This window comes from Equus asinus, chromosome 2 (genome assembly GCF_041296235.1).
Source record: "Equus asinus isolate D_3611 breed Donkey chromosome 2, EquAss-T2T_v2, whole genome shotgun sequence".
Lineage (NCBI taxonomy): Eukaryota > Metazoa > Chordata > Mammalia > Perissodactyla > Equidae > Equus > Equus asinus.
In genome coordinates this window covers 177,330,471-177,393,563 of record NC_091791.1, presented here as the reverse complement: position 1 = coordinate 177,393,563, position 63,093 = coordinate 177,330,471, and the positions used below count along the sequence as shown (strand labels likewise).

General features: G+C 41.9%; 1 long non-coding RNA gene and 2 other non-coding genes across 4 annotated transcripts; 1 reads left to right on the top strand and 2 right to left on the bottom strand.

Moving 5' to 3' along the window:
* Positions 1–39,257: 39,257 nt before the first annotated feature.
* On the bottom strand, positions 39,258–50,894 carry LOC123283090 (uncharacterized). Of its 2 annotated transcripts, none has more exons than XR_011501543.1 (3): positions 49,669–50,894; positions 46,152–46,430; positions 39,258–42,483 (listed from the first exon to the last, which is right to left on the bottom strand). It is a non-coding gene; the product is annotated as an uncharacterized lncRNA (long non-coding RNA). The 2 variants fall into 2 exon arrangements; XR_006523558.2 differs by lacking the exon at positions 49,669–50,894 and adding an exon at positions 46,514–46,556.
* On the top strand, positions 47,601–47,707 carry LOC123283696 (U6 spliceosomal RNA). Its single transcript, XR_006524362.1, has one exon. It is a non-coding gene; the product is annotated as a U6 spliceosomal RNA (small nuclear RNA).
* On the bottom strand, positions 48,707–48,813 carry LOC123283695 (U6 spliceosomal RNA). Its single transcript, XR_006524361.1, has one exon. It is a non-coding gene; the product is annotated as a U6 spliceosomal RNA (small nuclear RNA).
* Positions 50,895–63,093: the final 12,199 nt, after the last annotated feature.

Below are 63,093 nucleotides of genomic sequence, written 5' to 3'. Positions count from 1 at the left end.
GTTCTGCTTCAGCAGCCCAGGGTTCACCGGTTCGGATCCCAGGTGCAGACATGGCACCCCTTGGCAAGCCATGCTGTGGCAGGCGTCCCACATATAAAGTGGAGGAAGATGGGCAAGGATGTTAGCTCAGGGCCAGTCTTCCTCAGCAAAAAGAGGAGGATTGGCAGCAGTTAGCTCAGGGCTAATCTTCCTCAAAAAAAAAAAAAAAAGGAAATATAAAAAAAATCCTTAATAATAAAAATTTTAAAAAGGAACCTAAATGTAAGTCCAGTTGGTGGTATAACCACCAAAAAGCAAATCATTCCAAGTGACTTTAAAACACAGTAATGTGTCTGGTCATTTTTGGGTGGATTTACTCTCATTTTAAAAAGAACTGCAGGGGGCTGGCCCATTAACCTAGTGGTTAAGTTCGGGCGCTCCACTTCAGTGGCCCGGTGCTTCACTGGTTTGGATCCTGGGCATGGACGTGGCGCCACTCATCAGGCCATGCTGAGGCGGTGTCCCACATGCCACATCTAGAAGGATCCACAGCTAGAAGAATATGCAACTATATACTGGAGGAATTTGGGGAGAAAAAGCAGAAAAAAAAAAGAAGATTGGCAACAGTTGTTAGCTCAGGTGCCAATCTCTAAAAATAAATAAATAAAAAGAACTACAAACATTTTTAAAGTTTTCAACTAATCGTATTGTTGAAAGTAGCATTAGTAATGCTTCTCTTGGACTATTGTGTGTTTGGTGTGGTTATGATAAGGAAAATGAGTAATTATATTAGTGCTGAGAACAGAGATTTTGATGTAGAAGAGAGGAGGCATGGATGTAAGATCAAGAAAATTAAGTTAAAACCCTGTTTTTGAATTAGAAGTACCAGTATGAATTCATAATTTATATTACCTTAAAAAATATTTTATATATCTGTCCACTGAAAAGACCTAGAAATAACGAGCAAAGTGGAAACAATAAGCCCCTGTCACACCCAGGTAGTTGTCTCTGAAATACCTCAGAGCTTCTTGGAGAAATGACACATTCAAGTCTGGAGCAGGAAATGTGAAAGATGAGCCCAGAACAACTTGTTAAACCACAAAGCAAAGGAGTCCTCAAACACTACTAGAGTTGTATCTAGAGCATACAGGAGCCAACTCGAATGCCCCCACTGGCCAAATATGGGAAAATTTAGGCACCGATAAGGATAACACCTGCAGTGGATTAAACTATATCACATGTGTTTAAATCTGTAAGTTCATCATGATACTAACAAGCACTGGCCATCATGGCAGCATGCTAGGGAACCACTTCATACTTTGAAAGCTGATCAATACAGGGGAAGAATCAAGCACCTTTCCTGCCTTTCCTTTATGAACCGCACCTCAGAAAACCCTAGGAGTTGTTGAGGGGAAGATTTTCTGTAAGTTGGAAGTATTCCAGCTAATAAAGGAAGAAGTAAAAACAGAATATCACCCTTTGGAATGCCTTATGAATTAATGGATCTAGAAAACAGTCATCAGTGGTTGTTAACATGCCCCAAAGGGGGAATACCAGACCTTACGTACCTCCTTGTGGAGCACCCAACACAACAACCTATGGAGTATTTAATCTGATCAACCATCAATTTATTGGAAAAACAGGGTGAGGAGGAGCCCATTTATCAACACCATGAAGAGGCAATCAGCAAAATACAGTCTGTGGGAAACTCCCGATTACTTCAACAACAACAAAAAGATTGCAAAGGGAAAAAAAGAGATGGAAGTGTAACCACAGATTAAAAGAAATTTAAGAAATGCAATTGCAATGATTAAACCTTATTTGGATCCTGATTCTAACAAAGTGCTGCATATAATCAGTCAAGGAAATGTGTGAACATTAGGTATCTAAGGTATTGAATACTATTGCTAGTTTTTATTGTTTAATTATTGTTAGTTTTTAAGGTATGATAATGGTGTTGTGGTTACGTTTATAAAAAAAGAAAGCTTATCCTTTAATATGGAAATCTTTACAGATGACATGAATGTCTAAGATTTGCTTCAAAATAATTATGGGGACGGCAGGGACAGAAGTAGGCAGGGTCTAGATGAAACAGGATTGTCCATGAGCTGATAATTATTGAAGCTAGGTGATGGGCATGTGGGGCTTCATTAAACCGTTCTATTTTCACATATATTTGAAATACATAGTTAAAAATCATAAATTTAACAGTGCACTACAAAATTTATGCCACCAAAACTCAGAATGTTTACTGCTTCAAAAATGGTAAAGGCTTAGCCTTATTCCTCATAAAGAGGAAGCACAATCTAGAGGTTTTTTTTTTTAAGATTTTATTTTTCCTTTTTCTCCCCAAAGCCCCCAGTACACGGTTGTGTATTTTTAGTTGTGGGCCCTTCTAGTTGTGGCATGTGGGATGCCACCTCAGCATGTCTTGATGAGCGGTGCCATCTCCATGCCCAGGATCTGAACCAGTGAAACCCTGGGCTACCGAAGCCAAACCCACGAACTCAACCACTCGGCCACAGGGCCGGCCCCTAGATTTATTTTAAAACTTAAAAGAAGCAGAGCAGAGTCTATCAGGATAAGATGCAATTATTAGTCACAGGAATGAGCCCGACTTCTGAGAGAAAGGGAAAAAATTTAGGTCAAGAAGACACAAGAACATTTCTCATAAATAAGCATTTCATGAGGAAGTGGTATTTATCACTGAAAAGTAGATGCATTTTTTTAATTATTTTTACGCATTTTAATAACAGCCTTATTGAGATATAATTCACATACCATAAAATTCACCTATTTAAAATGTACAATTCAATGGTTTTTAGTATATTCAGATATGTGTAACACAACTATCACCACAGTTTGAGAACATTTTCGTCACCCCAAAAGAAGCCCCACACCCATTAGCAGTTATTACCCGTCCTTGCCCTGCCACTCCAGCCCTAGGCAACCACTAATCTGCTTTCTGTATTCTGGATTTACCTATTCAGAACATTTAATATAAACTGAATCGTACAATACGTGGCCTTTTGTGTCTGGTTTCTTTCACTTAGCATAATGGTTTCAGGGTCCATCCACGTTGTTGCATTATCAGTACTTCATTCCTTTTTATGGCCAAATAATATTCCATTTATAGCTATACCATATTTTATTTATCTATTCATCAGTTGATAGGCATTGAGGTTGTTTTGACCTTTTGGTTCTTATGAATTATGCTGCTAGAACATCTGTGTGGACATATGGTTTCACTTTTCTTGGGTATATGACTAGGTGTAGTATTGCTGGATCATATGGTGACTCTATGTTTACACTTCTGAGGAACTACTAGTGTAAAATGGCTGCACCATTTTACATTCCTACCAGCAGGATATAGAGTTACAGTTTCTCCATTTCCTCACCAACACTTGTTATTATCTGTCTTCACACCGGTGGGTATGAAATGATACTCATTGTGGTTTTGATTTATATTTCCAAAGATAACCTTTTAGTGTGCAGAGAAATCATTTTTCTTGAACCTTCATCACTAAAAGTGAGGATGGAAAATCCTTTCAAAATGAGAACAAATTGTTTTACACTTCAAAAAGTAATAAGATGAATGCTCTTTTGTGAGGGACAGTCAAACCAGTTTCAAGGTATAAAAAGGATATTTAAGGAGAAATCCTACAAAGAAAGAACAGTTGAAGAGCATGAGAAGACTGACTGATAATTTGACACCTAGCATTATGTTGAATAAAAACTTTTATTCCCAAGAACTTGTTTCTCAATCAAATAGTGTAAGAATGAGCAGACAACTCCTGAATTTAACCAACAAAAAGAAGGAGGAAGGAAGGAAGGTAGCGCTTGTGTTTTGAAATAGTTTTTATAACTGAGGAGTCTGAGACCGGACTAGCCCTTCATGGAAAGGAGGCACCACGGAAGCCCTCAACCCAGCTGGAGGAGAGAATTGCAAAAACATCATCGCAATGGCCTGGTGTGCTAAAAGGTTGGAAAAGGACCTGGAAAGAAATTTTTAATTAAACATTTGGGGAAGCCTAAGAGATTGAGTTTAACTAGAAGAAAGTAAGTTGTCATTCAGATAAATTGCTGGAACAAAAGTAAATACCCCAAGACCACTTGATTTTGACATTTTGAATGTGGTACTTAAGTAACTGAGCCTGTCTAACATGAGAATATGGAGTAAGCCATCTGAAGAGGAGGCAAACTTGGGAAAATCACGGAAATGACTCTTTATAAACTCTCAAAGGAAAACTAGAAAATGGAATTTAAGAAAAATGAAACTACCAGGAGCCCAGAGAGGGAGAAATGTTAGGAACATCCTCCTAAAATAAAAAGAAGAATCTCTCACATTCTATTTTGGAATCACTACCAATAAACAAAAGATAATTCAGAAAGAGGAAAATTTTGTGTCTTCCAAAAAGAAAACAAAAAGGAGAAAGGAGAACAAGATGGAACTGAGATTAAAAAAACAAAAATCCAGAAATGTGAAAGAAGATAGTTTTCAGAGTAAAGACTCTCTTTCTTAGGAACATAGTGTTAACTGGACAGCTTTTTGAAATCTATTGAAAGATTTGTCAAATACAGAAAGTCAATGAGACCAAAAAAACTTCAAAAAAGAGGTAGGTTAACTATATTTCAGAGAGAAGACAGAAAAGTAAAAATAGGATAACATCTTTGAAGAGAAAGGCCAAAGAAGAAAAGGAAAAAGTAAGGGCAAGGGAGTAGGGGAATAATCTGAGAATAACTTATTTACTCAAGGAAATGCTGAGGTCTGCTTTTAGAGCTTTTTAAAAGCTAGTTAGAAAATAGAAAATAAATGTAGAAATGTCACAAAATGATAAGAGAAGGAAATGTCATATATGAAGAAAACGTTTTGAAAAATTGTCTTGGAGAGGGAAAGAACATCAATGAATATTATCACATTAAGGAAGAAAATGTCACTTCTATGGGAAAAAAATAGAAATTAATAAAAATGGAAAAATTGATATTTTAAAGCAAATAATAATTGTTATTTAGAGGTGGAAATATAGGTTTTTTTCTTAAACCTTGAACCCTTGACAATGTTTATTCTTTCAGTGATGTACAAGCTTTTTCCCTCTTGCAGACTAAGAATTTTCAGCCAAAAGAGGTATAAAAACGATTTCCCCCCAAGTCACTGCAATTAATACAAGGTGGACAATTCCTTATCTTTCTGCCCTGTCCAGGAGAGATCTGAGAACTCTGATCTCCATAAAATGGAGAGAATGCTCCTCTTTATAATCTAGACTAGTATATAGTAGACACTCAAGAAACATTGAATAAACGAGGAAATAATGAAGATAAAAAGAGATGTGCACCCAAACACTGCTTTTTCCCTAAGACATCACTCAAGATTTCTAAGTCACATCAAAGACTGAATAGCAAGAACTGTTTAAAAAGAATTCAACTAAAGAAAAATAATTCAATTAAAATGCAAAGCTTCTCAGACATAGATCCACTTTTTAAATGTTATATCTTTTGACAGATCATGAAAAATTTCAGAGAATTAAAGTCTTGACTAGGACTACAAATACCTATTTTCTTACCTAAGATTGTGAATAGGCGACTACCTACTTTGTGTGCATCTTTCACTGCATTCACCAGCCTTAGTTGAAGCCTATTTAAAGGTTTCTTTTTGCACAATGCTGCCAGCAGCACTTTTTACTTACAGGTTTTCATGAAACTGGCCTGGAGGTAATTAGGATTAGTCAGAAACTTGCATAATGACCATAATTTTCCATTAATAGAAAATGTCTACCCATTTTAAATAGGTTAATCATTATATTCCAGATAATGACATCTTTTTCATGTGAAATCTGTACCATTTGGTTAGGTCCAGAGCAGGAGAGGAAAGATTTTAATCCTACATGTGATACCTGAAATAGGATTCAACTTCCCCTCAAAAAAAGCCTGCTTGGATTAAATGAAACCACATAAATCTACCTGGCCCTGTCATCACTCCTAAGTACCCCCTTGCCCTTCTTCTGTATATTAAAAACAAACAAACAAACAAAAAAATAGGGTAACAAAAAAAGATAATCTATGACATGCATTTGCCTGCCTCCAGGCACAAGACTCTGAGTCCCTGAAGGCACAGACCAAACATGGTTCCTCTTTGATCCTGTGCCTGACACAGGATGCTTTTGATATAACTTAGGTGAATGAAGATTGGTCAGTTCTGGGTACAAGATTCACACCAGATATTAAATCATGGAGAGATTTATTGCGCTACCAGGCTATGGGGTTTAATATTCTATTCTGTTTCCGACCCTGGAAAGCCTATTCCTTCACCCACCAAACATTAAGCAGCTTCTAGCAATCAGGTGCTGTTATATTTCTTGGGATATATCAGAGAATAAAACAAAAATTCGTTTCCCTCATGGCCTAACATTCTAGTGGAGGGAGACAAATAACAAAAAATAATTATAATAATCTCTATGCTACGTTAGGTAATAAGGGCTATGGAGAGAGAAGAAAATAGAGCAGGTTAAAGGGGATCAGGCATGCAGGAGGAGTGACTGTGCCTTTAAGCAGGGTGGCGAGGGTAGGTTTCCTTCAGAAGGTGACATGTGAACAAAGACTGGGAAGGAGTGAGAGAATGAGCCAGGTGGGCATTTGGAGGAAGAGCAGCCAGGGGAAACAGCTTATGCAAAGGCCTTAATGGGAGAGCTCGGCCTTCTTGAAGACTAAAGGTAGGCAGCTAGAGCAGGGTGGGCACAGGTCACATGGGCCTGTGTGAAGACTCTGGCTTTTACTCCAAAATAGAAATCCTCTGGATGATGTTTGAACTGAAGAGTGACATAATCTGATTTCCCTTAAGCAAGCTCCTTCTTCTGGCTCTGTTGGAAGAAGCTGAAGCGGAGCTCAATGGGGAGGTTCTTACAGTAATCCAAATGAGAGACATCTGTGTTTGCTCGCTAGGGCGGTAGTAACAAAGTACCACAAACTAGGGGGTTTAACCAAAAGAAACTTATTATCTCACAATTCTGGAGGCCAGAAGTCTGAGATCAAGGTGTTGGCAGGGCCATGCTCCCTCTGACGGCCCTAGGCAAGGGTCTATTCCAGCCTCTCTCTTAGCTTCTGGTAGCTTCAAAGGTGTTCTTTGGCTTGTAGATGGCTATCTTCTTCCTGCATCTCTTCCTATCAATGAGAGTAGTGAAGGCAATGAGAGGTAGTCCAATTCTAGATAGGATTTGAAGGTTTGGCCACAGGTTATCTTGACATATTGAAATGTGGGGAATGTAAAAAAGAAAAGAATAAAGGATGAGTCCATGATTTTGACCTAAGAACAGGAGATGTTGTCATTAAGATAGGGAAGACTACAGACAGAGAAGTGGGGATGGCAGCCATGGAAGTCTGCCATTCAGATCTCCCTGCTGTGTGCCACCTAGTGTTCATAGTTACCTGCCAGCATCCAGCAGACACACGTCCAGGCTTTGAGGCAGCGTTCAGGCCAAGGCCATGGACTCCCTGGACTGCTTTCAGCCAGTGACTATGCACAGCAGGAGTACTAGAGCTGGGGCATTCCAGACAGGGCAGGATGCCTCTGCCTCTAAGGGCAATCCTTGCTCTGTTTCCTTATCTACCTGCTGAAATTTTCTCAAAGCTGCACTGAGTCTCAGGCTCTTCCTACCTTTTCCTCCTTTCGTCTCTCTCCTTTCACAGGTGTTAAATTAACAGTGCCATCCAAAGCCTCTCCCTTCTACTCCTGCTCTCACTCCCCTTTATTCTTCACAGGTGTCTTCCCCCATGAATCCCTTGCACTTCTAATTCCATCTTGGCATCTACATCCTGAGAACATGAACTGAAGCAATCAGTAGCAGGAGTGGGCTGAGAAAGTAGGCAGTAAGATAGGATTTTTGGACTGGATCATCCACCCCTCATCTGGCAAAGAAGAGCAAGTCCCAAGTAATTTGTGGGGCGTGGATAGTCCCTAGTACAAGGCGATGGACCAGGTGCTGAAGGTTTTACTGGTGGTGATGTGAGAAGACATCTGGTGGAGGGGAATGCCCTTGCCAGTAAGGTTCAGGCGTTTAAAAGGTAAGGGGGACAATGCACAAAAGAATGGTAGAGTCAGTCGGTTAGGATTAAGTTGTACTGCCTTGCAGAGGGACAGTGAACAACTTGAGAGCAGCTACCGACAGTTAGAGACTAACTATAACAATCAGAAAACTTTTTGGTTGTTTACAAAGATGCCCCTATCTCCCATAGTGGAAGAGTGGTCACAACTGAGGAGGAAACCCGGGGCTGAATAGTCAAAAGCCCCAGAAATATTTAAATGCTTAGCTAAGGCAGGTCTTTTATGCAAAATTCCTAACTGGAAAAATATGGGACCCATATGGGAGCATCTGGGTTAAAGCCCTTGAGAATTATGGCTCTACAGACCCCCCTGAACCCTCTGAGCCTGCAGAGGTGGCCCCCCACTCCTTGTTATGTGCTAGCACATTCCCCGTGCAGGAAGACACTACAGAGGCCTCTCTGCCACAGGCAGCACATGCCAACTTCAGGAGTAGTTCCACCTTGTCCCCTGGACGCCAGACTCATAAGTAGGGAAATTCCAGCATAATCTCTGGTGACATGCTAGGGCTGATAAGAGAAGAAAGAGATTACACCCCAAAGGAGCTATGAGAATTAGCTACATGTCCAGACAGTCCAGGGGAGGATCTCTGTGGCTGCATATTTTAGGGTGCTTGATCAAGGGCGGAGGAATATAAAACTGTATAAGCACCAATAAATTGATGTGAGGGCACTGTCTTGGGACATGGGATTTAACACTCTGGCAAGGACCTCATGGAAGGAGCAAACTTGCTGTTAGGGTGGCTCCTAGAAACCTGGGGAAAACTATCTAGCTTATGCTAAGGAAAGTGAAAATTCTTGAGTTGCCACAGCAAGTGGTAGAAGGAGGGATAAAGAGGCTAAGGGAAGCGGCCATATTGGAAGGAAGCAGCACCACTCCTGAAGGTGGCATGTGCTGCCTGCGGCAGAGAGGCCTCTGTAGTGTCTTCCTGCATGGGGGATGTTCTAGCACATAACAAGGAGTGGTGGCCCACTTGTGCATCACATTGGGCATTATGTGATGCCAAATGACCCACCAGAGGATTATATTTCACAGGAGAGCCAAGAGGACCCTTCATTTACCAAGGACATCAGGAATTTACTAGTGAGAGGAGAACCAGCATCACTAAGAACTTCGGTAGTGGTTCTCCTCTGTAGGCCAAAGCTAATGGTAGGAGAGGCAGTCACAAAGCTTGGCTTGTTGATAGTGATAGGGTTAGTGGGACCTCAAAGCAATAGAGGACAAGTAGCAGCACAGAAGCCAGGAGAACAAAATTACTGCAATGATTGGCAAGGCTGGAGGGGCAGTTGGCTGGTCAGGAACCTGAAAGGAAAAGATACCATAAGATCAGAGACAAAAAGATCCATGTAAATGGACATACAGTTGTGAGCATGAAGTGTGAAGACTTTTGTATCACATGTTAATGCCCATCAGAAAGCATCCACCATGGAATAGGCACTGAACAATTAAAGAGGCAAAATGACTTGGCCAGTTGACATGAGTCAGCCTTTGTCATTGACTACCTTGAATAACAAGATGGGCACATGCCCACAGAGGCAGAGATGAAGGCTATGCTTGGGCCCAAGAGCATGATTCCCACTTACCAAGGCCAATCTAGCTACTGCCTCTCTAAATTTCCAACCTCAGAGATCAATTCCAAGCATCCTATATGGCACTATTCCTTGAGGAGGCCACCTAGCCAGTTGGTGGCAAGTTGACACTATACTCTTCCAAGGGCCAATGGTTCATTCTCAGAGGAAGAGACACCCATTCTGAGTGTGGGTTTGCCTTTACCATCTACAGAGCCTCAAACATCAATACTACCCAAGGATCATAAGGTGCCTATTCCACAGACATGAAATTGCACAAAACATAGGATGTTATCAGGGAACCCACTTCACAATGAAGGACATTGTGGAGTGGGTCCATGACCATGGAACACATTGGTCATATCACATACTGCACCGTCCAGAAGCCACTGGCCTAACAGATCATTGGAATGTCCTGTCAAAGGTGTAGCTGAAACATCAGCTTGGAAGCAATTCTCTGCAAGGATGGGGTGCCATCTTCCAGGACGCAGTATAAGTATTGAATCTATATGGTGCTGTGTCCTAATAGGAAGAATTCACAAGTCTGGGAAAGAAGAGGTGGAAGCAGGAGTGGCCCCACCTGCCATCGTTCCCAATAACTCACTGGGGGTCTTTGTGTTTCTCATCCTCATTACTCTGGGCTCTGCAGGGTCAGAGGTCCTGTTCCCCAAAGGAGGTGCACTATGCCAAGGGACACAGCTTTCTTTGCTATCATATGTAACCTGCTAAATGCAGAGCCCCTCATCCTCTTCTGTTTGGGATTTACGACAGAGGCAAGACATCATCATCTACACTTCTACGGCTCACGACTGGACAATGTGTGCACTGCGGAAATGGCATGACTGGAATCCCCTGTATATCTGATTCCCCTACTATTTTATAAGATGTTTGGGGCACAAAAGGATTATCCTCTGATTTACATGCATGCTGCTTACAAAACTGTCAAATTGCTTAAACTGTCTTCCTCAAAGGCTGTTTCCTGTAAAAAATCTCCGTTTAGTGAGAGATCAAAAGAACCACCTGCTGCCTGGGCCAGGGCAGAGCTGGTGGTGAGCCACAGTTTATCTAGCTAACTCTTCGCCATTTGCCAGATGTGAGTGACCTACCTCCCTCTTTGGAAGGATAAGAGGAAACACAGCATCACAATGAACATCTGAGACCAGATATTTAAAATAATGAGCTTTTCCTGCAATGAATGGAATGTTAGAAATCATGTTCTTATTATGCAGAGGCTAAAATGAAAGGTCGTTTTTTCCGTAGTGAATTAGAAAGCGAACAGATGCTATTTGACTGTGTTAAGAGAAAGAAAGCAGCATTCTGACCACTCCCTTCCTCCTCCAAAATTCCTAAAGCATTTGTGATATTTTGGGTAACTGAGATATTTGAATTTCTGAGGCATGGGAGAAATTGAAGAGTTAAATCTCACCAGCTCACAGAACCAAGAGGAAAAGGAAACGGAGAGCTTAGATATCTTTTCTCCTTCTAAAACAAATAGTGCACAGCCGGGCATTTCAGGCACTTTCCCTTAAAGTACATTTTGCACATTCGGGGTCCAGAGTACGTGTGTTCTAAAAAATTATTTCTCCTAGAAAATTCATAATCAACAAAGTAACAAAGATGGCTATTAGGATTCAAAAACAGTAGTAGTCCATAAAGCACCCGCTTTTTAGAATAAACTTTATACCCAAATAGAATTTCATTCATACAGGCCTGGGGTCCAAAAGAGAAGGGTTAGGTTTCTAAAGATAAATGAGTTAAAAGTGAGGAGTCTGGACAGCATCCCCAGAGTTGCCATTTACTTGGCATCAGATACATTCAGTTTTTGAGTCAAAGTCACAACTATGGTATGGAGATAGCTGCTGGTTTTAAGGTCCTTCACTGGAGTTTGAATTTCCTGGAATGCCATGGGAGGAAAGTTCAGGCCAACCCAGCCTGTCTTTTCTGAGAGACGGCCAAACCTTAGTGACGATGTGATTTGGGCAGCCAAGAAGTCTTAGTTTTGATCTTTTGTAAGGAAAAGTTGGGACTCTGCCCAAGTCAACAGAAGAGGGGAGAGGCCAGGATGGGAATGAAGCCTGTGAGATGACGCCTGCCTAGACACTGGGCAGGCTGTCCAGTTTGAGGCCTCCTGCTTGCCTGCTTAGGCCTTGGGCAATTACTGAGCTGCTGTTTACTGAGCCTTTACATAGAGCGTATATTAATTTACTGTGTCTCTGTCATGTAAAACATCCTAGAGAGGGTCTTTCTCACCAGTGACAGTTGACCCTGAGCTAGAGAGCAGGACACTCTTCAGAACCTCTTCCTGGGAGGTCTAAAGCAACTCCTTGCTTCTCTGGATGCTGGACACAGAGGACAACCGGGCTGGGGGCCCGGTAATAGACAACCGGGTTCAATTGGCCTGTGTAAGCTACCTTCTCTGTAGGGTATTACTAGAGAGGCAATATAGTGTGGTTTCAAACATGGGTCATGAAGTCAGAGCTAGGTCAGCTCCCAGTTCTGCCACTTACTAACTATATAAATTCTGGTAAGTTTTTTAATCTCTATAAGCCACTATTTCCTCATCTGAAAAAAATAGAACTATGCCTATCTCACAAGCAATAATGAGACAATACATGTCAAGTGCTTGGCATATAGTAAGTGGTTGACATTCATGTTATCCTTATTACCAACGGAACAATGAATTGAGGAAAAGGGAGACAGGAAAGTAATTCCTCATCTGTGACTCTGCTTCCCAAGTTGTATAATAGGCACATGGTTACCACACTCATTTACCTTAACGGATATTTGAAAGACAAACGAGATGACAGATGTGAACTCCATTGGGAAAGAAATACAAGATGGTGTCATCGACAGAAGGCTGTGGCCTGAGGAAACCAGGACATGGCCTTGAAGTTTGGTGATTCCCTTCTGGGAGTGTCATTCCTGAACTCTACCTTCCTGCTTTCTAGTTCTCCTACCACAAAGGAGAATTCACATTTTCAATTGCCATTGAGTTACAGACTGAGATTTTAAGATTCAGGTAATGTTGAAACCTCATAAGCTCTTTCAGGCAAGAAAATTAAAAAAAAAAAAAAATTACCAGGTGATGAAAAATGAAGCTACTGTATGTCCAGGCTTTGCTGAGTTACCAAACAAATCATAGCAAACTTCGACCTGGTCACCTTCAAGGAAAGAGAATTTAAATTGACCTCATTCTATCAGAAATAAGACCGCCTTTTTCCCCCTGGAATAAAACTCATTCTCTTACCAAAATTCTGATTCAAAAGCTAACAATCCTGCAGTGTTTCGTTTTTGTTGAAAAATTTTTTTTACAGTTTATTGCCTTTCCTTGAAAATAATATACACAAAGTCCTAAATATTTACCAGATGATACAGATCTGCCAGGCTTTTCAGCCAAGTTTCAAAAGTTTTATGAAATCATTTCTTGGACATATTTCTAACAATCTGGCCCATGAAAATTTCACTGGGGAGGATTTTTCCACCTTTTTCACATGGCCTTTAGGTCACAAGCCTCTGTGTTTGTCCGTATAAAACTCACGCCCTGCAATCCTGAATGTCCTTGCTTGTCCAGAAGCAGTCTTTATCAATAGAAAAATATACAAAAAAGTTTATTCTCTGGGAACATCTATTTCCAATGAAGACACCATGTGTTCTGGCTTCAGTACAAACTTATTTTCCCAGCCTCCACCTACTCAGATCTCAACTATCTGCCCTCTTAACAAAATATCTTCTCAAAAATAAATTTCAATTCAGTTTTTCTACACCGGCAGTTTTCAGTTCAGGTTCCACAGAGCCAAGTACCAAACCTGCCTCAATTAGAGTAGCTTCACTTTTATTTTTTTCTTTAATCTTTTTAATTTTATTTGAATTAGGGCTTTAAAACATTTGGGAAAAAATCATACTCTTCTGTAGTTACAACCCTTAATAAAGTAGAAAGTCAGTTTCATTGCTTCGGTTAGAATCTTTTAACTAATCATAGAGATTAAAATGTCACATTCCCTTTTAAAAGTCTTTCAAAAGTATTGTATCCCTCTGAGAAATTTTAAGAAGAAACAGAAGATTTTGAGAAGAAGGCTAGACCTCCACATCCTGTCCCAGTTGCCTTGAGTGTCTGACTGCCAAAAATCTCAATCTTCCCCATGGGAGTTCCACATACACAGTCAGGAAGGTCACATTGCATCCAGAACTCCAGAGGAAGAAAACGATCCAAAGGGGTGCAAAACCAGGCCAAGCATTTACTACAGAGCAAAATTCATCTGTAAAGCAGCGACCCAGTTAGTGAAGAGACAGTATCCTCATTCTACCACACTATTATTTTTGTGTTTCTATGTGGGTCACAGTACAGAAAAGTCCGCAGAGAATTTGCAAGGGAAAATATGGAAGTTGCAATTGAGGATTGTTGACCCCACTTTTCCACTCAATTTGTCACAAGAAGGGAAAGGTGAGACCACAGGGAGTAGCAAACCGCATTTGCCCAGACTTTGGGATTTCACAGACGAAATGTTTTTAAAGAATTAGGGAACTGACAGTAGCTAACTTTGTTTTTTGCCAAACAAATATATGCTTAATGTGATAATTCTCGTTTATTACCATTATTTTGTAAAAGGGCATTTAACACCAAAAAGTAGGAAGATGATAATCCCAGGGAAAAAGGGCACTCATTTCCTGAATAGGTCAGTTGGCCCTCTTATACTGACATCACAATGAAGGCGGCCACCCTGCCCCCTACTTTGGATTTAATGTTCTGTTTAGTTTCCATTTTAAACCAGTGAACAGGACTACAAGGCAATCCCAGTCAACATTCTGGGTCCCCAGAGGAATGAGGCCAGGGGATGTTGTGATCCAGACTCCCAAAGCAGGCTCCTGGGCCTGAGGCAGCTGGCCATGAGCTCAGAGCACTGGTGAGGAAATCCTTGTGGGATAACACTAGTAGTGAATTACGGTAATCCAACAGAAAACCAAGTGCATCATGGCATTTTATGAGCTTTGCTGTACTCTGCCCGGTCCTGGGAGAGGGATGGAGAAGCCAGGAGTGCATACCCTCCTCCACTTTGCCAGTCAGCTTTCCAAGCTTGGTGATCCTTTTCCAGCAGATGGCAGAACAGACACATAAAAAAACCTCCAAAGCCACCCAAGGTTTCTGCCTCTGGCTTGGTCCTTGGTGTTATTTCTTTAAAAGTCAGCCATGTGTAAGAAGAAATTTCGTAAATGAAAAGCCCCACCCACATTCCATCACTGAATCCTGTTTACACAGTACTTTGGTCTTCATGGAGAGGCTGAAACTCTTTGCAAAGAGAAGGACAGCAAAGTAAAGAAAGCCTGACCAATAAATGCAAAGACCAGGATCAACATCTTCTAGCTGTTAGAGAGCTAGATATAAGTGATGGATTTTGTTCGATTTCTAAACCCAATCAAAGCTTTCATTAATCTTCACCACACATGCCTATAAAGGTATAGTTATGAATCGTCTTTTCTAAACAGAAAACCCATGAATTTTACGTCGCCTCTTTCCAAGGAGAGAAGTCATATAGTATCCAAAGTTACACAGTGGGTCAGGAGAACAGCCAAGAAAACTGATCCGCTATCTCTCTACTGGAGTGTGTTTTCGCAAAAGCAAAATCACATTTCAAGCTGAAAAACTATTTCCTAAAATATACTCTAATTGAAGATTTCAGGCACAATAGTAAGTAAGTAGGTCACTTGCTCTCTAGGATTCAAAGAAAATCAGCCTGTGGTACTCCATCTCTATCCTGAACAGGAAAGGTAAAAGGAAAACACTCCAGACAACAAGGAAAGCCACAGCACAAAGCTCTCCACTGCAGCAGCTCAGCTCAGGGGTCAGATCTATGACCGTGAGTTTTGTAGATAATTTTCAAAACTCATTTGACGTACAAAAGTATAAATAATTGGGCTTCCCAAAAAATCTGCAACAACCATATCCACACTTCCACCCTCCCTTCTGGGTAATTTCCAGTCAGAAATGAGACCCAGGAATAAATGCCCTAGAAACGTTTTTTAAATAGCCCAAATTTGATTGTCAAATCATGCTCCTTCTCCATGTTCTCCTTCTTTTTTTTCGGTGTCTAAACTGGTCCTGTCCCCACCCCCAAACAATTATCCAGTGGTCCCAGGGGCGCCCCATGCTCTACGCTTTCCTGGCTGCTATCTGTCATGAGAAATTGAATGTTAGAGCTTCGCAAGGACCTGACAGAGGAACTAATCCAGCTGCTTCCGCAGATGAGGAAAGCGTGGCCCTGAAAAATGAACTCCCCAAGGCCACACCTCCACAGTGCCAGAGGTATAACTCTCCCCTCAGGATCCCCATCCCTCTAGGTCTTGTCAGGTTGTTCATTTTCACCAGACAATAAGTGTGGGGCCAAAGTATCTGGCTTCATTGTTACTACTCTCAGAATGAACGAGGGCTTTTGGTTTAGAAATTGCAGGAAAGACTGGTTAGAGAAGACACGATTTTGAGCAGCAGTACTTTCCATGTCCTCAAATCACATTCTGCCTGTAAATAAACCATCCTTTAAAATGTCAACATGGAGGACTGAGCTGTGGTGACCTGCCCCTTGGCGACAGTAAAGAACGCAGGCTCCATGAGGGCAGGGATGCTGTTTTATTCACATCTGTATCCCCCGTACCCAGAACAGAAGCAGGCACCGTGCAGAGCTCAACAATGAATATTTGTTAGACGGACAAAATGAAGGAAGGAGGCAGCCCTCTTCCCTCCTCGCTGCAGTCCGTCTGGCTCCCCTTTTGGTCCCTGTTGTATTTAAGTCTAGTTCCTTTCATCAAAACTCTGTCCTAAGGGAATATCTACCAGCCATTTATATTTTAGTGACCTTTAAGCCGCTGCTTAGAGTGTTGGAAATTTCAGTTTTACCTCTGAAAAAAGGCCTTGGCCCTTTTGCAGGCCCCGTCTCAGTCAGCAAGGGAGGGCCTTTGTGGCCAGGCCCTGTCCATCCTCCTCTTCATACACATGGCCAAGCTTTGATTCTTTGGAAAAGCCATAAATTGTTCATAGTCACAGCTCCCTTCCCCAGCGACCTCCGGATTCCCTCCTGGGGTTCTCCTCAGCTTTCACATCTTTGAAAATAATCTAAAACCCTATCTGCCTGCTGGCTCTATCTTCCTTTCTCAGCTGTCAAAACCTGGAAGACATGCTGTTGTGTATTTAGGGTCAGCTGTACTGTTCAATAAATAAATGCCAGGCCGCCTGTTTCCCACACCTCACTTTGTGAAGCCAGAATACCTCACTTCTGAGTTAACCAGGAGCCCATCCTCACTTTCTCACACACTAGGGGGTGCTGTTGCTATATCCAGACCCCAGGAGGTTGGAGACAGAGAAAAAGAAAGCGACAGAGCTTTCAGGGCACTGGGAGACATTTCTATTTGGGCCCTCTCTGCACAACCCCTCTGCACAGTTTCTCAGCATCAAAGACCATTACACCTCGTCGAGCTACACAGCTCCAGGGTGAAGTTTACACACGGTGCAACAAAGAGGGAGGGCTGAAGATCTCCAGACCAAAGGTTTTACTGCCAGACTCATTTAGGTTCACAGGCTCACACAATAGTATTTATGATGACCGCTGGACATGAATAATTTAGACTCACTCACCGCCAGAGAAGAGAATTCTGTTTAGACAACCAAGTGGCAAACACTGTCAGGCAGAATTAAATGTATCAAAGGCCACCAGAACAGCCGGGAGCCACTTGAGTTTGTCCCTGCTTTTCAGTCATCTTTGCTGGCATGTGATGTCTAAGACGTTGGGAATGAAAGCTCCATACACAAACAAATGACTATCAGCCTATCTCAGCCCCCGGCTTGGCTCGCACAAAGCTTGCAGGCTGCCAGAGAAGCCTCGGTTAACTCTTTTGCTTGAATGACTAGTGGACCTGCACTGCAGGAAAAGCTCTCATTCAGCAGAGACCTTTTCAAATTTCTGAACAAGTCATCATGACAAAGAAAGTATTTTGTTGGGTTTGTGGGGTTTTAAGATACATTGAGAAAAATACGTATTTAAAAAAGTTCTCAAAATGAGACTCTCACCTAACTGTATGAATATCAAACATTCCCATACAGAGAAGAATGGATCCGCACCAAGGAAAATACTTCTGGTATTAATCCCAGGAGAAACAATCCCACACACCCTCCCCCACCACAAGCCAGGGTTTCACACCCTTTGTTGGTGTGATTTGGGTACTCCACACAAATGCTAATGAGCAACAACTCATTAATGCTAATAATTACAACTCTCTTTGGCTCCAAAAGCAACCCAGCCAAGCTGGAAACTTGAAGAATCCCACAGTGCTTCAAGAGGGACTCAGCCAGCCCGAGGTGCCATTTTAGGGCAAATCTAACACAGAATACATTCCTGTTTGCTCTGAACTCCATCCCTAAAAGGGACAGAATCCCAGAAACAGGTGCATCAAACCTTCAGATGAAATGCAAAGAATTTCCAGTTTCAGGTTTTTTGTAACAACTAGCTTGACATTTGCAAATAAAGCTCTAAAGACAAGGATAAATATACTATACTTAATAGAATGTCAGGGAAACTCTTAAGAAAGTGGCTCTCAGCCTAATCTCTGCCCTCATCTACCCAAAAGATACACTCGCATCGGTTACCAAGGCTGACTACTGTAATGTAACTGGAGCCCCTAGGGAGCAGATCAGAATGAAGAAGTTGGGGGATGTGACGTGGGGTGTAGTTTGAAAAAGGCTTACTCTGAAAAAGCTCAGCCTCACTGGAAATCACTAAGGTTAACATGGTCAGATGGCACAGAGAGCACACACGTGAGTAACACCAATATACTCATGGTTTAAGGTCCTGATAAACGGTGGATGAGCATTTCCAGTCCTAAAACCCTGAAGTTTTATTCTTTAAAATGAGAAACACAAAGACAAAACCCTTTGCCTGTTGCTACCCCAAAACCTCCACATGCAAAGTGCTAATTGGTTTGAAAAGTAAGCAGAAAGCAAGCCTTAATTTAACATTATCAGCTACATTTTAAAAATTTGCTTGACAGTCATTCCTGTGATTTCCTAATCCAAACAGTGAAAATGAAGTCTTGCCTCCTTAGCAGATTCAGCAGTAATCTCAACCATGTTTGCCCATTAGGTTCACCTGAAAAGATTAAAATATCCTTGCCTTGAAACCACCCCAATGGATTGTCCCTGGCTTGGGGTAGGGCCCCGGCATCCTACTTTTTTTAACTCCTCAGGCTTACAGCCTGGTCGAGTACCCCTGAACTGGTGTAGCCAGGCCCACCACATGAATGTAATTAACTGCTTTCTTTGAACTTCCCCATATCTGAATTTTATTCTGCAAAATGAAGTTAATCAAGAGTCCTCCCACCTGAACATAGTGGAAAGAAGATTATAATCATAAAGAACTTAGAGATAACGAAAAAAAAAAGGAAGTGGGTACTTTTATCTTGACATTTGAAACCAGTCGTTGGCACTGCTAACAATGAAGCCACAAGATGCTGATGAGATGTGAGATGATATAGCACACGTAGCAAAGCTGTAACTCTGAAGCAGAAATTATTCCATCTCCCTACCAAAGGATTTGTTGCATTGAGGAATTTAGCATTAAACTCAAACAAAGAAGTAGTAGAGGGACAGAGAGAAGAAAGGGATATAAGAAGTTTGCATCATGAAAAGTCTAAACTCAGATCCAGATGATATTGGACGGGAGGTTCAAATCCATAGTCCTGTGGTATGAACACAGCAAAGTCACCTGGGGAAGAAGCTGTCGGTGCCAAGGCCACCCTACCTGCCTCTCTTTAGCTTTTTTCCCCCTCCCACACCTCCCTGAAGGCCAATGGACCTAATGGGGTTCCTGACTGAAACCACTCAGATCCCTCTGCCCTGAACAGTAGAGAGCAGTCAGCCCCTTACTGCTGGCAGAGGTTAATGAGAAAAGACCTCCTCGGCCCTAAAACATCACTCAGCACAAAATCAGATCTTGGGAATGGGAATCAATAGACTGAACCCTAGAGATTAGGACTCTCTGAGTCCCAACTTGGCTTCAGAAGAAGAGGCCAAGAGGCACCCATCAGATACACAAGCTCTGAACTGGCAGATTTCACCTTCTCGGAAAACGAGAATTACAGACCCACTTGGCCGACACAGAATGGCATGTCTCCATTCACCCACACCTGCAGCATCACCATGACAGTAACACAGCTAGCTACATAAGAACAAAACACGAGGAACACCTTACATAATCAAAGATACGCATAAAGGTGACATGCACAGACCTGTGTTGGAATTTCACACAGGCAAAAGTCTCTAGCTCTTTCCAATTGTATTTTTAATGACCTAATTTGGTCAGAATTTTGGTGATACAGCTTAGCAACCAGCACGAAGTAACTTCCCTATGCACCCACAACCCCTGTTTCAACTCTTCTCTCAACTCTTCCCAGTCAGGGCAAGCCCCGGGTTTTCAGTTTCCTAAACGGGGCCTGAGCCAATGCAATGATTCTTCATGCAGTCACTTCAAACTCTTGCTTCTGGAAGACTGAGGCAGGCATCTAATAGCCACCAGTTATCAAGCCCCTACTGTGTTCTAGGCTCCTATCTCAATTTCGTCTTCACAACAATTTATAAGGCAGATATATTATCCCTATTTTACAGATAAGGAAGTTGGAGCTCAGAGAAATTGAATAACTTCTGTCTGAGGTCATGTAATTAGAAAGCAGTAGAGCAGGCTTTAAAGTCAGATTTGTCTAATCCTAAACTCATGTTCCTTAAAACAATAACGGTGAGTTCTTCCATAGCACATGTGCCAGGCACTGATCTAAATACTCTCCAAATCTAACTTATTTAATCTTTATAACAACCCTAGGAGAGAGATACTATTTTTACCACTGGCATTATGCAGATGAGGAAACTGAGGAACAGAAAGATTCAACAACTCTTAAAACTGCTGAGCTCATAACTAGCAGCACCAGGATTCAAACCGAGGCAGGCTAGTTCCAGCATCCAGGCCTTAAGCATGGCACACAGGGCCCCTCATTCTCCCTGTAACTTAATTCTTTGTGCATTCATTCATTCAAATACTGCTTAGGTCCGTTCCAGGCACCTAACATCTTACCAGGAATTGTAGAAAGATAACCAGTATTTGATGGATTCCTTCCCTCTGAGAGCAGCAACCTAGATGGGCAAAATCAGCAAAACAATATTCAGAAAGAAGGCAATGTAGGGGATCAGAATTGGCCACCCCAAATGTCTTTTTGGCTTAATTATTTTTAAAAACAAAACACTCAGAAGGAAACTTTGACCTTCCCCCTAACTACCTAAAAGAATGTAAGATAGAAGGCCTGTTCCAGGAAGGAGCTAATACCTTATGATAACTATAGTATAATATGAACTAGGTGTGCTAGACAGGAAGGCACCTAGCAAGGCCCAGTTTTGCCAAAGTTCTCTCTCATTGTCTATGGATGGCCCAGCAAACGTTTGTTTACCAACATTTGCTTTTCCATCTTCATGTAAATTGCCTTCCTCCCCTTTGAAGTCCCAAACCACTACCTCGGACATCCTCCTTTGTCTTTAGCTGAAGATGGTATTTAAGGTGGTGGCTTCAGCCATTTTGGCAAGTTACTCAGTTTTCTTGGGTTTCTCCCATGTAGAAACATTATTAAACTTGGTTTGATTTTCTCCTGTTAATCTGTCTCATGTCCATTTAATTCTTAGACCAGCCAGAAGGACCGAGAGCATAGAGGAACAGTTCTTCCTCCCCTGCAGCAGTCACCAGAATGTGAATCCAGGTAATGTGTGTTTGGGATAGCAGGGGGACTTGAGCACTGGGACAGGCAGGAGGACCTCATTGAGCTCTGAAAGTGAGTTGAATTTGGAGAGGCGGAGAGAAGGGTCCAGGTAGAGGGGAAAGTGCAAGCAAAGGTAAAAGTGCAGAGAAGGACTGGGGTTAGATAACCCCCATACCAGGCTCTGTACTGCTGTTTTATACACGGCATTGCATTTAATCCTCACGCAGGCCTATAAGACATCTTCACTGAACAGATAAAGAAAATGAGGAGTAGAAAGTCCAACAACTCACAGATACACGAGGACCAGGGGACAGAACTGGGTTTGTCTGCCTGCAACACCATTTCTCTAAACAGAGGCCTCTTCACACAGGTGAACATAAACTGAGGAAGCCGAGGAATGAGGCCAAGACTGACAGGGCCAGGTGGAATCTAACCATTCTGATTTCTATCCCTTAGAGCCACTAGCGCTGTTTGTCTTCCTCCCGTTCCCCAGAGGGGTATGTGCATTTTCGATGTAAAGTCTCTTCCTATGGCATTCCAACTCCAAGCAGGTTCCCTCTCTGCAGCCTGACGTATCTTGACTTGACTTGTTCAAATACAGAGTAGTCCCCTGGAGCCAGTCAAGCTCTCCAGGGAAGGGTCGGCTGAGGGCAAGCTCTCTGCTGGTGGGGACACAGGTTAGGCCTGGGGTGCCCCAAGGGTCCCCTAATCCAGACCCTTCTGTTAGGAGGAAAAAACTGAGGCCCAAAGAGGGGAGGGGAGTGAGTCACTGAAGGCATTCCTGCACCCCACAAAAAAAAAAATCTGATCTCCAAAAAAGTGCTTTGGCAAGCAGAAGTCTGAAATTCCTGCAACAGCTTGGGGAGGAGGTAACTAAGGATCTGCCTTCCCACAGAGTCTGTCTTTAGACTCCAGTGCTCCTAAGACTAAAAAGAGCAAATCTGTTTTCTTAGCAAGGTTCAAGCTTGACTCAAATTTTGTGTTGTTAGGAAGGAGGTGGAGGTGGAGGGGCATCTAAGTGTGAATCATGAGCTCTTAATCAGCAACCTTTAGAGTGGGATGTTTTGGGCAAGTGTGCCTTCTTGAGACCTTGCATTTGCTCTCTTCCCTCTGCAAGGAAAGAAGGCCCTGATGTTACAGCACCCACTTACAGCCTCTTATAGCATGCCTTTTACAGCCCCCACTGCCTATAACAGGAATACAGGTGTCGTGATTCTTCTGCCATTGTAGCCTTAGGTGGCCCTCTAAATAGACTTGAAGCAGACCCAACCACAGCAAAGAAGAATCTGCTGTACAAAGAGTAAAAGCAGCCCCCATTAAGTCATTGTCAGAATGCTTAAAATGGGTATCAAGATCATTACTCATCAAACTTTCCCTCTGGGAACAGATATAGCCCATTGCTCTTTCTAAGGCCAAAGGACTGTATGCTACCTTCCATTAATATTTCCTGTCACTCTTCAGTTCCATTTCCACCAATCATCACATTAGACCATAGCCAAAGACATAACATTCTTAAAAACGTACTTACATTCACGTGCTCAGAGTATTTATAGGTCAGTTTCCCTGCCGGCTACTTTTAGTGTAGTTGTACAGTGGATGCAGAGGATTTCTTCGCATTCTCTTCAGCATTAGGTAAAATCCTCTGCGGCAGCAGAACATAGATAGGTTTAAATAAAATAGACCAATGACCTTGGGTTATATCATTCACACAGTAGGGGTTAGATATGCATTTTTTTTTCTAATCTAGGATTTATTGTCCAAAAGTAATCTGAAATATTTGGGAACCTAGAGATTGGATGACTTCAGGGTAAGGAGCTTGCACCATTCCGACTTTCTCTAAATTCTCTTCCCCCATGCACACCTCTCTGTGTTTGCCTCCTACTTCCCTGACCACTCATGCTTAGGTTTCTTTATGTACCCCTCTCCCTCTGCCAAGCCCTTAAATTTCCCTGAATAAACTCATCTACTCTTATGTCTGCATCATATATTCCCAAGTCTGTACTTCAACTGATATCTCTCTTCAGAACTTCAGACCCATTCGCTCAACTGTCAACTACACATCTCTAGGATGTCCCACTAACACCTCAAACTCAACATGTAGAAAATTGAACTCATCATCTTCACTCTCTACCACCTCCCCACACCCATTTCTCCTTCTCTGTTCTCTGACTTGTTGATGGCATCACCTTCTATCATTGCGCAGTCAGAGACCTGGGAGTCATCCTTTACTATTTGTTCTTTCTCACCCAAGGTCCCTCACATCCAATCAATGCTAAGAACTGTCACTTCCTTCTCTTGAGTCCATCTACTTTTCTCCACTCTCACTGCCACCAGGCTAGTGCAGGTAAAAATCATCACTTCCCAAATTTGAGATAAGTCTCCCAACTTGTTCTCCTGTTCCTACTTGAGCTTTTCCAATCCATTCTTTATGTTGTACCCAGGGATCTTCTAATATATATATATCTAAACATGTCATACCCCTTGCTAAAAATCTTTCTGTAGCTCCACTCTGCTTTTAAGATGAAGTCCAAATGGCTTAACCAACTGAAGAGACCCTGCATAACTTGGCCTCCACACACCTCTCCAGCCTTGTCTCTCACCAGAATTCCTTCACATTTCATGTCCAAGCCACAATGAATCTCTTTCAGATCTTCAACCTACTGCTTTCTCTCTTGCCTTCTGGCCTTCCTAGAGTCATAGAATTGTACAGAGGAAAGGGACTGAAAAATACCCAAATCAGGACTTTCCAACAGCCAACAGCTTCCTCCTTATCTTCAGAAAACTCAATTCAATTCAATGAATATTTATTGAGTACCCACCAAGTGTAAAAACACTACCTTAGCAGTTGCAAAGACACTTAATAAGTAAAACATAGTCCACGCTTATAGAGCTTGCAATCTCATTGCTTCTCTTAAACCTGAGTTCAAAAGTTCAAGTTCCTGGGTGGAGGACAAGATTGATGGTATTTAAGGGTACATACTTGTATGAGTAGTAAATAAGCCATCTAATGCACAATATAATGAATATGGTTAATAATATTGTTACTATAATGATGTAATATGATAAATATTGCTTCAATGGCAATCATATTACAACATATAAATATATGAAAGTAACACACTGTACACCTTAAACTTAGAAATTATAATATGTCATATTTATCAAATATTATAAAATAAAAACTTCTGAAATTTAGTTCCTTTCCTCAAACAAGTTCGAGGCACACTAAGAAACTATCTGTTCCTGGAGCCGACCCCATGGCCGAGTGGTTAAGTTCGCACGCTCCGCTGTGGCGGCCCAGGGTTTAGCCGGTTCGGATCCTGGGCGCAGACATGGCACCGCTCATCAGGCCACGTTGGAGGCAGCGTCCCACATGCCACAACTAGAAGGACCTGCAACTAAGATATACAACTATGTACCGGCGGGGGGGACAGGATTTTGGGGAGATAAAGCAGAAAAAAAAAAAAAGATTGGTAACAGTTGTTAGCTCAGGTGCCAATCTTTAAAAAAAAAAAAGAAAGAAACTGTTCCTGACACAACTGGCTAGTGCCTATATTCACTTTTACCAAAATATTTCACCCCCTTTTCTGCTAATCCAGGGCCCACATATTTTCTCCCAATCTCTACACTTCAAAGAAGCCCCAGTTGGCTGATTAGGCCTAGATTAGACAAGTCTAAATTTCCATTGGCTTTCTCAGCTGTTGCTTAGGGCACTCCAATTGACATTGATCACCAGGGATTCCCAGGAGCCGGAAACCCTGCATTTAGCAGCTACATGTGGTGCTACATCAGTCAGGGCTGGAGAGGATTTTCAAGCTGAAAGTACTGGGGCTCAGGAAAGGGGTAGAGGGAAGAACCATCCCAAAGAAATTTAATAACCAACATTCTGGATTGCCCTCAGTCATACACAGAGCAAAATGATGGAGCTAGGTAAAGAACACCTATCTAGAACCAAAAGACTATACTCTATTTCTTCGCTGAGTTAGTAATCTGATTTGATGATGCAGACACGATCTTGGTAATAGTTTTCCTTTGCCTTGGTGGGTAGATGACTAGAAGGCTTAGTATTACTAGAATTGCAAAAAGGTATCCCCTCTGGGCATACAAATGAAAAACGTCACCCCTTCCTCCTGACTGACTGGAGGCAGGCTTCATGCACGGCATGCCCTGCATGTCCACACATGGTTCTCCCTGTATGACACCTCTTTGCCTTCCAAATTCATGGCTATCACTACATAAATGGGAGATACGATCTCAGATTTCTCACCACCCAGCCTTGAACGAGAAGGCAGTCTACTTTCCAAACAGAGAAAGTGACTATAATGCATTTTGCATACTTCTCTACTTGGAAACTGATGTGAAGTTACCTAAAGCCTTGAACTTTCATCATCTGTTCATAATGGCCAATCCTGACCCACTCCCACCACCCCATCCTCAGTGAGGCAGAAATCTGAATTGTTCTCAAATACAACACAAATAGAATTCTTGGCAGCCAGAGTTTTACCCAGAGGTGGTAATGAAGCATAATCATTCCTGGATGACCAGAAGCCCGATGATTACTAATAGAGAGAAGCAACATGAAAGTGTCAAATAGGGTGGAGAGCATGCTCCAGCTGTGCTGAAACACTAAATAACTAGCACTAGGATGCAGAGAATCAAGTGGCCATTTGCCCTGTGGCTTATTCCCTTTGGTTTTTTAAGCTGGACTGATTCCTGTCTGTTCAAGGTGGGGCACATAACTAGCCTGATTTGTTTTGGGAGCCAAATGAGGATTCAGGGTGCTCCTTTTAAGGCAGGCCCTGGGCCTTAATTTAGCTGAGTGTTCCTAGGTCTAAGACACCTTTCCTTCCATCTATCGCCAAGGAGACAGTAACAGCAGTAAGCAGGAGAGTCAAAAGATTGGATGTGACATCGACCCCATGTTTCACCTACATCCCTAGAGGCCTGAAGATTCTGTATCTGGGGCAGCAAAACCTCCCCATAGGACTGCACACACAGTGACTTTCATATATTCACACCTTTGGCATGGCCTTATTACTCAAAGGGCATGAACGTCTGCATTTCATCTAAGAACCTTTCAGTGAGTCTTTCAATCTAGAGGAAATGTCAAACAAGGGAATTCTTTTTTTTTTTTAAAAGATTGGCACCTGGGCTAACAACTGTTGCCAATCTTTTTTTTTTTTCTTTTCTGCTTTATCTCCCCAAACCCCCCCTGTACACAGTTGTATATCTTAGTTGCAGGTCCTTCTAGTTGTGGCATGTGGGACGCCACCTCAATGTGGCCTGACGAGCGGTGCCATGTCCATGCCCAGGATCCGAACCCTGGGCCGCCACAGCGGAGCGCGTGAACTTAACCGCTCGGCCACGGAGCTGGCCCTGGGAATTCTTGATTTACGAGTCAAAAATATTTATTGAGTTTGGAAACATTTATCAATTACCTTCTCTGTGGAAAAGAACAGACTTAGTACTACAGTGTGGTAGGCTAGGGTGAGCAGGGGCTTGAAAGATGAGAGATACAAGAAGCCTCCCCTCACAGGACCTTAAAAATGGGGAAACTGACAGATGTCAAATAAATAACACAAAAGAGAGACAGAGCCCAGGTGTTTGGGGTTGCACTTACTGAAAGAGAATCAAATTTGGAACTTGCCATGCCATCAACACCTTTTAAATATTTTTCATTCCTCTAGAGTAAAACCTGATCACACCTGCCAAGGAGAGAAACTACAGTAAACAGAAATATTCTCCTGGGAAAGATCTGTCTGTATTCTTCTGCTTTTCCCAGGACAGAGGCCCTAAGGACCATTTTCAAGTTGAGTTGGTTTTGATGCGTATGAATTATTTGGTCAGTAAGACAGTAAAATAGCCAAATAGATCAAAAGGACTAGAAAGGCCCACTGAGGCAAGATTACAATCCATCCACCAGCAGGCATTTGGGCTCTGCAGCAGGGCTGGAACACAGACCTACTGATCCAAGTGGATGCCACCATAACTGTGTGCCCCAAGGGTCTTTTACACCCTGGGGAGACAGTAATTGCAGTCCTAAAATGAAACCAACTGCAGAGCTCCCCACTACACTGCCTTAAAAGCCATCACAATTGGAAGCTTTGCTGAGAAGAGAAGTAGAGCATTAGAGAAACTCAGCATACTGAAAATCCTCAGTCAGACCCACTTCAGCTTGATTGTAATTCTTGACTCCGGGCCTATTCCTGAAAGACATCAAACACAGAAAGAAAAATGCCCGAGAAAAAACACAGCTTATTCCATTTGGAGGACAGAGCATGAGATATGTAACAGATGGAATGGGGAAGGGCAAGGGGCTTAATAAGATTCACTACAGGATTAGGCGTTCATTTGATTAAAACCAGCATATGCAGGGCAGAGGCAGAACAAAATCTCACCGCTCTGACTCATTCTGCTCCAGGGTGTGCAGCTACCACCATGCGGGTGAGACCAGGTGGAAGCCATATACAGTCATGCATCACTTAACAACGGGGATACACTCTGTGAAATGTGTCGTGAGGCAATTTCGTTGCTGTGGGAACATCATAGGTGTACTAACACAGACCTAGATGTAATAGCTTACTACACACTTAGGCTGTATGGCACTAATCTTATGGGACCACCGTCGTGTATTTAGTCTGTCATCGAACAAAACATTGTTATGTGGTTCATGACTGTACACAGCCCTGCTAAGAAGTACCATAACTGGTGAACCAGACTGTGAAGGTTTTGCCTTGCTCTTTGATGTCATGAAAGTCTTGGCCATGGAAAGAACAACTCATCTGGTGCAGAAACAGAAGAGCTCAGCTTTGTATCTTTGTGCCAAGCACAGTGACTGACACACCCCTGTGCTCTGACTTGAGCAAAGGTCTAACCTCTTAGTTCCGTCCATGAAGTCTGCAAGGGTTGTGGGTACAGTCTGTGACCATACATCAGGATTTGCCTGATCATCCAGTTTACACCTGTGTATCAGCATAATCAGTAATGCCCCCTGTCACTTGCAAAAGGGTGTCAGTTTGGAGAGCAAATTCTATTTTACCTTAGGCATATAGTCTATCACCAAAATGAATATTTTCCCTTGATTAGGTGATCACAACTACACATGGGGCCCTTTGCTTTTTCCATCAAGTCACTCCTCAGTCCTTGCAGAGCCTGTCTTTGGTGGACTTTGTGAGGCCCTTTTCTCTCTGGTCTCCCTTTTTGTCTCTTCGCCCATGTCTCCATTGTTTCTTCCATCCCTGTATTTCCCTCAAGTGTCCTTGCTCTACCCCTGGGGCAGGAGAGTGTGAATCAGCTTCTCTGTGTCCTGTGAGCCCTGATTATTTTAAGTCCCTCAGAGTCTCGGAGGGACACCCCTGCTAACACACATTTCCTTGCTAACATTCGCCACCTCTCATAGCATGACTTCAATATACTTTTGGGCTGAAAAAGTCTCTATCTTTTTTTTCTGACTTAGCAAAGATGACTTGCCCAAGAATGAGTGATAATAAAGAGAAGGAAAGAAGGAAGCAAGAAGAAAATCCTATCTTGCTACAAATGAATGAATGAACAAATAGCTTGAGTGAGGTCCTCTATATGGGCAAGGAGATGGACTTTTAGCCCTGTGGATTTTTCTTACCTACCAGAAAGAAAAGACTGAATTCTGTGCTTGCTTTTTAAGCAAGGAGTCTGACTTATTCCTGGGACTTATATCTATTTCCATTTATTTAGCTTAGCATTCACACCAGCAGGATTCAAGAACAAATTCTCTTTTGTTCAAGATAAATCATCATTCACTCCAGGAAGCCCAAAACCATCACAAAAATAAAGAGAAGTAGGAGGTAAAAAGAATGTTAGTAAGAATTGGATCCATTAATGAGTTTCAGATTTTGATATTTTTTATGTAAAATTTTTCCAACTTTTCTCTCAGAAGATGAGTGGGAGTTTATTATCTGGTGTGTAAACTTCTTATGAGCTTCTGGCATCATTGCTAATAAGGAAATCACTGTCTATAGTCTCTGTCTTCATAAAAGGAAACAAGAGACTCATCTGGCCATTTCAGATGCAGGACTGAATTAGGAAACTTAAAAAATAAATTCAGGGGCTGGCCCCATGGCCGAGTGGTTAAGTTCGCACGCTCCGCTGCAGGCAGCCCAGTGTTTCGTTGGTTCGAATCCTGGGCGCGGACATGGCACTGCTCATCAAACCACGCTGAGGCAGCGTCCCACATGCCACAACTAGAAGGACCCACAACGAAGAATACACAACTATGTACCGGGGGTCTTTGGGGAGAAAAAGGAAAAAAATAAAATCTTTAAAAATAAATAAATAAATAATAAATTCAACTCTACATAGTGCGACGTAAAGTCAGAGTCTGGAGAACAGATTGAAATCCCATTCGATCTGCTATGTGAGCTTAGACAAATCTCTTGGGGCCTCAGTTTTTCATCCGCACAATGAGGGGCTTGTTTGCTAAAGTTCTACCCATCACTCAAACTCTATGAACCTACGACTTGATCATTTGGTCAGGAAGAATTTCTTCCTCCCATCAGCCCCACATGAAGGGCATCAAATGCTCACTCCATCTCCTACTCCCACAGCCCACTAGTTATCTTCTAATACCCCTAACAGAAGCCTCTGGGATCTCTCTGCTCCCTCACTGCCCCCATCTTTCCCTGAATCAGATGCTTGAATTACATAACTTCACCAGGGTGATTTCTGTAAACAAAACTGTCTCTGCTCACAGTGCCTGGCTGTGCTTTGACTGTGAGCTCTCTAAGTACAGCAAAACATCTCACATCAAAGGGTCCATCTGTCTTTAGCTGGAAAATAGAGTTTGAATAACCAAGTTTGCTACAAATTGGCCAGCTCGGGTCCACCACAGAGAAATCAATTGCTCAGCCTTCCATGTCTCTCCTGAACAGGTGTATGTTCAGGATTCAACAATACAACAATTTTAACACCTGCTCCTCCTTGGCAGGGAATGTGATTTCATTACACCTGCCTAGAAAGGTACTGACATTTCCCGACTTGCTATTGACACTCATTGATTCAAACCTGACTCCTAGATGTATTTGCTCATTAAAAAGAGCCTAAATGAAGCATGAGTTATTCATTTTCCCTTAGTGAGAGAATATTTTGCAGTATCTTCTTATAACCACCTTTATCAATCCAGGTTAACAATAGTGGTTACGATTCAGTCGTACCCTCTGTTCCTATGAGATGGAAATATCTTTACATAGTCAGGCCTAGGGGTCTTAAACCCCATTTGAAGATTTCCTGAAAGATCCCTCATAATAACTACCTCATGGAATTGCTGGGACTGCGAAATGAGATAATGCATGTGAAGTGCACCGAGCTCAGCACATTTTAGGAACTCTCTTTTTTCCCAGTGGATGAGAAAGATGCCTTAGAGGAGGTGACAAGGCAGGCGCTCTCTTGATGACAGTAGGGAAGGGTTACTGTAAGCAGTACAATGGTAGGGACAGGAGAGAAGGGATGGATGCATAAGCAGATAGAAAAGTGAAACAGATATGAAATAAGCCATAAGCACAGTGTAGGAAAGTTCTCCCGGACTCTGGCTTCTCAGTATCCCATACAGCCATACTCATGGAAGCCTGGTTTTCTGGTGGTTCTCAAGTTTGATCCTCATTATAGAGTCTATAATCCACCTGCAAGCTCTCTCTTCTTGCTCTCTGAATGCTGCAATCATCAGAACACACTCTCTGCTCCCTACTTCTTATGTGTAATTCCTACATCTCTCCCCTGGTGCCAATGGCATTTGTATCTCTACATTTGATTTCTCTGGTCAGAGTGGGATACCACCTAAGATTCTATTTTACAGGTAATTTTATAAATTCCATGATGTTGGAACCCATGCCCATTTAATTCTCTAGGAATTGCATCTATCACTGCTCTGCTGTGTTCAAGGGCCCATGACATTTTCTTCATAGCAATCATGGAAGGCATGTACAGGCTTCCAAACACTCTGAAAACAGCTTCCTACACAAGGAAGAACTGTGCTGCTCCAAACATCAATGCTGCCCTCCTGCCCCCCTGCATTGTTCAATTCTGTCCAGCTTAGTAAAATACTTCCTGGAAAAGGAGTCCATCCAAAGCCTCCAGATTTCTAAATCTTAGCTTTGCTAGGCTGACTGCCCTGCTCCTACACCCCGGCTGTAAGACAGGTTCCTCATGGTCCCTGAATCCCATTCTCTTGTCCTTACTAACTGGGTTCAGGGACAGTGGCTGGTACAAGGCCTTCTTGAGATTGAGATTCCAACCCAAATCTACCAACCACCACACGAAACCCTCAGACTGGAATTGTCCCCAGTCTCTTTTCCTTGATTTTCTTTCTCTAGCTTCTTCCATCCTTTCCATAATTACTGTTTTCCTCCTGTTACAAATGAGCCTCTCCTTCCTTCGGTAATCTCCTAAACCTCTCTAAAGGAATTCTCTGGCAATTATAAAAAGTAGTGAGGATGCTGAAGACCAGTCAAACAAACAAAAAAAGAAAAACTAAAGGAAGCATGCACTTGGTTCTGGAGCCACATGCTTCTATGCTATCTTAGGCACTAGTGCAGAAGGGTCCCTTGAAAAGGAGTCAGGCTATAATATTACTTAATATTGAGTATCTCAGCAGAACTGCAAGGTGATATTTACCACAACCTTCCTTGTACCAAGAGGTGGATTTCCAGCCACTCCTTCCCTGGGGTCAGTTTCTCATAGCTTTATGGCCAGAAATTACTGCACAACTTGGGGGGTGAGGGGAGGGACCAGTTTTAGATTGAGGCCCAAGGTGTCAGTGGCACTGTGCACAAAAAGCTGGCCTTTGGAGGGAATCAAGGTGAGGAACTGCTCTGGCCACTTGGCAGTTTGAGGGTGTCACTAGTTGGAGAAAATGTCTGAGGCTTAATCCAGATAAAAGGGGAAGCTGGTACCTCACCTGCCAGCTCTACACTGAAATAAGGGAGGAAGCCCAGCTCTGGAGCTTCTTCCAGCACCCAGTCGGTGGCACAACAACCTGGTGCCAGGCACGAACACTCCCTTCACCATACCCTAGCAGGGAAGTATCCCTAGTATGGCGTTCAGCAACACTGTCTATAAGGGTGACAAACAAAGGTTTTATGGCCTGAGGTGACCAGAAACCTGGAAAGAGGCTACAAATGCATCCTTGTATGGCCACCACAGTATAACTGACATCTTTGTGTAACTAAAAGACCCTGGGGGTGCCCAGCTTGGGCGGAACACTGGCATGATTTCAGCCCCCACTGCTTCCTATGTTCAGGGACAATACATGACACATAGCCCCATTCCATAGCTCAGGGACTAGAAATAATTACGTTCAAGGCAGAGTGTCAGAAAAGGCAGCAGGTGTCATGTCTGGGTCAGCCCAAACCAAAGGCAGCCTTCTCACACCCCTCTGCATGCTGGGGCATCTGTCTGTGCCAGACTAGCTGGGGACAGAGGTATTAGGAGGAGCAAGGGTAGGGGAACATGGTGGCCCTCCCAGGACTCACACTCAAGCCAGCCACATCCTAACCTCACTGTGACACAGCCAGAGACCCAACCTACTCCCATCCTCAGGCTCAGTCACCAGCATGTGTCTCTGAGGAAAATTATCAACAACAATTCATGCTTGTTTGCTCTGAGTTTGGGGATCCAACAGTGATGTGAGGTGCGAAAAACGGGCCGAGCAGTATGACACCCAATGAAGGAATCAAAAGGAACAGGGGAAAGCTCTCAAATTAGGGTGGATTGCTTCCTAAAAGAAGAGGAATGGGACCACATCCCTCTCACCACTGCTCCAAACATAAAGCAACAGATAAAATGTAAAAAGAAGATATTAAAAAGGTGGGCTCTAAAGCAAGATGATGCTCTCCTTGGACTCAGCTGATTCCTACTCTTGGGTATTCATGGTGCCTAGAGATGCTCCACACCTGGCAGGTGCCTTGAGCCAGGCTCACTGTGGGAAATCAGGGCTGGACTAGTGTCCCCCACCCACCCTACCCATGACAGGAGAGCCGCTGCAGCTGCTGCCTGAGGTTAAGCCTCCTGTGAAGCTGCAAACCTATGGAGACAGGAGAAAACCAGCAGAGCATTGAAGCCAAGCTGACTGAGCAAGGACCTGAGCAAGGCTTCTCATGAACACAGGGACTGAACTTCTGACCTTCAGTAGCACACAGGGGAGGACACTCCCCCACCCACAGAATACCTTGCTCTGAACAGAGGTCTCAGGGGGCTTGGGCTAGAGACAACCATTCAGGGAGGGATGAATGAACGGAAAGGGCAAGAGAAAGTGAGAATCTCTCAATAAGTAAAGACAACCAAAAAAAGTCAGCCAACGTGGCAAATGCAATGAAAATAACAGAATAATCTAAAAAGTGTTTATGTGTTTTTAGGATCCTCACAGAGATAAAGGAAGAAATAACATTCATTTAAAAACTGAAATAATGGGGCCAGCCCAATGGCGTAGTGGTTAAATTCACCCATTCCACTTCAGCAGCCTGGGGTTTGCCAGTTCGGCTCTCAGGTGTGGACCTACACACCGCTCATCAAGCCATGCTGTGGTAGTATCCCACATACAAAATAGAGGAATATTGGCACAGATGTTAGCTCAGTGACAATCTTCCTCAAGCAAAAAGAGGAAGATTGGCAACAGATGTTAGCTCAGGGCCAATCTTCCTCAGCAAAAAAAAAAAGAAAAGAAAAGAAAGCAAGGAGATGGAATTATTACATCATCAGGAGAGTATTTCTGTGGTCTAACACAGAAATCATTTTAAAAAGTTTTTTTAAAAAACTGAAACAAAGACAGGAGGTAGATGAAAAATATAATAAATGAAAAATACAAAAACTGAAAAACTTAATAGATGAGATCACCTCTAGTCTGTACACACCCAAAAGAGGATTAGGAAGTGAAAAACTGTGCTGAGAACAAACCACTGAGAAGAATAAAAAAATTGTGAAAGAGCAGTTAAGAGATGTGGAGAATATATTGAGAAGCTTCAAAATATATCTAATCAATCCCCAAAGAGCAGGGAGTTAATGGAAGAGGAGCAATATTCAAAGGGTTAGGGGCTAGCAATTTTCAAGAACTGAAGAAATATGAGTCCACAGTTTGAAAATGTACTCTGAGAGGCAAGGTGAATCAATAAAAATAAATCCACAACCATAGTGTGTGGTCAAACTACAGAACACTGTAAAAGTTACTAGAGAGAAAAGACAGATTCCAAGGAAGGAATGACGATTAGACTGACAGATGTATCATCAGCAACAATCAACGCCAAAAGAAAACGGAGTATTATCTTCCACATACTGAGAGACAACAACATCCACCTTGACTTCTACACCCAGCTATTCAGGTATAATAAAGTAAGGGAGCTCACCACCCCAAGACTCTCACTGAAAAAAACAAAAGAAACAAGACTGAAGAATGCACTTTAGCAAGAAAGAATCCAAGACAATGAATATAGAAACTGATAAAAATATAACAATGGTATATTTAATCCTTAACCATAAAAATAACTACTTGGGTTTTTTTTTTTTTAAGTTGAAATAAAACCCTAGACAACAATAAGAAGAAAGATGTGTGGAGTGTCTGTATAGGGGGAGGGGAAGAATAAAGAGACTCTCTTCTTATCCAGAAGAGAAGAGATATACCGAACAAACGTAGGCTTTACGGAAATTTTCAAAATTAAGTATATATGTTAAAACTATAAGGATAACACTAAAATAAGAGAAATACATCACATATATTCTAAGTAAACAAAGGGAATAGAGGAGAATAGAAAAAAATGTATCAATCCCACAGGAGGCAGGAAAGAAAAAAAAAAAAAAGCAGCAAAGAAAAAGAGTGGCTGTAGCAGAAATGTCTAGACGTCTGCCAAAGATTTGTGTTCCTCTACCACAGTGAGCAACTGTTGCTGGGAAGTGGCCATGAAGCCAGGTACTACATTACCCAGGCCCCTCTTGCTTCTAGGTGGGACCATGTGACTAGTTCTCACAACCAAATGTAAGCAGTAGTGATATAAATGACTTTCAGGCGGCTGTGGTTAGGAGGCAGGTGTGCCTTCTCCCCCCTTTCTTTCCCTCTCTATGGTGATCTTGATGGGAGATCACATGTTGGGAGTGGCAGAGCCACAAGATGGTCCTGAATGACTGTATGGGGCAGACCATCCCCTCTGTGACACTGATTGGATTTTACATGACAAAACATACACTGCTAAGCCACTGAAGTTTCCAGGTTCATCTGTATCTGTAACCTCAGCTAGCAAGGTCCTAAGCAATACAGATGGTAAACAAAAAACACAAAATAAGTCCATATATATATTATCAATCACAAAAATATAAATGGGGTTAAGCCCAGGGATTGGTAAACTACACCTGGCAGGCCAAATCTGGCCATGTGCCTTTGTTTACGTACTGTCAGTGGCTATTTTTGAGTAGTTATGACAGAGGCTGTATGGCCCAAAGAGTCAAAAATACTTACTCTCTGGTCCTACCCCTGTATTAAACCCAGTTATTAAAAAATGAGATAACAGAATGTGTCAATTTTTTAAGATCCAAATAAGGCTATTTACAAGAAGAAAATTTTTAAAAAATCACACCAAAGGTTGGAAAATAAAGAAATGGATAAAGCTATGCCAAGCAAATATTAACCAAAAGAAAGCATACTTAGCAATATTAATACCAGACAACATAAAATCTAATGCAGCAGCATGAACAGAGATAAAGTAGTACACTACTCAAAGATAAAAAGAAACACCCCGGGGCCTGCCCCGTTGCCAAGTGCATCGGCAGCCTGGGATTTCACTGGTTCGGATCCTGGGCACGGACATGGCACCACTCGTCAGGCCATGCTGAGTCAGTGTCCCACATGCCACAACTAGAGGGACCCATGACTAGAATATACAACTATGTACTGAGGGGCTTTGGGAGAAAGAAGAAGGAGAAGGAAAAGAACAAGATTGTTAACAGACGTTACCTCAGGTGCCAATCTTTAAAAAACAAAAACAAAAACAAAAAGCAGAAACACCCCAAGAAGATACAGCAATCCTGAACTTGTAAGCACCTAATTACATAAAGCAAAAGTGATAGAATTACAATAAAAACTTTTTCAGAACTACAAAGACAGAGGTAAACTTTACCATAAATCCTTCAGAAACTGATAAATCAAGCTGACAAATTTTAATTATATTAAAGAAGGAGCAATTAGGACATCTGAAAGCTGTGACTCCCAGTGGAGAATGGGTGGGTGTTTCAGAACCAACGGAGAAACTTGTCTAAATAACACATATGTCACCCACCCGACCCAGAGAGGAGAAAAGGGAAAGCCCCTTTGAGAACTGATTTAGCAAACCTCTGTTACTGTCAGAGTTTCCCTTAGGGGTGTTGTGCTGCAGTGAAAAGAGGTTGAGAACTGTAAGTCTTTCTCAAGGTAGTGGACAGCGGCCAATCTCAATGATAAGTGCTCTGAAAAGAAACCTATGTTGGTTTATCAGATACTTAGACCCCTTCCACATGAGCTTCTCCATGGCTACCAGAGACATCAAAGCACTGGAATAAGAAGAGCAAAAGATCTATTATGATAGTGACCAGCTTGAGCTCCTGAATTTCTGAATAATTGTTTTTAATTTTCAAAACATGTCAGAATTTTGTCTTAGTAGATTCACTTTAACTAAATAGACAACAATGCTCAGACAAGAAATATTTTTTAAGGTGTTCCAAACAATCTACATATTGACTTAAAATTTTGACAGTCCAGCTTTAGGGAAATTTTACCAATAGACAACATATTAAAAGGTACTCTATTCCCTCTAAAAGTTCAAGGTCAAAGTTCGTCGAGCATGAGGAATCCAATTTAAGCTAAGGAAACCAGCAAAGGGAAGTTCAACTCTGTGATAAAGTAGAGGAATGTGAAGTCTTCAATCATCCACTTGGTTTCTTCTCTAGCCCTTGCCTATGGGAAGGGATCTATAACAATGTAGTCAATGTACCAAAATTCCCCTTTAACAAAGTAGTTCTATGTCCATGGAGGTTTGTAATGAATATATTTTAAGAAAATATACTCAAAGGCAAAAGTAAAGAAATTGTGTCTAAATAATAGACTGGAGGCACTAGTTCAGAGACTAAAAATACATAATTTTGGAGTAATGAGTGTAGTTGATAAAAAACATAAAATCCTAGGGTGAGAAGTTCAGTTCTGACATGGGAGACAGAGAATCACTATTTATTCTTGAGTAGGTGAGTATGATGTTTGTACAAAATGACAGTCAACTATGTGAAAAAAGGATTAGAGCAGGAAGAGAGAAACTAGAAGACCTTTGGATAGTCCAGGTGCGAGTTGGTGAGGGTGAGGGTTTTAGAGGGGTGGCCATGAGAATGAGACGTAGTGTTAATGAAGACTGGGGAGGAGGAGCCAACTGGACTCAGTGAATGACTGGATGAGAGAGAAGTAAAGTAGAAAGGAGGAGGAGGAGGAGGAAAAAGGAGGAAGACGGAAGAACCAAGACTACACTGATTACCTTTACAAAACTGGGGTCCAGGCACAATAACAAGGAAAAGAAAGCTGTATCTATTTGTGGAAGGTTAGTCTTAAGGTCACTAAATTTAAGATAAAAGATAAAAATCAGGCCAGCAGTTGAAGAACACAGTGACTCTCAAAGACTAGCCCACAGAGCCCTGCATCAGAATCCCCTAGGCACCTAGTAAAATGCAGATTCCAAGGCTCCTCTCTAGACCAACTGAATCATAATCCCAGGAATCTGGATTAAATGAGTTCAGAGGACAGAGGTACGGAGCACTGGAGTGTATCCCCCACTGAACCAGAGATAAGATTTGCATAGTCTGTAGACCAAACCCCAAGTGGCTGAACTTACCCAAAGTTATTGAAGAGGAAAGCAGGATCCAAGCAGTAAGGCTTCGGGGTATCAACAGTTATGGGTCATAGACAAAGAGTAGCCAAAGAAGGATACAGAAATAAAGAAGTTTGTGAACCTAGCATGAACCAGAATTATACATTGTCACAAGGATGAAGGATTTTCTGGCAAAAACACTGTTGGGTGCTTGGATGCTTTTTTGTTCCTCTGAAGTCCTAGATGATTACATTGGAACTCTTACAGCTGACCAAGAACAGAGTCTGACCTGCTGACAGCATCCTAGATAACAAGAAAAACAAATAGGCTAATAGTAGGTACAAAGTAGATACAAGTAGTATGACTTTTAAGTCTTAACTTTCCCGAAGTGACACCAGATCTTGTCTCTCTCATTTTCATCATGTATTTAACAAGGACAACCCAAATGTACATAGCTTTGGGATTTAAAAAAAAAAAGTGATTAGGGATGTTTAAACAGGTGCCCAATATTTTAAGCTTTAAAAAAAAAAAAGTGATTGGCCCCAAGTGTGCTTTTCCTTCCAGTTACGTTTCCAGTGTTTTTAAATGGTCCTCGTTTCCAAGGTAACAGCCAGTGGATACTGGGTTGTATTCCTCCAAGTTTAAGAGTTGTAGGCAGGTGCTCTTCAGGATGCAGCGAAACCTTAAAGTTGAAAATAGCCCCTCATGGCAACAACAGCAATTTACACACCTGCAGAGCTCTGCAACGCACAAGGCGCTTCCCCAAGAATTTCTCATGACCCTTCTGTCAACCCTCAGAGGCAAGCAGGGCAGACATGATTATTATCCCTATTTCACAAGAGGGTCTCGGTTGTCCAAGAGGTGGAGCTGGAATTTGAACTCTGACCCTCAGACGCAGGGATTCTTCCACGATACCCAAAACACACAATTAATTAAAAGAGATTTTTTTTTTCAACCTTTAGAAATAAATCTGAGAGGACGATTTGATTGATAAATGTTTTATTTGCAGTTTACATTATCAAATATTACAGTGAGAGTAGCTTCAGTTTTTCTGAAGCTTAAATTTCCTGGGAAAACAAAAACCTTCAGCCATGTGAATGAACAGAATTGGTGAGGGAAGTGAAACCACAGTGTGGTAAGGAGATGTGAAATGTAAATGCTTTATGCAGCTGGGTTTGGTATAAGAACCAAACTCCTGATCACCTTACAACCCAGGGATATATAGAGCTACTAGTAGAAACAGTGAGGCTGGCCCCAAGAGTCCGTCTTATATGAGGGCCTGAACAGCCTCCTGAAGGAGTGAGTGGAGGCTCCTTACAGGGGTCCAGGGTGAGGGGCCAGGATCTGGGTGTCTGTCACTCAGACTCACCACTCTGGAATGATTCAGGACTAAATCCTAGCTAGAGGAGAGGCGGCTGAGATACAAAGAACAAGCTAAAACAAAGAGTTATCTCACTAATGTCTGAGGCCCTGAGAACCCACAGCAACACTGTTTTGTGGCACTAGTTGTGCAGAAGGGCAGCGGGAGAGCTGGGGTGTAGAAGCTATTTCTGAAATAGCCTTGTGTGAGCAGAGGACATCTTACCACAGAGCAAATGGGGTAGAGTCATGGAAATATTATGTTCTTCCAGTTGTTGCAGCTTTTTTATATATTATTCATGCAGAAAGTATTTACTGAGGTCAGACTTTGTGACAGGTAGTTGGGATACAGCAGTGAACAAAACAGATGACATCTTACTCTTTAGAACTTTTATTCTAGTGGGAGAAGATGAAAAACAAACAAATTGTGTGATGGAGATAGTTGCCATGGAAAAAATTAAAGCAGGATAAAGGAGATGTAGTTTTGGTGAAACACAAATTGTGTTTTAATTTTAAATGTTTTTATAAATCATCAAAAATCCATCTGATTAATTTTAGTAGTTGTGATAGTTGGGGAACATTTCATAATGATAACAGGATCAATTCCTCAAGAAGACGTAGCAATCCTAAACGTGTATGTATCTAACAACGGAGTTTCAAAAGACACAAAGCAAAAACTGTTGGAACTGAAACTGAAAGGCCAAACAGAGAACTCCAAAATTATAGCTAGAGATTTCAACAGTCCTCTCTCGATAACTGATGGAGAAGCACCAAAAATCAGTAAGGATATACATGATTTGAACAACATTATCAACTAACTTGACCTATTAACATTTATATAACACTTTAGCCAACAACTGTACATTCTTTTCCTGGGCACATGGAACATTCACTAGGCATACCATATCCTGGGCTATAAAACAAGACTCAGTACATTTAAAATAATTGAAATGATACCACAATAGAATTAAACTAGAAAAATAACATGAAGATACCTAGGAAATCCCCCAAATATTTGAAAACTAAAAATAAGCATCTAAATAATCCATGTGACCAAAAAAAAATAAAGGGGAAAGTAAATATTTTGAACTAAATGAAAATATAAACACAGCACATTAAAATTTGTAGCATACAGTTAAAGTAGCTAAGACTGCCTAGAGGCAAATTTATGGCTTTAAATGCTTCTATTAGAAAAGAAGAAAGGTTTAATCTAAAATTTATAATCTAAATTTCTACTATAGGAAACGAGAGAAAGAAGAGCCGATTAAACCTAAAGTAAATAGAGGGATGGAAATAGTAAATAGCAGAAATCAATGACATAGAAATGAACAGTAGGAAAAAAATGAAGCCAAAAACTTGTTTTTTGCAAAATACAATAAAATTGATAAAATTCTAGCCAGAGAGATCAAGAAAATAAGAGGGAAAACACAAATTACCAACATCAGGAATGAAAGAGGAGACCTCATTATAGATACTAGAGAGATTAAAAGAAAAATAAAGTAATATTAAAAACTTCACGATGCTGCTTTAAGGCAAAACTAGTCTTTTCCTTGAAAAAACAGAAGCACATACACAGTTATATTTCTCTGCAACCATTCCTTCTCAGTGTAGTTTCAACCATTTATAACACATAAATGTTAACCAAAATAACTTCTGTTTTGTAGAGAAAACTGGGGGGTGGATAAAGTGAACTGTCACACCCCAGCATGTTATCAGACTAGCAGAGCTCATGAATTCAATAATTCATGAATTAACCCAATTTTCCACAGTTGCTAATGTCCCATATACATCTTCCTAAAGTGGCAAAAATCAACATGTTCATTGACATGACCCACAGACAGAGTCTTTCTATAGTATATAAAAATAAGAAGCAAAGGTATATAAAGTTAAAATTATGCTTATTAATTAATACTTTAGTATTCAATCTTACTTAGAAATGATCTAGGTATCCAATGATTTTCCGTTAATTAACCCAATTTAATACCAATCCAAGATTGTAGGCTACCTAGATCTTCGACATTTATCTTCAAGCTGACACAGTATAGAACATATTACTAATGGAATAATAATTCATCAGAATAAAGATTCAATGGGGTCAAATACAAATTTACATTTTTCATAAGCAAGCATTAAGTAGAAGTAATCCTAGCTTATCAGTAAACCTGTATAATTTAGAAAAAAACATACCCAAGTATAATAAAAATAAACACTTGTGTTACATGTAACACTGATAAATCAGAGAAGAAATAGCTGTTTTTATTAAACCAAATTATTAAACTAGTTTAGTTTGCGAAAGATTTACCTAAATTGTGTAAACTTGAATTCTTAAAATGTTTCTGAGCTAATTTCTTTTAAAATACTTTTTAAACCCAGCACATTTTAAAACTTAGAAGTTCTATTTCCTTACTTTCTGAGAATTGTAGGAATACTACATTTCACTTACAAGCGCTTATAAGCCAGTCAGAACAAGGCTTTTTTAATTTAGGAGATTTGATAATCTAATACCATCCAGATTTAGAAAAACATCATACACTCAGACAATGAGAGGTAGAGACCTTTCTGAATTACAGACATAGAGACATGTAGAGTTTACAGCTTCAATTCTAAAATTTCAGTCATGAGTCAAGAGAAAACACAGAAGCAAAATATTTACTAGTTCAGATATCAAAGAGCTATTCACCTTCTTGGTGGCACACAACAGTCTTGATTGATTTGAGCCCAAATAGATGAACAGGCAAACAAACTAGCTTCTCTGTTGTCTCACCCAACAGACACTGGATCTCTTCAAATGATTCATCCAGTGCAGAGCTCACCAAATGGTCAGACCATAACACCCAATTTCCAGCCATTGCTACCAACAGTAGGCAATGATTTATTGCTGTAAACAAAACAAAGACAAACCACAAAATTAATAGAGAACAATATTAAACTTGAAAAACAAAGAGTTAGCAAAGTTCTATAGTCACTTCTAGAATCAAAAAAGCATGTGTCTGGGCTTTAAGTGGCCCATGAGCTGCACTTCGCTGGTGAAAAGTATTCCTGGTTTTGTTGGGTGAACCCATTGGGCATCTCAGTAGAAGACCTCCAAACTGTTAAAAGACAATTTAAAAAAAAAGATAAAAATCATGCTTCTCATACAGATATAAAATAAGCATGTGTTAAAGATTTTATTGAATGTATTAACTGATGAAGGAACAAGGAAAATGTGACCAACTCAAAGGAGAAATCAAAAATCACAAATTTATATGGACTAAAGCAATGTTGAAATGAATGTCCTCTCTTCTTCCACAGTGGTAGAGAGAAGTCAATTAAACCTCTACTGGTCAGGACAGATTTTGCGTGTCTATAAACAAGAATTATTTTGCTATCAGTTATCTACAATTTACAGAGTTGTATGATAGTTTCCATAGAATTGGAATCAGATAACCCTGGAGGGTATTCTCTAGAGTCTAGACGATGCAGTTCCTCAGTTGGGCACAAGTTTTTCCCCTTCAAGGGACACTTCTCCAGTGAAACCAGAAGAGAGGAAATAGGAGTGCGTGTAAATATAGGTAAATTTGTAGTAAGGGGAAGAAATAAGGAAGCTCATCTCTGATAGTCTGTTGCCACCCCCCCCCGCCCCCCCCCCCACCCCGCCAGGGAATACAACACAAGGTTATCTGCTACAAATTAAGGAAACTGGTGACAAATAAAAATGGCAAGCAATAGTATATATTGGAGTATATGAGGAAGCCATGTGGTATAAACCTAATTCGGCCTGACCTTGTCTTTCCAAAAGGGCCTGACAGAGGCCGTTGAGCATGCATTGTATATCTGCTTTAGAGATTCCCTACGGCAAGAGCAAAGGCCCTTGAGATAAAGGTGCAACCTCCCTCCCCCTCCCAACTTTGGCATCTCCTTAAGGATTAAGCATCTTTCCTTAGGCTAGAAACTGATTGCTGCGCTCACCTGTGACCCCCCAGCTCCAGACAATAGACTTGCCTCCTGCTACGCCCACCAAGATGGCAGACCCACTACCTGCTGTGTCCATCAAGCGCTGTGCCGACAGGGCAATCTTGTGACTATTGTGGGAGGGACATTTCAATCATATGTAAAGCACCCTCTTTGGGGGTATATAACCACTCTGTACACCTCATTTCTTTGGTGCCCTTTCTTCCTTCGGGAAGAAAGGCCCCAGGCCATGGTCCTCAGATTTCAGCTCAGAATAAACTCACCCAAATTTTCATTTATAGATCAGTTATGGATTATTTTGGTCAACACTGGTTGCTGTGAAAGGGCTCCATGCACACAAATATCTCACACCAGCCTAACCACAGTGACTTTCTCACTTCATTAAAAGTAGTCTGTAAAACACAAGTCATCTGGGAGATATACAGGATCATCCTTTGAACCCCTTGGCACAGATCAATCCTGTGGAAACTGTAAGAAATTGGGTCTAGGAATCCATCACCAGGCAAGTTTGGGAAACAGGGCTTATGATTCATTTTAGTTTGTGGGGTTAGCTAGCAGAGCCCTGAAGAAATAAAACCCAGGACTGGTGAACTGTGAAAAATCCTTGGAGTTCTTTAGGTGGGCCATTTAGGAGGAGTCCTGGGGAGTAAATGGGTGCTACATGAGGGAAAGGGGTATGGCCATAAAAGGAAGGGAGTAGCAAAGGAAGGGGCCTGGTGGGGAACTCAGACAGGCTTCACCTGATGCGCAGTGTGTCAGATGGAAAAGAAAGGAGATGAGAGGGAAGAAACAAGAGGGTTGACAAGCCTGAAGCAGATCTGTGAAGGCTGAGAGCTCACAGTAAAGACACAGCAAAGAGAACCTTCAGGGGAGGGCTCTGGCACTGGTATTCTAAAAAGCTTCGTGGTGATTACAACCTACAGCCCACGTGGATAACCTCTGTTCCCCAGCTGCAGTTCACCAATTTCACACCAGGTAAAGCTGGTCATTGATGCTGTGGTTCTATGCAACTCATCTGTTCCTAGCTCAAGAAGATGTAGGGACTTCGGTTGAGCTTCTTCTTCTTTTTAATTAAAGCAAAATTCCTGAAGAGGAAATAACTTGTGGTCTTTGCCTGTTTCAATTGTCACATCATTTAATGTTCCCTTTCTGTGAATAAAAAGACAAAGCTTAACGTAGACTTTCCACTTATCAGTGTGTGCTATCATGTTGTTGCAGTCAAATGAGAACTCAGAAACGCGTGGTTGTACTAGGTGCCCATCAAGGGATGAGTGGATAAAGATGTGGTATATATACGCAGTGGAATACTACTCAGCCATAAAAACAATGAAATCCAGACATTTATGATGACATGGATGAACCTTGAGGGTATTATGCTAAGTGAAATAAGTCAGAGGGAGAAACTCAAATACCGTATGATCTCACTCATAAATAGAAGATTAAAACAATGATAAACAATCACATAGAGGCAGAGATTGGATTGATGATTACCAGAGAGGTAAGTGGGGAGGGAGGAGGGCAAAAATGGGTGATTAGGCACATGTGTGTGGTGATGGACTGTAATTAGTCTTTGGGTGATAACCATGGTGTAACCTATACAGAAATCAAAATATAATGATACACACCTGAAATTTATATATTATAAACCAACGTTACCACAATAAAAAAATTTTTTTAAATAATAAAAAAAGAAACGTGATTGTAAAATGGCAGGCTGGAAGTCTTTATTCTGTTCTTTGTAACCTATGGTGCAACTAGTATGACCTGGTAATACTACAAGTGGTGCAGTTGGAAAGACCAATGGATTTGGCCCCAGAAGATGGTAGGACCAGTGCCAGTACGGCCTAGCGAAAATACTACACCCTTATCTCAGACTCAGCTTCTGTCTCTGAAAAATGAGATACTACATCTCTATATGAATCACAGTTTTATGCACCACTAAGAAAACCTAGATAGTTGTTTTATTCCACTGCTAATGTAAATAGTGGAAATTACTATGACAACATTTATTGGTAGTAGACTCCAAATCTTCCAGAATATAAAAATAAAACTCCTTTTCTTGTTAAAACATCGGATAAGCTGAGAAAAATCCTTTAAATCAATGTCTCCTAATGTCAATTTGTTAACAATGCCTTTTGAGACTCTTTCTTCCCATGAGTCATATCTTAACTCGGAATACAAACGATTGAAAAGCTTCCGATATGACTTCCAAAAGACGTGGTAAAGAACACTATCTCCCCCTCAGAAAGTGACTAGAGATTTACATATCCTTAACTGGTGATAAGAGCAAGAACTGTTTTTGTCAAAATGCAAAGATGGGACTTAAATATTTTTTAGTTTAGCAGAAGCCAATAGAGTTTTAATGTTACGGATGTGTAGCGTGAAGACACGAGCGTGATGACAAAGGCAGAAGGTGAAGTGGGTAAACGCGTTCGCTTAGCGAGGTACGCAATGTAGACAGGGAGCGGCTCAGCATGGAGGAAGAAGAAACTGGAGGAAAAGACTGAAGGGTAACAAGAATTTGGAGGAAAAGACAACTGTGTAACAGAAACGAGAAAAGAGAGTAAGGAAATCCAACACGTGAAATTCGCACACCTCTGGCACGTTGTCCTAATGGATGAGGCAGCACACCTGCCTGACAAAAAACGACATTCAGAAACCATCCAGAAGAGACACATCAGTCGGCATTCCAACAGAGACGAGGGTGGGCGGAGCCATTTTTCAGACGCGACGGCCTCTGCCGAAGAAAGCGCGGCCACAGCGGGGCGGCGAGTGCGGGAGGCGGGGCCCGAGACCCAGCAACCAGGCCCACCCGCGGCGGCTCCAGGAGAGCCTCTCAGCGGCGCAGCGCCGGAAACACAGCTTCAGTTTTGCCTACGTGGGAAAGGTAATTGGTTAGCTCTCGGAGCCAAAGCATGGAGAGGATAGAACGATCCAGAGACTCAAAGAACACTGACATTCTCTGTGTCTTTTCCTGCCCTTATTCTCAGTTTTGTTCCTGCCCTTATTCTCAGTTTTGTTCCTCGGCGCACGGAACTTGGACACCAAGGGCCTTGGGTTTACATCCTTACAGCTCGTGAGCCAAGGGTTAAAAACAAACAAACGAGACCCGCAGTGTATTCGAAAAGCATTAGGAGGTTTGGTGGGAACCCTTCTAACGGGGGTCGGGCTGACGACCTCCGCTGAAGCCCCCGCTTCGCCAGGCGCCTCCACCGGGCTGCCCTCCCGACGAAGCGCGCAGGCTCGAAAAAGCGAGCGCGGCTCTCCTCAGGCCTTTAAAGCGGACTATGAATTTCCGAGAACCATGGAGGACAGAGAAACAGGTCAAACGACATCATCAGTAAGGCCTGAGCCGAATGCGAGGGCTCGGACGTCCCACAGGGCAGAGATCCCGTTTCCTCAGTAAATCGCGGGCCCGAGGAGAGGCGGGGGCGGGGCGGCCGAGGATCCTGGAGTCGCAGGGGCGGAGCCGCCGCGCGCAATGTGCACGGTCCCGCCTGGACGCTCCGACGATGCGGACATCCCGAAACTCTCACGGCAGTGCGCACGGAGAGTATTAGGGGATACTAGGGAGTTGCCTTAACTATTCGAGGCGTGATAATGGCTGGGGGACTGCTTTTTTTTTTTAAAGTACTCAGCAGAGGAGCTTTAAGCGGGAAACGACATCTCTGAGCCTCTTTCCCGCCCCGCCCCCGACTCCCGCTCCCAGGGCCTCGAGGACGCCGCGCCGGGCGGCCCCGTGCCCGCCGCTCCCGGCATGCTCCGCGGCTCGAGCACCCAGTTACGGGCTCAGGGCTCCCACGGGCCCCTTACCCAGGCTGCCTCGGGAGCTCATTTGCATGTCCCGCCCGACAGGTAAACCCGGCAGGTTCATCGCAGCCTAGCCATCAGAGCACCAAACGTGCGAACCTCGAGACGTGATCCCGTTGCGTCAAGTTTCCCTGACCGTTCCAAGTCGCCGGGAAGGCGGGCAGGCCGGTCACCGTAAGTAGGAAAGGCGAGAGCCCGCCGCGCCTTATATAGCCTGCGGGCGGAGGCGGTGGCGTGCTCGCTTCGGCAGCACATATACTAAAATTGGAACGATACAGAGAAGATTAGCATGGCCCCTGCGCAAGGATGACACGCAAATTCGTGAAGCGTTCCATATTTTGGCCCAGGCCCCGACCTCCTGCTCCCGGGCTGATGAACGCAAAGGACTGGGGGCTACGGAGAGGTAGCTCTGGTGTGCCCCGGGTGCCGGACACCTGCGGCGTTCTGCGGGCCTCCCACCGGGTCCTCACGGCCGCCGGGTCTGGGTTCTCTTTTCCGGTTACCTAAGTAATCCTAGTGTCTGCACTAGGTTGTTTTCATTGGTTAACATCTCCTTTTGATTTGGGCAGTGACCTTTTAATTAGATCACCCATCACGGAATGGGTCCGATTTAGGTAAAGCGGCATTTCCGAGTGCTCCTAAAGGCCGGATGACAGCAGGCCTACAACCCGGCCTCAGGAGGACTTGTGAGAGTAGATCTGGATGGCCCTGCCGCCTCCCGCCAGTTTCCAGGTGGTCCTGGAGCTCTGAGACCCAGCGGCCCTGGCACGTTGATCCAGCCGGTGTAACGGCTCCTTGGTGACAGCCCCTGGCTTTGTGCAGCTCGCAGAGAAGAGGGCGGACGCACTCAGGTTCAGAACGACCGAAGGATGTCACAAAGGAGGAGCATGAAATGTGCACTAATGTCGCACACTTCTTTTGGTGAGGATTCATTAATTTAGCAATAACTTAGTAATTGAACACTTTAGAATGATTTGGTGAGGACTCTTCGAGCAGTTCAGGTGCCAGGCAGTCTTCTGGTGAACAAGAGCCAACCCATCTGGGCCCCTGGAATTTGTGTTGTTGAGGGAAACAAGACCCAAAATAAGTCGATTTCAGAACTTTTAAGTTCATTGAAGAAAAATGCAAGTTGACATGTTCCCATTGCCAAGATATGTAGAAACGACATATTTGCACATAAATTTCCCGATATAACGCAGCTTCGTTTTCATCTCATTGATTGCCCTACAGGAATATTTCTATAGCGAAAAATCATAATTTCACTGTTGAGTGTCACAGGTTGTGCTTTCATCCAGATTGTTTCTTCCGAGCAGATGAGCCCGGGGTCAGGAGGTCGGGGCCAAAATATGGAACGCTTCACGAATTTGCGTGTCATCCTTGCGCAGGGGCCATGCTAATCTTCTCTGTATCGTTCCAATTTTAGTATATGTGCTGCCGAAGCGAGCACGCCACCGCCTCCGCCCGCAGGCTATATAAGGCGCGGCGGGCTCTCGCCTTTCCTACTTACGGTGACCGGCCTGCCCGCCTTCCCGGCGACTTGGAACGGTCAGGGAAACTTGACGCAACGGGATCACGTCTCGAGGTTCGCACGTTTGGTGCTCTGATGGCTAGGCTGCGATGAACCTGCCGGGTTTACCTGTCGGGCGGGACATGCAAATGAGCTCCCGAGGCAGCCTGGGTAAGGGGCCCGTGGGAGCCCTGAGCCCGTAACTGGGTGCTCGAGCCGCGGAGCATGCCGGGAGCGGCGGGCACGGGGCCGCCGGCGCGGCGTCCTCGAGGCCCTGGGAGCGGGAGTCGGGGGCGGGGCGGGAAAGAGGCTCAGAGATGTCGTTTCCCGCTTAAAGCTCCTCTGCTGAGTACTTTAAAAAAAAAAAGCAGTCCCCCAGCCATTATCACGCCTCGAATAGTTAAGGCAACTCCCTAGTATCCCCTAATACTCTCCGTGCGCACTGCCGTGAGAGTTTCGGGATGTCCGCGTCGTCGGCGCGTCCGGAGCGTCCAGGCGGGACCGTGCACACTGCGCGCCGCGACTCCGCTTCCTGGCTCTCCAGGATCCTCGACGGCCAGGTCGGGCTGGCGCGTCTGAGGCGGGCCCGGCGGGCTGCCTGCAGCAGGCAGCGTCTCCCCCAGGTCTCTCGGAGAGCTTGCGAATAAGCGGGCCTGCTGGGCCCCCGGGGCGCTGGGTCGAGCACGGGTCATCCCAGCAAAATATAGAACTTGCCACCTATATTTCATTGGTGCCCTGGGGGCCTTGTGCCAGCTCCAGAAGGCACCGTGGACGTGAGCCCAGCGTGCAGCCCACCTGGAGACCTCCCGACGACTGGAGCACCCAGCGCCGGCCCGTCGGCTCTGCTCTCGAGGCTGCCCGCGGCGAGCATGCGCCCACGTGTCCCGCCCCAGAGTCCGTTCTGCGCAGGCGTCGGTGGGATGGGAGCGCAGGCGCCGGGATGGGGCCCTCGCCCGTGACAGGTGGCCTCCCGCCGCTGGGGCCCCGGCCCAGGCGCGCAGGCGCAGCCAGTCTGCCGAGAGGGGGACGCGCGGAATTGCATTGTTGGGGTTGGACTGAGACTCGGTCTCGTCCGCCTGCATCCTTCCCGCCGCTGCCCCCGGCCCGGTCACAGCGCGAACAGGCGGGACAGGCCGACTGGCAAGAAATACTGGAATGTTCGCGTTCACTATTCTGATTTCACCTACTGCTAAAACCATGCTGTTCAAGTCACAGCCTGGTGCGTTGTGAAATGAGGGCCCAAGCCTCTGGGATCGAGGTGTTACAGTCCTCCATGTATTTAGTTAAAACGAAGGGCATGGGTTTGCCTGCGTCGTGTTAAAATGGCCCCTTAATAAGGAGTGCGGCATATGCATAGAATAAGTGGAGTTGTACTTCTTTTTTCTCCTTCCTTTAGTCGTCCTACCCTTTCTCCGAAATTATGACATAATATTTTGAAGTAGAAACCTACGAAAGATCAGTGATTTTGACAAGTTTTTTCATTGGTATCCAATTTTATGATGTACAAAAAGAAAATAGTGGGAAACCATTTAAGCGTTTCTGGTATTGCTGAGACAAAACCAGAGAAAGGAAGAGAAAGCCTTCAAGGATTATGGCTAAAACTATCTTTTTCTCTGTGTTTGTGGTTATAATTCTTTTCTTTCACAGCTTTTGAAAGTAATAAAAACGCTATGTTCTCCCCCCAAAAGAAAATCAGGTAAAAAAAATGACACACCTATTGAGTTAAATTGGCCGATTACAAATAAAATATGTTTTGATATATTTCTTCTAATGGCCTGTCTTTTCAATGATCCATTTCTCACTTCAAAGCTGTTAAATAGTAAATTGATGTTCAATTTTATGATTTGAAGAAATATATTAAAACTCGTTCATGTCCTTGCTCTGTTTAGAAACCTTATAAACAGCTTAGTAAAGGATACGTGGTTAGGAATATATAGTTGGAAGGCCGGTCAGAGTTCAAGGGTCATGAACTTGATGTCTCTACAAGCTGTAAGCTCGTTCCATCAGGCTGCACTCCTGGATGACCATGTTTAAACCCTTTGTATTCTGAAAAGAAGAAAAATGTTTACCACATACAGAAAAAAAGTTGAAGGTTTACAAGAGATCAAGTCCTTTGGCGGGGGGGGGGGGAGCTTTATAATGGCTTTAAATTATCAGATGTGTACAGAAATAGCGAGAAAGCATAACTGTAGAATTATGCCACTGGGAACAATGTGCTGTTAAAGAGCTAGAGCAGAATTTCTCACAGGTGTTTTATGTATGACCCCTTTAAAAACAGTAAGTGCTGCATAGACCTCCAGTATTGCTGAGATTGCTTCTATTATATTGTTATTTAAATTTGTATAAACATAAGACTGGGTATAAACGCCTTATTCTTATAGCTGCTATAAACTCTAAAACCAAAGCAGATTTGTAAATTAAGTACAAAACTACAAATCAATACAATTTAAATTAACGACATTAATTTATTGCGGGAGATGATGTGTTTGGCTGAAACTAAATCACCGTTATTGGGTTTGGTAGTGGGTAGATGGAGCCTTGGGGTCAGTTCCATACTTAATGTGTTTCTGTGTTTTGACTAATGCAGAGAATACCAATTCACATGAATACGTTCTCAAAAAACTGAACCTTTGTTTACTACCAAATCATGTAGACACCAGAACATCCGCTTTTCCATATTTTAATTTGCAATCAAGACCCAGCACACAATAGATGGTAACTGGGAGTCCGTGAAATAAGGTGGTTTAGGAGAATCAGACCTCATACGGAACACTCTGCCAGTGAGCAGTCCTTGAATGTCAGTGTCTTTCTTGAAGACTCTGCCATGCTTGTTATTTATTTCAACATGGAGTTAGCATAACAGTATAATCGAAATCAGCAGTAAATACGCATCTGATCAAATTGTGCTGACATTCGGAACAAGAGAAGATTCTCTGAAGTTAGTTTTGGGCTTGTTGGCAAGAGAGAAAAAAATTAATAGACAGTGTATATAATCAAAAATACCCTTTCACCCCCACCCGAGGCAGATAGCTTCCTACAGGGAAACAAGTCTGACCCTGGCATCCCAGGCCTTTTGGTTTTTCAAATGGCCTCAGCACCGCGTTTGCCATGAATGAGGCTTGAGAATGCAGAATTCCACAGAGGCGATTAGTAGGCACTGAAAGTGACTCATTCACACTGTGTCAAAATTGATCATAAATCAGATTTTATTATTATTGCTTCCACTCTGTTTTCACTTTCAAATATTCAAATTACCATTAGATCTTTATTTGTGTAGAACGTCCTGAAAGCATTTGGCTCTTACTTGGTGCAGATACATCATTTATATTATTCAGTCTGCCTCTGTTCATTTCTCATTAGCCCCATAAAATAGCACATTACTCAGTGGCATGTCATTTTCATGATGTGAAATCAAGGCACTGATTTATTAAAAACCTAAGAAACTAAAGGCTTGGTCAATGAAAATGTTAATCATATGTATATTATCACTAGGAAATAGAAATTTTGCCTTCATAGACAAGATGAGGATAGTGGCAGACACTTGCCATTGCTGTCATTTAGAGAGTAGGACATGCCACCCCAACAGCAGCCAGTTATACACACTGTCCCCTAGGTCTGTAAGATGAAATGGCAAAGATAAGTGCAAACTCGTGTTGAAATCTCATGGCATTGCTTTGTTATAAGCTAAATATAATTTATTCAGATGTTTCAGACTCTGCTTATTTTAATACTTTAAGAGAATCATCCCAATAAAAACAATTTCTTTTAAAAATCCTGTAGAAAACCCTCTGACCCCTAAGAATTTTTCTGAAGACTCCAAGAGGTTCTGGATCCCAGTTTGAGAAACACTGTATAGGCTGATCTAATATCTGGAGTTTATGGAGCTTTATATGTGCTCTTTCCTTGAGAGAATAAGTCAAGAATTAGAAACGGAAAAGATGGGAGGGGTGGGTGATATTTATTAAGCACCAACTATTTGACAGGCATTTTGTATTTACAATTATTCTGAGAGGTAGGTATTATCCCATTCAACAGCTGAGGAAAGCGATGCTCAAAGGACATATGTGCCTTGCTTAATTCATATGGGTAATAAAGTTGGGTTGGAGAAGAGACGGCATTCAAACTCGGGATCCCCAGAATCCAAACTGATGCTGCTTCTGTTATTCTGTGATTTAATTTAACATTAGAGATATCCTAACATAACTTTAACCAGGAAAATCTGGGTAAACTATTTTGAAATTCCTGGGTAACCAATACACAGAACATGATAGGATGAAAAACTTCAGTCAGCTCTAGGTGTTCTGTTTCTAGATTATGAAGGAAAACAATTCAGTCTCAGACCAGCTCACTTCTATGTTCCAGAATGCTTCTGGATTACCTTTTTTTAGACTGTTGAAACTTATTTATGAAGTAAAAAGTAATATAATTGTTGTAGTCAGAAAAAAACAGAGGAAAAAACCTGCGACTATAAAAAACAATAGTAAAATGACCCAAGCCAGGACATCTTTGCCCATATTGTCCTCCATTAAAACAGGTAATTCAGGGGCCGGCCCGGTGGCACAGCAGTTAGGTGTGCACGTTCCGCTTCTGTGGACCAGGGTTCACCGGTCTGGATCCTGGGTGCAGACATGGCACCGCTTGGCACACCATGCTGTGGTAGGCTTCCCACATATAAAGTAGAGGAAGATGGGCACGGATGTTAGCTCAGGGCCAGTCTTCCTCAGCAAAAAGAGGAGGATTGGCTGCAGATGTTAGCTCAGGGCTAATCTTCCTCAAACAAACAAACAAACAAAAAAACAGGTAATTCAGAATTGCCTCTATTGTTCAGTTCTTGAGTAAAATAAAATGAAATAAAACTCAGCTCTTGAAAAATAATTGAATAAAATAAATAATAATTCAATTACTTGAATGTATGTTTTATCAACCAAAATCAGCTTTCTGTTTTGGGTAATAAGCTTTTGTTTTAATCAAATATTTTTCATTAAAGAATCTCAGTAGGGGCCAGCCCTGTGTCTGAGTGGTTAAGCTTTCATGCTCTGCTTCAGTGACCCAGAGTTTTGCTAGTTCAGATCCTGGGCACAGACCTAGCACTGCTCATCAGGCCATGTTGAGGCAGCGTCCCACATGCCCCAACTAGAAGGACCCACAACTGAAATATACAACTAGGTACTGAGGGAGCTTTGGAGAGAAGAAGGAAAAATAAAATCTAAAAAAAAATTTTTTAAATCTCAGCAGAGTTACATAGACTGCTAGCATTGTTGAGAGCTCCTACAAAGGTAACCAACTCAGGGTTGTTTTTAAGTAACACAAAAATTAATTAGAGATGGAGATTCTAAAAGAAAACAGGAAAATATTTTTGCAACCTTAGTGTAAGCAAAGATTTCTAAGATAGCACACAGAAAGCAGAAACCATTAAAAAATTGATAACTGGACTTCATCAAAATTTAAAACTACTGCTCATCAAAAGACACCATGTAAAAAAAACAAAATAGGCAATCCAAAGACTGGGAGAAAATAGTCAGGAAAATTTCACAAGTATCAGGAAAAGGACCCGTATCTAGAATAAATCAGGAACTCTTACCACTCAACAATAAAAAGAACAACTACTCAAAATATGGGCAAAGACTTGACAGAGACTTCATGAAAAAAGATAATACAAATGGCCAATAAGCAAATATAAAGATGCTCAACACCATTAATCATCAGAGAACTGGGAGTTAATACACAATGGATGGTATTTCACACCTACTAGAATGGCTAAAATTTAAAAGATTGACAATACCAAATATTGACAATTATGTGGAGTGACAAGAACCCTCAAACATTGTTGGTGGGAGTGTAAAATGGTACAACTTTCAGAGAACCATCTGACAGTTTCTCATAAAGATAAACACACACTGACACCATCACCCATCAATTCCGTTCCTACGTATTTGTCCATGAGAAATCAAGACATATGTCCACAAAGATTCATATAAGAAAGTTTACAACTGCTTTATTCATAATATCTCCAAACTGGAAACAATCTAAATGTTCATCAACAGGAAAATGGATACATTGTGCTACATTAATACTATAATAATGGAATACTAGTCAGCAATAAAAAGGAACACATTACTGATATGCACAAAAACATGAATGAATTTCGCAGGCATATTGCACAAAAGAAGCCAAACATGAAAGAGTACACATTGTATGATTCCATTCACATAAAGTTCAAGAACAAGCAAAGCTAATCTAATAGTGACAGAAATCAGAACAGCAGTTGCTTGGGGGAGTTGGGAGGAAGGGGAATTAACTAAAAGATGGCACGGGGGACTTTCTGGAATGATGTCAATTTCTATATCTTGATCAGTGTGTGGGTTACATGGGTGTATGCATTTGTCAAAACCTATCAAGTATACACTTGAGATGTGTGCATCTCACCATTATAAATTATACTGCAATAAAAAAGCATGCCTCAATAAAAAAGATGAAAGCATCAGGAACAAAAGGACTCTTGCTGAAATCTAATGCTGAAGGGTTTGCTGTTTCTAACCAGTGTATCGTGCTTCCTGGAACTTTATACTCTATCTACACTTATTCACCAAACATATATTGATCCCATCTAATGAAAAGGCGCTTAGTAAAGCTGGTAGATACTGCCTTGGCGCAGGCTCCATCAAGTTGAGTTGAGAAATATATACATGTACTTCTGAAGGAGTGTGCTGAATGTTTTTCAATTTATACTAATTCCTGTATTTAATAAATATTTATTGGGTACCTACTATGTGCCAGGTAATGTTCTAAGCACCAGAAGTCTAGCAGTGACTAAGACACGACACTCCTTCTTGGAGTTCACTCATGTGGAAGAGACTGACGATGAAAAAGTATGCAAATAAATAAGAGGGAATTTCAGGTGGTGATAAATGCAATGGAGAAAATGCAATATTCGACCACATTTTCCTCATTTCTGAGAAACGGTAGATGAATCACATATTTGCATGTCAAACCACATGTCACATTTAGCTCCGTTGCAATTTCAAAGGTCAATTCTCGAATACGTTTGTTCTCACTGTATGGTAAAAACACACTTTCAAAACATGAGAACATGAAGCCCTATTTCACCAATGCACATTTATGTACATTTTATTTTCTCACACACTCCTTAAAAGCGACAGATTTGACAATTTACCAGATCATTACACACAAATTAAAAGCATATGGGCTCTGTGTTAAGTAAAGTACGCAACATGGTTAGGGTCCACCATCATCCCTCAGTTTCCCTGGGAACCCTCACTTTCTCCTCCAGGCTTGAATACTCAAAGAGTTGTACTATAAAATGGCTGGAGATTTTTAAAACCTACTGGTCTGAAATGACCCATGAAAATCAGACTACATACCAACTCCTCGTCATCATATCATGCATGCTGTAGGAAGTAAAAGTTTCAGACTAAAATCTTTTAGCACCTACCACATTGTTATTGTTTGAAAGTCATGCCATTGAGCCACAGAATTTCAGTAAGTTAAGCATCTGTTACCAGACAGTAGCACTGTTGCTTTTGATCTCTAAAAGTTTATTTCGGTTCTCATCTGTAGAGGAACAGAAAGAGATTCTAGCCATTGGTGTTTTAGCTTTGTTTAACATTGATGAAAAGCTAAAATTGTAGTAGTCTCAGCTACTGGCAGATGGCAGATTGTCCCTTGTCATAAAAGCACTTTCTCAAAGCCAGGTAGACTTGCACAAGCCAAAACGTGGGCGAGATTATTTTCTGTAATTTTAGTTTCTTCAGAGGTTTATACCATTTTGAGAAATAGTGTTATCTTTCATTAGCAAATCCTATCAGCACTTCAGGGAAAGCAATGGATGACAAACATCTTTAGTCGTCACCTGCTTGGAAACGGAGGCCCTGACAGGAGGCAGTGTGGTCTGCCCAGTGCTTACTGGCAAAACTGAAATTAAACAAGAGATCACTGAACTGTCCCTTTGGGGCTAATCTCCTAGCCTCCCCTCTATGCCACATGATTCATATAAAAGAAAAGCCTTGTTGACTGTCAGCTGAGTCTACACGTGATGCAAATCCATATTTATGGTCATCCACCTTGCAAAATAATGATGATAGCAGTGATGGTAAATCTTGAGAAACCGTGGAGCAGGTATTCAAGTGGAGGCAAGCAATTAAAGAGAAGGACAATGAGGGCTGCAGAATCACCTGAACAAAAAGAGACTAAAGAATCAAAATGATCGTTTATATATAAATAGATATGTTAATAAGAGTGAAAATGGACTCCTACAATTTACACAACGAGGCTGAGTTTTACTTTTTTCTATTTCATGAAAATGTACCCACAGAGTTGGTACTCACATAAAACTCGATGTGTTTTACCTTTCCAAGGCAGCGTTTGAGGTTGATGGCAGAGGCAGAATGCCTGTTGACTGAATCTTGCTCCATGCCTTCCAGCTCAACTGTTTTACACCCTAGGCTAAGAAAATAATTCCCGATCACCCTCGGATGGCATACATAATGGTGTCTGAAGTCATCCTAAAATGTTTTATCCTCCTGGCTCCTTTTTCATCATTCCAGGACATAAGGTCAGTAAGGACCTCTTCTCTATAGATCCCATAGCACTTAACCTGTGGGGCTGTTAGGAACACATGTTTTGGGGCAAGTATATCTCGATTTGAATCTCAGCTGTGCGATCCTGGGTTAGTTCTTTGACTGTGCTTACCCACATTTCCTTGAATTGGGAATAATACGGACCTCATCACGTCATTGCAAGATTAAAATAAGATGAAGTGTGGGGCCGGCCCCATGGCCGAGTGGTTAAGTTTGTGTGCTCTGCTTCAGCAGCCCAGGGTTTCGCTGGTTTGGATCCTGGGTACCGACATGGCACCGCTCATCAAGCCATGTTGAGGGAGCATTCCACATGCCACAACTAGAACGACCCACAACTAAAAATATACAACTATGTACTGGTGGTCTTTGGGGAGAAGAAGAAGAAAAAATAAATATTGCCAACAGATGTTACCTCAGGGCCAATCTTTAAAAATAAATAAATAAATAAACAGGATGAGGTATGAAACATGCCTGGCCTATGAAAGATACTCAAATAACTATTGGTTCATTTCCTCTCTGCTTCTTTCTCATGGGTCTTATCACACATCTTAGTTATCTAATTAGCACACCTTGTTGTTTACCTCCCCTTAGACCGCAGCCTCCCTAATAGTGAGGATGGCAGATCATTCATCTTGGTGTCCCCCAGAGCCCACCACATAGTGCCTTAAACAGAGGAGGCACTTGGAAACGATGTATTGAATTTTACTTCTTGTAACTCAGCATACACTTAGCAATTTAATAACATAAAACCACAGCCAAAATGCCCAGTGATGTTTCTTTTCTCCAATAGGCCGGCTGCTTTCATTTTTAGAAGCGTCCTTCTGGAGCATTCACTTAGACTGATGGCCTTTCCTTCAGGCGGGCAGAGTCTTCCCAGGTTAGATTGGGCTATCGGTTTTCACGATTCAGCTGAGGCCTTGCTTTCGTCCTGAATTAGTTTGTGACATGCGTGTTCAGATGAGATTTCCAGTGAAACAGGAGGAGCCCAAGGAGTGAATCAGCCAAAGTATTCCATCTTTTGTCAACTGAACATCCATTAGTTGCAATTTATAGTATGGTTGACTGTGTGTCTCTCTATATATGTAATACGTTTCTAATAACACTCATAAGAATTTGAGTGAGTCCTAAGTGTGTTCAAAATGCTTTGATCCAGGGAAATTTATTTTTTCAAGTTCTCCACAGATAAAGTAAATGGCAATTATACAAATACTTTAAAGAGGCAAATTCAAATCAGTCACATGGGGCCATGCCTTGTACATTTCACCCTGGGAAAAAAATATTCTTGAATATTTATGAATTAAGTCCAACTTTTCTTTCCTTTATCTTTCTCTTTTGTTCTTTGACCTTAGACAACCTCAGTTTTCTCATCTCGCAGGGCTGTTTCGAGGATTTAATGAGATAAGTACACACAATGCCCACCTCAGTGCCTATGGCACAGTACAGGCTGGAGTCGTGGCAGTGAGGCAGCAGGAACTGCCATTCAAGGCCACGGCCTAAGTCTGGCCTCCCTCTCAGGAGAGATGAGAGTTCTCCACAACAATCCACTAAAGAATTTCCCAATCTCCTTCTCTCTGAGCCCACGGACATTCCAAAGATCTTTGACTCAAAATACTGTAAGAATTCTGGTCACAGTAAATTTCATCAAAAATATTCTCTTGAACAAAAAAAGCAAGGAAGCATATTTGGAGGAGGGGGACAACGCAGGGGTTTCTGGGAGCTGGCAGTGTTCTGGATCTGGGGCGTGGCTACACGGTTTGGCTTTACGGTAATTAAGCTACACATTAATGTTTTATGCACTTTCCTGTATGTGTGTCATATTTCACAATGGAGAGGGTTTAAAATGAGATCATATGTGTGTGTCTCAAACAAACGAAGAAGACTTCCTTGGATTTTTAGTGTTTTATGTTTCTCAGACTGCTTTCAAATAGGTGACACACTGTGGCTCAAATAGGACTTCTCTATTTGATCCAAAGATGTTAAAAGTCTTGTCTGAGGTCACAGTCTTATCTGAGGCTAGTTCCTGATAAAGTCTAGTGCTTAGGACTAAGCTGTCCGACATTGTTTAGTGTTCTTTGTACTTCTCCAAACTTTCTTCCAAACCAGGATGTGCACTTTACACCATGTCAATATTATGCAAACTAAACAAAATCTTAAATAATTTTTTAAATTGTGAAATATTTCAAACATATCAGCAAGTATTGAGCATAATTTAAGAAAATTATTACCTGAACAGACACAAGTAAAATTTTACTTATTTGCCCAATTTGCTTCAAACTTTTCAAAAAATAATAACATAGTATAGATATATTTTAGACCCACTGTGTACTTCTCTCAGCTGGGATTCTTCTTCCTCTCTTCCTAAATTCCAATTTCCATGAATTTTAAAAATAGTTTTCTACACACACATATATATATATACACATCCATAAACAATATGTAGTATTCTTTTGCAGGTTTAAATTTTTTATTTAAATTGTATCATATTGTAGGGGCTGGCCCAGTGGCACAGCAGTTAAGTTCTCACCTTTCGCTTCGGTGGCCCAGGGTTTGCCAGTTCAGATCCCAGTTGGGGACCTACACACCACTTGTCAAGTCATGCTGTGGCAGGCGTCCCACATATAAAATAGAAGAAGATGGGCATGGATGTTAGCTCGGGGCCAATCTTCCTCAAAAAAAAAAATATATATTGCATCATACTATAATATTGTTCTGCAATTTTTGGTCTTATTTTGGCTTAAAATTATATTTTTGATGTTTACCCATGCTAACACATGTAGCTGCTGGATAGTATTCCTTGCCTGGATATACCACTATTTTTTAATTTACTCACTCTCCCATAAAATACAACTTAGGTTGTATTGATTATTGTGCTGCTGAAAATGTTCTTGTAGAACAGATATTGACCAACCACAACCCATGGGTCAAATCCAGCCCACCACCTATTTTTGTAGGGCCCATGAGCTCAGAATGGTTTTTACAGTTTTTAATAGTTGAAAGAAATCAAAGAAGAGTGATACTTTGTGACCCATGAAAACTGTATAAAATTCAAATTTCAATGTCTATAAATAAACGTTAATTGGAACACAACAATGCCTGTTTATTTACATATTATTCAAAGCACACACAGCAGAGTTTGAGAAGTTGTGACAAAGATCGTTAGTTCATAAAGCCTAAAATATTTACCATCTGACTGTTTACAGAAAAAATTTGCTGCTCCCTATTATAGAGGTCTCTTCATGTACGCATGTGAGAGTTCCTCTAGGATATATTTCCAGAAGCTGCATTATTGGTTCTGAGAGCACTAGATTTTTCAGTCTTACTAGATACAGCCAGTTTGGTCTCCAGATGATTATTCCCATTTACGTAACTACAAGCAATGTGTGAGAATTCCTACTGATTTACTCACCTGATATTATCATACTCTTAAGTTTTTGCCAGTCTGATTGGTGTGAAAGGGTCTCATTATGATTTTTATTTGCATTTTTGTAGTTACTTAGAAGAATAACCATGTTTTGACAGATATTGTGAATTGCTTATTCGCAAACTTTCTCATTTTTCTGTTGGGTTGTTCATCCTTTTCTCATGGATTTCCAGAAATTCTTTAGGTATTCTGGAAACTAATTTTTTCTAAATTATGTTAGTTATTAATACCTTCTCCCTGTCTTTCTGAGTCTTGTCTTTTAATCTTGTTTGTAGTGTCTTGTGTGTATATAAATATATACTTTAACATAACTAAATTTATCCACTTTTCCTTTATGAATTGTGTAGTGTTTTTTCTTATCTAAAGATTCTTCCCTATTCTCTAATTTTCCCTAAGGCTATAAAGATGATCTCCTATATTTTCTTCTAAAACAAAATAATAAAATATTTGAGAAGTGAAAACAAGTACTTCTCTAACTAGCCAGGTCAACATGAATAGGTGACAATTACTAACTCCAACCCAATTCTGCCCATGCCACCAGGAGTCTGATATAATTCTGGCCAGTGAAGGAGGGCATTTCAAGAGAGAGAAAATAAGATAATAATTTTTTAAAAATACACTGATGACCTTGACAGGAGGAGGGGGATGGGGGTGCAAGCTGGATTACAGCGGGATGCCAAGTTAATAGGAGATATGAAGTGAAAACTAAATTATTCTTTCAGTAAGCCTGCTTGTAAAGGGAAGGAAAGATAGAGAAGCAGATATAAAGTAAAGAAGTGATTTTTTATTAGAGAAATTTCACCATGTTTGTATGCTGATGGGAAAGAGTATAGCAGAGACTGAAGATTTGGGAGTGAGGGGAGATCACTGATGGAGCCAGACTGCTGAGGAGACCAATGAGGTGGGACACAGATGTTGGATGGAAGGGGAAATCCAAGCTCTGACTTGCTGCACTCACACCTTTCCTACCTGGGATACGTCTCCCGCTCTCCTCTGCCTCTCAGAAAACTAAGCATTCTTAATTATGACCACGTGGTATTAGCACAAAAGATAGACAAATAGCTGATTAGAACCAAAAGAGAGATCCGCACTTTTAAGGTCAAAGGTATGCACAAGGGTAGAACTGAAGGGCGATGGGTAAAGAAGGATCTGTTCAATGAATAACATTGGGTCCATTGTGTATCTATATGAAAAAAATCTTTATTTCTGTCTCACACCATATGTAAAACAATAATTTCTGTGGAATGTATATCTATATGAAAAGTAAGACAATAAAACTTCTAGATAATAATAACATAAGAGAATATCTTAGTGACTTTGAGGCAGGGAAAGTTTTCTTAATCAGGACACAGAACATACTAATTGATAAAGAAAAGACTGACTATATTAAAATTAGGAATTTATGTTCATCAAAAAAAAATAACCATTAAGAAAATGAAAAGGTAAGCTGCAGAGTAGGAGAAGATATTTCTAATACATATAACCAACAAAGGGTTCATATATAAAGAATTCCTGCAAATCAATAAGAAAGACAGACAACCTAATAGAAAAAATAGGTGCTCAACCTAATAGAGCCCCTGAACTCTAGACACTTTAAAGAGACACTTTACAGAAGAGGATATTCAAAGGACCAATGAGCATATGAAAAAGCCTCAGTTGGTCATCAGTGAAATACAAATTAAAACCATAATGAAATTCTACTAAATACTTTCCAGAATAGCTAATTATAAAAAGACTGACAATACCATGGTTGGTTATACATTTAGAGATCGATAGATGACAGATAGGTAAATAGATAGATGATAGAGCAATAGATTGATTGATAGATAAATCTTATTAGTCCTGTTTCTCTGGAGAATGCTGATTAATATAGATATTAAAACATATGTAAAATGCTGGAGGCTTGAAGGCCAGGATTGAGGTACTGTCAGGGTTGGTTTTCAGTGAGCTCTCTCTTCCTGGCTTGTATATAGGTGCCTTCTCTCTGTGTCCTCACATAGTCTTTCCTCTGTGCATGTAGAGTGAGGGAAGGTGTGACTTCTGGTCTCTCTTCCTCTTCTTATAAGGACACCAGTCCTATTGGATTAGGACCTCACCCTCATGACCTCATTTAACTTTAATTACCTCTAAAAAGGCCCTATGTCCAAATACAACCAAATTGGGGGTTAAGTCTTCAACATATGAATTTTGGTGGAACACAGT